The 72089-nt window shown below is 38.7% G+C and overlaps 1 long non-coding RNA gene across 1 annotated transcript; it reads right to left on the bottom strand.

The window, feature by feature from the left end:
• Positions 1-15708: 15708 nt before the first annotated feature.
• LOC120543145 lies at positions 15709-66932 on the bottom strand. Its single transcript, XR_005636298.1, has 4 exons — positions 66760-66932; positions 28282-28431; positions 27921-28033; positions 15709-15967 (listed from the first exon to the last, which is right to left on the bottom strand). It is a non-coding gene; the product is annotated as an uncharacterized LOC120543145 (long non-coding RNA).
• Positions 66933-72089: the final 5157 nt, after the last annotated feature.

The raw sequence follows: 72089 nt of genomic DNA, 5'->3' as shown, positions 1-72089 counted from the left end.
GCTTTTCTGCCTGAAACATTTTTTTTTCTTTCTTGCTTTGTTAAGTTTTCATTGTCAGTCAGTCAGTCATTTTCCAACCCACTATATCCTAACTACAGGGTCACGGGGGTCTGCTGGAGCCAATCCCAGCTAACACAGGGCGCAAGGCAGGAAACAAACCCCGGGCCACCGCAGGGCACACACACACACCAGGCACACACTAGGGACAATTTAGGATCGCCAATGCACCTAACCTGCATGTCTTTGGACTGTGGGAGGAAACAAGTTTTCACTGTGAGGAAACTATATATCTTTCCATAACTTCTCTCAGCCATTTTAACAGCCATTAGGTGTGCGTGTGTGTGTTTAATAATTGGAATAGCTTACTAGGGTCATCACAATTTTCATATAGCAAAAACGTTCTTAAATGTGGATTGCCTTTTTTACATTTTTCCATTATGTTTTTTTTAATGTTTGGTTACTGTGAGATTATATTGGTAGAGCCTATTAGTGAATACTAGAAAGATTTCTTTACATAAAAATTACAGATTCAGTAGTAGTAATGGTAGTTCTACAGTCACATGCACAGAATACAATGAGATTTTTAGTTGCATATCCAACCAACAGGCACAATGTTACCACTTTCTGGTACCACAATCAAAATGTATTGAAAAGCAGAACTTCCATTTATTTAATAGCAAAGACATATCAGTTTACTTGATGTACACCATATCCAGTTTTCATTTGTTTAGCTATGTTTTCAGATCTTGAAACCTTGTGAAAAGAATGCTGCTTGCAGTTTTTTGATGGAAATTCTACATTTATTACAAAGAAGTAGACATCAGAACTTACAAACAATGGCATAGTTATGTTGGGCTGAAATTGACCTAAAACATTAAATTTGTGTTAAGTGATCTGGAAAGTATTTTAAAACACAGCAAAGAAGCGCCTATATACACATTAGTGGTCATGTGACAAGTGCTAAAGCAATGGAGCAAAGTTTTGCTAGACCAATATTTTCATTTTGATGACACTATGGTCTGAACACAAACCAGAATGACTAAAAAGAAAGAAAAAATGAAAAAGAAAGGAAACTTCTGACTTGGAAATCACAGTCACAGTGAGACATTATGCAGGTGAAAAGTCCTTTGCTACAACTTTCAGAGGGTCCAGAGTGTGTCCCATAACTAAGCCTGCCCTTTAAATCAGATTGTTGGTGGGCCTCTTTTGAAGTGATATTACCAGCCCAGCACACCGCAGCACAGGATATCATACTGGCCATCACAGAGTTATAGAAGATGCAATTGTCAATAATTACTTTAAAGAAATGCAGTCTGCTAAGGAAAAAGAGCCTGCTCTGCCCTTTCTTATACAGTTCCTCTGTGTTCTAAGACCACTCCAATCTGTCATTGATGTGGACTCCCATGTACTTGTAGGTGTGCACCTCGTTTACATCCACTCTTTGAAAAGTGACCGAGTGCTGAGGCTCTTTGGTGCGATGAAAGCCAAAAATCAGTTATTTGGTTTTGCTGATGAGATGCAGACAATCCTCTTTGCACCTAGAACCAAAGTTCTCCACCTGACGCCTGTACTCTGTCTCATCCCCTTTATCAATAAACCCCACAACAGCAGAATCATCTGAGAATTTCTGCAAGTTGACATGGTGTTATATTTACAGTCTGAGGTGTACAGAGTAAAGAGAGAAGGAGGCAGGACTGTTCTTTGTGGTGCTCCAGTGTTGCAGAATGGTCGACAAATAAGCAGTAGAGCTTTTAGAGATGGCAGGATGTATTTATTTCAGTATAGGACACTGCCTCTTCCCAAAGCATATATACTGTATACTGTACCGTACATGAAATTAAAATAAGAAAAAAGTGTTAGTAGTCAGCATAGCAAAACAGGCATATTTATTGAGACTGAAGAGAAAACACTGAGTCCTAAAATATGTGACAATATGACATAAACATTACCTCTCTGTGCCAAATTATGTCTTTCAGGCTGGTACGGTATTTACACATTTGTCTTGGTGAAGCTGAAATAATTGTTATAGAGGAATAACAATTGCCAACATTTCTGAGACTTATTCAAAGGATCAAAAATAAAATTAATGGGAGTTGAAATATTTTTTTCAAATGACTCAAGCAGTATTTTTTTCTAGCAATACTGAATTCTGGGACTGTGTACATTATTTTCCTGCATCACTGTAACTCATAGAAAAGGCAAATATGTGCTTTCAAGCAGGGGTATTTAAGGTCATTTTATAGCGATGGCGTTTTTTCATGAATAAAATAAAATAGCGTTTGCTCAAATGCAATTACATACACAGTACTTTTGCTGAAATAAAAATGTATCCTGATAAAGGCCACAAACCTGTAAAAAATGCCCGGTTTTATATGTCTTGCACTCAGCACTGTCTCAGTTTTGAAAATTCACAAAACCAAGTTGGCTGCTAGTCCTCCAATATGAAGTGTTTTTTTGTCCCCTACTGCCCTCTAGTGATGGTGAAAGGATGAAAATATTTTAGCGTGCAGCATTTACTACTGCAATAACCGTAATGATGAGTTAATTCATTATAGACAGCTGCACATTATAAAAAATAATCAGGACAGTGACAAACAATATACATACTTTCTTCACATATTTTAAAGTATGATGTACGGAAGCAACTATCTACTATTTTAAATTTTTATTTTGTTGTATCATTAAGTAAAAACTTCAGAAATGTTATTTCTTTGTAAAGGGACATTGCTGTTGTGAAACTTTAATTTCAACATTAACTGAATATCTTACATTATACAGATTACTTATTTTAAAGTAATTTTTTTTTGCTCAGAATGTAGCAAATATTTTTAAATAAATTGCTTGTGTCCATTTTGTGAAACAGCTTTATTTGTTACTATGGCAGCATTGCAAGACAAAAAGTAATAATCCTAATCCAAGATACATCCATTGTGTAATGTATGGCTTAGTTCTTTGAGGTGTAGGATGAGCCTGATGTTCTGGATTGTACCTATGCAAACACGAGGAAAACATGAAAAAGCCATACATACAATGTCCAAGAGTGAAACACTAAAGATTACACTATCAAAAATAAAAATTAAACACAGAAAAGTGAAATTTCTGAAACAGTCATTTGTAAAATAATTCAATAAATGCACTAAGCAGACATTTTAAATGAATTGCATTGCCTGACTGTCTTTCTGTCTCTTCACTGTGCTCCTCATTGACATTTTAATTTTACATTTAATTTTCTTAACTTTGTTTTTCGTTAGATTTGACTTTGAACGTGTACAATTCTGAACATGCACTTACATTTTTGACTATGATTTTTAAACTTAGGTGGCATGATGGTAGCACTGTTGCCATACAACAAGGAGACCTGGGTTCACATCCCACATCCTCCCTGCGTCGAGTCCCCATGTTCTCCCCATGTCCACATTGGTTTCTTCTGGGTGCTTAGGTTTCCGCTCATAGCCGAAAGACATGCAAGGTAGAAGGACTGGCAATGCCAAAGTGGCCCTAGTGTGTTTGCCCTGTCCAGTGATGAACTGGTGCCCTGTCCAGGTGTTGTTCATGCCTTGTGCCCAATGACTGGTGTCCCACAACCCAGCTCTGCAAATATGGGTTAGGAAATATTAGATATACTTAAGAAGACGAATTAAGTATCAAATCAATCTCTTTTTTGGACAGATTGACTCATGTATTCATTTAGAGTGAATCAGAAAGCTTGTTGCCTGTTGTGTTTTGTCCTGGATGGGGAGTGCTGCTGCAGGGTCCCCTTCTATCACATATTCTGTCCCATTACAAAAATGCTGATATTTAGTTTTAGGGTTAACTATTATCCAACGAAGAAATGCAAAAAATGAAAAAATATTATCCTAATTCATAGCTAATCTGATTACCTTCCCCAAAGAATGTAGTGGTATGTATTGTGCTGAGAGAGAGTGATTAAAAACTTAAAGTGACACTTTACAAGATTACTGTTTCAAAATGTATTAGTTTATTTGCCTTTGTTCAGTACAATAAGAAGACACCATAGTGTTCCAAAATTGTGATGCCAGCAAAAGAGAATATATTATATATATATATATATATGAATTTAATAATAGATTAAGTTACAATTTAAAATTTAAATAAATTAATAAAATTAAATAATGGAATATACAAAATATACTTGCAGATTTTTGGAATTGCTAAATTATTAAAGAGTCATTTAAGGGTAGATATCAAGTCTGCCCATTTGGGAAAATCTTAAGTCTGAAATCCAACATAGGTCAGAAATGAACAGACAAGGCATCAACATGGAGACAGAATCAAGCTCAAGATCAAATAGCATTCCCAAATGTAGACCAAAATGAAAGCCTTAGGCTAAGGTATCTAATGTCCAGTCTGCGAGCTGCTTGTTCTCTATCGGTCTTTCAAATGAAAGGGGCCAACCTTGAAATAAAGCAATCCTCCTTGCCAAAAAAAAAAAAAATCCCCAACTTAAAAAACAAAAATTCAACAACTATGAGAGCAAAAATATTACCAAAATGGAGGAAGACAAGATACCCTTAACTTTATCTTCTATATACTGTATGTATACGCAGTGCTGTATACTTTTAATATGCATTAAATTTCACCAACCAAATCTGCTTATGTAGCTTAGGATTCTCGTGTTGCTATCCATTCGTTGAAAATGCACCTAGACAAAATGAATTATCAGAAATAAATGAGTAGGAGGACAGACTTTACAGAGAAAGTTGAAATTTAACAGAACTTCAATGGAAAAAGGTGTTCCCTCATAAGGACTTAGGCTAGAAAAAAGTTTAAAAAGGTTTTCAAATAAAAAGAAAAATGACAAAAATATATTTTGGAAATAGTAATCAGGCCTTTACCAAATTAATACTGTGACTGGGGTGTTTTATTAAAAGAGCGTTAATCTTGGTCATTCCCAACCTTTATTTATAGTTGGTCTAGTTAGATGCTTCATTTCTTCTGTCTTTCCACTGAGTGAAAATCAATTTTGTAAAACACTTATGTCACAGAGTGCTTTTTCATCCATATCAGAGGCATTACTTGTGTGTAATTAAAAAGAGTGAGAAAAATATTGTGTACTCATTTTGTACCAAATAAAGTGTAGCAGACAATAGGACTTTGAATTAGCATATTAAAATAGAAATAACTCTCCTGTTTAATTGATCAATAACTAATGTGACAAATAAGAAATAGAAAATGTCTTGCATAAATCCACTTAACATTAGTAGCATTGAGTTATGGATTTTGCAGTAGTACAGTTCATTAAATAGTATAAAACTGCACATTAAGCAGTCAGCCTGCAGATCTACATATTTCTGTAACAGACCAGTAACATTATGGAATACTTGCACTATCAATGACATTTCACATTTCTTAGACCAGGTTTGGTTAAATCTGCCACTTTGTGTTTTAGAACATGGCAACAAATCAAATTAATTTTAATTGCTTTTGTTTTCATTTGGCTAATCAAGCCTTAAGTAATCAAGGCGTCCGGCTGCAAACTGCAAACATGGCCTTCCACAACCACTCCCTTTCACAGTCTCCACAGAAGGAGAAGGTGAATAAAAGCTGTACATTTTTTCAAGCCTGAAAAAGAAAAGGAACTGCAAGCTTTTTCCAGCATGAAGGGGTTGGCACAATGGCACAACAGGATGGGACTCACAATGGCACAACAGGATCACTAGTATGTACAGACTGCATCTCTGTTGTTAGAATAAAAAAGTAACTCAATATATTGTTTCTTTTCTCGGTAAGGGCCATTGGCTTTAGAGCCAATAAACAAAACTGATTAGATGTATGATTACAAGTGTTTTGTCTTTATCATCTTCACTAACATTGGCTTAATATCTTATTTTTAAACATATGGGGGGCTTTTTATTTTCCTGTGTGAATTAAACTGTATTGTAATACTTTTAATATTCATGATTTATAACATTGGCTTAATATCTTATTTTTAAACATATCTTTTTTTTATATTAATACTTTTTAATATTCATGATTTATTATTTCATTTTGTCACACACGCGTGATTAGGGGTCAGCCAAAGGGCCCAAAAGAGTGTGTCAGAACAACAGATAAGGGGTTGGAACAGAGTACTAACACCTTTTCTCTGCTTTCAACAGACCAAAGGAAGGATAAAAAATCATACTCACCGCAATTACGTGACAATAAACCACTTCCAGCTACCCGTGATGACTCCACTTCCAGTTCCTTCTCCAGAAGACGTCATTTCCAGTCCCATTCCAATGACTTCACCACCATCCTCCTCTGATGACATCACTTTCAGCTTCAATTGAATATGTCACTTACTGCCAACTCATTTCCACCTCCTCCGTATTTCCTGCCATTTCTACATAAATGTCCCACGATGAAAAACTCTGGGAGTCACTTATATGTTTGTACACATCTTGACTGTTGTATCAGGCCTTTGTGATTACTCTGCCAGCAACAATAGTACAGTATATGGGGAATTCCAGAGGCGTAGCTAAGGGCGGGTGGAGGGCTCCCCGGCAGCACATTTGAAGGCGCCATTATTGACCAAAAGGCTCAGTACAATTCGTGTGTAAGCAGCAGGGTTCGGAAAATATCAATCATGAATGAAAAACTAAAATTCTCTGATTTTTACCCACAGATGCTTCAAAAATAATTTTCAGACTGTCCTTCTGTGACGGCTTCAGATACAGCAGTTGATATTTATGAGGCAATAATAAAAATAAACATAAACATTACAAACAATAATAATTTCTAGGAAGATAAACAACTAATTTACAATTTATAATTTCATTACGTTATCTATCCGAATATGTTCCTGCTCTGCACAGAAAACATCCCCACCTATGACTTGTACACTACATTGGTTCTGGTTTTCACTGCGTAATTATATTAAACTAATAATCTGCACACGTCTTTTTAGTGCGTCTATATTATATTCTTGTATAGTTGATGCTTATAAATAATTATATGTGAAAAATGATTGCTGTTTCTCTATATGCAGTATATGAATAAATCTATACTAAATGTATCTTAATTTTTCTCCATACATCATTTTAATTTTCTAATTAAATAGGTTAACATATACATATTCAAATATGTTGGAGGGTGGCAAATTTAAGCCCCGCCCGAGCGGCACGAACTCTAGCTACGCCACTGGGGAATTCCCCCAAACCTTGATCTTTCATGCTATGTTTTATTTCTTCACAATTTATGTTAATTTTTTAACTTATGTATATGACGTTATGTAGCATATGTGCAATGTTGGTTATCTTATTTAACTTGATCTATCTGGAGAGCAAAGTTAGTAATATATATTGAAGTACGATAACACTTTCTGACAAATCAGTGTTACATATTATTTTTGTCTTGATTTTCACAGCCCCATATATGCAGAGAATATAAAAACAACATTGATATCATATCAAAAAGAGTACAAGTGCCCTCTTTGTGATAAGCAGGAAGACTACAACATCATGCTGCCTTACCTTCAGAGCCATGAATCCCACGTTGTAAAGCTTTCAGGTGATCATGCCAGTGATTTATGTGTATTTTATTAAACAAATGAATGGTGCTAGGCTATTGTACTTGCAAACCTTACTGACTGTAAAATTTTTGAATAAGAACGTTTTAAATAAAGTTTCAGAAACTGAGCTAATCCTACATTTTTCATTGTTTTACAATCTACAGATGCAACACAGGCTGTGTCACAAGTGTCCATTGTTTCTTTTGTTTAAAAGTCATTATCAAAAGACTTGGCTTTTTAAATCAGAAAAATTTCAAAAGATGGTTATGCCCATGCCTGCTGCCGAGACTGCCCCTGCCACACCTGCCAGAGAGACTGTCCCCTCCATATCCACAATCCATGCCCGTTCCTCAGTATATGTCATTAGTTCTACAGGACCACAAATTCTACAACGTTCAAAAGAGTAGACATTTTGTTTCTTTTACAGTTTGAGGTTATACAAATAAATAGTTACATATTAAAATGACAATGTTCTACAATAAACATTGAGTTAAATGAATATAACAGGCATGCTTCAGTTTGTATAGATCCCAGCAATGGCATTTTTGCAGTGGTGCTGTACCTAGATATTCTATTGATATTAAAAATACACATGACAAGCTAAAATGTGCTAAACATGTTGTGACCTACTGTGATGATGCAGGTTTGGCTCCATGCTCCCATCGCTATTCGGGATCCCTTCAACCCTTCACCGTCGATAGATATAACCAAGGTGAGCTAGACAGTGAGACAACATTTGAGCAAGGGGATGGTTAGAAAAGGTGCATAGTGCTTTTATTAAAAAGACAATCAACAAAAACAGTGTTCAATAAAGTGCAGTGCTTCAAAAATAGTTCCATAAATAAATAATCCAATAAAACGTGGAGGTTAAAACAATAGAAAAAATAATCCTTTAAAACCAGAGGTTAAAATATTCAACAGGAAGCAGTCTTTTCAAACACTAAAAACCTGGTGTCTTCAGCTACCATGGCGGCTCCCCTGCTACACCCATCTGAGCTGCTCAACAGGAGAGTGAGCTGGAACAGCTGCCCTTCACTCAGGTCCGGTAGCCCTCTGCTCCTTGGCTAGGTCGGGCTCCCAACCGGACCAAGACTTGGACAATTTTCCCAGCGGCCAAGGCGCTCATGCCGGGACTACACCAGTCCAAAGCTTCATCGACTCCCACTCCTATCGACGGCCAAGTCGACTCCTCCACCGGTCACTCCAGCTACTTAATCACTCAGTTGGAGCGACCGCTACCTTCAGCCCCACTGAATGTTGGCCAAAAACTCCCCTCGTGGGCTCTCTTTTCAGGTGCCTGCTTTCTCCCATGCGAGCCTTCTCTCTCTTCCTCGCTCGCTCTTCAGTACTGGCGCTCACGCTCTCTCTCTCTCTTACTTCCTGTTTTCTTCAGCAACCTCCGTCTCTTTCTCTTTCTGTTTTTTTTTTCTCTCTCCCCTTCCCAACCGCCTCGCGCTTCTTTTATACAGCGAGGGACCATAGCAGCTGCAGCACATTAGCCTCGGAACAATCACGAACAATCACCTGGATGTGGGCAGTTCCTCACCTGTGTACAACCACTACGCCCCCTCACTAAGCCGCGAGCGCGGTGATTATTTATTTAAAAAACAGCCTTTGCTCAGTGAGCTGTGGACCCATAACACCACATTCCACCCTCCATAAGACTCCAGTTGTACGGGAACACTCCACGTCACTGCCAACATAGTGCTCAGGTCCACAGCTTGGCCACTCTACACTGCACTAAAACCATAAAAGCACTTTTGCAAATTTTTACCATCCCCTTGCTCAATTGTTTATTGCCTCAACTGTCTAGCTCATCGGTGACATTACCAACGGTGTTGGGTTCAAGGGCTTCCAAACAGTGATGGGAGTGTGGAGCCAAACCCGCATCGTCACACCTGCAAGTTACAGAATTACACATGAGCATCAGAATTTTATCAAAGGAGAGGGTTCATAGAATTTGAATGATGCCATCTGAGATCTGTGGCCTTCTCTCCAGTTATCCAAATGTCAGAGAGAAAGTTTTAACTAGAATGATACAATCATAATGGTTTGGTAAGGAGAAAATGAAAACATGCTTACACTGTAAAGAGCTGGCAGAAATACAGAAGGCACCATTAGGTGAAGAGATTTCTGTAGGAAAAGAAAAGTCACATACAGTATCTATATATCAGTGTTTGAACTACTTATGCCATTCAGGTCTCATTTAGGAAGGGTGATGGTCCATTATAACAAGAAATTGAATAGCTGGCACTGTGCCCCTTGCAAATCAGTATCTTCCTGTATACACAATGCTACATCTAAATGACATTTATTTCAAACACACACTGAACACTTTAAAAAAGTCAGCACCACAGGAAATGTTGGGGCATTGTGGAACAGAAGGGGTAATCATAAGCAGCCACATTTCACTCCTCCTGACCTGCTTTATATCAGCTAGTCAGTTTATGACCTTCCTGCAGGGGGTGGCTTATCGGCTCATGCAATCTCTGAATACAGTCACCCTTGCCAAACAAGTTACAACCCCCTGCCATAAATTATACATTTTTACAGCAATGAAGATTGTGAAGTATGAAAACCTAGACAGAAAGCTGTATTATGTTGTTATTCCCTAAACTACTGCTTCAGATTGCCATGAAAAAGTTTTATTAACATGGTCTCATCTGCGGTTTAACCTGCAAAATGCATGGAATAAAGGATGGATTACCACTTATTATTCAATGTGATAAACTTTACCTATTGCATGAAAGGTGTTGAAGGCCAATCAGAGAGACAGCTTTACCTTCTAGACTCTATTTATGAGAAGAGGCATGACCCAGAAGGATCTGGTGACATATCTTATGTCACTGTGTGCAGGTTTTTCTTTGATTCTTTTTTTATTGCATGGTTGTGCCCAAGAGATTTTTGTGCTCAAATGAAGCATAAAGTTTTATTCTGGTGAAGGTTTTATTTCAACATGTTGTCAAGTTCAAAGAAATTGGTTCTTGTTCCATAATTTCAGATACCTGTGTCATTTTAAAAAGTTCATTAAATGGATTTACTTCCTCTTTTGGTCTGTTTCAGAGCATTCGCTAGTACAATATCAGCTTAAAATTTCCATTTCCTATTATGTGTGTTGGTTATCCATAACTTTTAATATGTGGCAATGTAAAATTGCCTTAAACTTAAGTACTTATTTTTCATGCAGGAGAATTGTTCAACCTGTGTCTCCTGGTCAATGGAAATTGTAATCAGGCTTTGGCACTGTAAGTGACATAATTACCTCTTTTTTTCTTTGATATCTAATAACAATCTATATCACTATTTGTTTTTCTTTGTTTCATTTTTTAGTCTTTGCATTAGGGCCTCCTGAGTCTGATGACTAGCCACATCTATGGAATTTTCATGTTGATGGTATGACCATTTCATATTATAAGAAAACATTTATAGTGTATGTATATATTTAATGTTGTGTTTAGGTTTCCAAATTATCATTTGCTGGTTTCCCTATAGAATGCATTGTACATCATCCTTGAGACCCCCTTTGGTTTTCGACTTCAGTCATCTCTTCTTTCTTTGTAGTATTTGTTGTAGGAGAATAATATTTGGTTGTGGGGTCCAGCTTTTAGCACCTGGTACAATCTGTGTTTGGTATTGGTTGGATTATATTTATTTCATTTCTTTTTCTTACTTTTAGCATACTGTTACTAGTGGTTTTGATGTTCCAGAAATGCCTTTTCTTAAAATCCCTGAATAAATATTGTTGCATTATTAATCCTTTTAAACATCACATTGTGCCACTCTCATCTTTAGAATGACATGCCAGCTTCGAGGAAGTGCCAAGGTATAATGTTGCTTGAGAACACCAGGACCAAGGAATAAATCAATATAAATTTTCTTTATTAACTTTTGTCCAGTTTTGTGGTAGTGTGACAATTTTGTTTAGCCATTTTTTAAGTCAAAATGCTTATCATTATTAACGTAATGCTCTTTTTTTAAATTGCCAAAGGAAATACTTGCATTGGATTGAGCAAGCGAATGCCCTTCTGAATGATGGCCAAGAACCTAATAAAATAATAGAAGATAAGAAATGATGTACAGGCTGGACAGTGTGATTTTTAGTGCAAATCATTTTGGTTCATTTTTTTTTTGTTTTTAGGTAAATATTACATTTTTCTGTTTTTAGGTTTAGACTCTAATGAGCCATTAATGAAAATACAGAGGATGAGTAAAGACTTGCAGTACATGTGAATTTAAAAATTGTATAGCTATTACATAACTCTGACCTCATTCATGTTTCAACTCTTTACTTTTAGAAGAAACATCAGACTCATTTCTCTAACTGCATCCAGGGCGGGGCATGGATGAGCAAATATGGACACATAATTTTATAAAGTTCCTTAAGAAAGATGAATTACATTTTGTGGATGCCTGCTTTAGATGCTTTCATAAAGAGAATACATTAATGAAATAGACACATACTGTTAATCATTAACTAGTGGAAGTCTAGTCCTAAAAGCATAGTAGAAATTAATGTTTTATCTCTTCTGACACAGGAATACATCTCATAATGTTTTTTTTTTTTGTTAAAATATTCTAGCAACATAAAATCCTTCGTCCTGTCTGCGTTGGGGGGCAAGTCTCACTCCCTTCATTGCTATCAATAGCAAAACTCACCATAGAGGAGGCCCTTCACACATTTGATATCTTACCTGAATTTCCAGAATAGGAGGAGAGGGAATGTCTTTAGACCTTAAACGTTACTTTTTTTGCATATAGAAGACATGCATCTGTTTTTAGATAACACGAACAGTAAAAACTCTATTTTGTGAGAAAATGTAACACAAACGTCCTCCATTATTCTGTTACAAGCTATATACTGTACCTACTTGTACGTTTTTCATATTATATCACTATTTTGTAATAAATGTTGCAAACCAAATTAATCTATGCAATTCATTGTCTCAGATCTGAATTTCTTAGCCCTATGCATTAAAATAATGTTATATACTTCACTAATTGAAAGTATTTGTTCTGTTTATCAGGTTTGTAATTATTTCATCCATCCAAACCAAAACAGTTAGTTTTTAGCTAAGTTTAAAATCTGAATCAATATGTTCAGTAGTTAAGACACAATATTTAAGCCACAAAAACTATAAATAAGTTGAATTTCAAAATAAATAAAAGATGGTGTACAGAAGTAAGGCACACACGGAGGGTACAACTTTCAATATGGCAAATTTTTAAATTTCTTTACAAAAACATGCGATAATATATATGAAGCAATTTAAAAGCGATTTGCCTCAGCCAGTCATTATCCAACCCGCTATATCCTAATGCAGGGTCACGGGGGTCTGCTGGAGCCAATCCCAGCCAACACAGGGCGCAAGGCAGGAAACAAACCCTGGGCTGGGTGCCAGCCCACCGCAGGATTTGCCTTACTCTATTCATAAATAAATATTTATAAGGTAGGATCCCAATCTTTTGTCTAGTTTAAACAATTACATTTCAGTATGTGTTATACCTGTATGACCTTACAGGACAAATACATCCTGAATTTTGATTACTCCAAAAGGGTATCATGTAAGCATCATAAACACTATGTTTTTGAAACAGAGCCGAAATAAATGTAAATATAGTGGTGTGAAAAACTATTTGCCCCTTCCTGATTTCTTATTCTTTTGCATGTTTGTCACACAAAATGTTTCTGATCATCAAACACATTTAACCATTAGTCAAATATAACACAAGTAAACACAAAATGCAGTTTTTAAATGATGGTTTTATTATTTAGGGAGAAAAAAAATCCAAAACTTCATGGCCCTGTGTGAAAAAGTAATTGCCCCCATTGTTAAAAATAACCTAACTGTGGTGTATCACACCTGAGTTCAATTTCCGTAGCCACCCCAGGCCTGATTACTGCCACACCTGTTTCAATCAAGAAATCACTTAAATAGGAGCTGCCTGACACAGAGAAGTAGACCAAAAGCACCTCAAAAGCTAGACATCATGCCAAGATCCAAAGAAATTCAGGAACAAATGAGAACAGAAGTAATTGAGATCTATCAGTCTGGTAAAGGTTATAAAGCCATTTCTAAAGCTTTGGGACTCCAGAGAACCACAGTGAGAGCCATTATCCACAAATGGCAAAAACATGGAACAGTGGTGAACCTTCCCAGGAGTGGCCGGCCGACCAAAATTACCCCAAGAGCGCAGAGACGACTCATCCGAGAGGTCACAAAAGACCCCAGGACAACGTCTAAAGAACTGCAGGCCTCACTTGCCTCAATTAAGGTCAGTGTTCACGACTCCACCATAAGAAAGAGACTGGGCAAAATGGCCTGCATGGCAGATTTCCAAGACGCAAACCACTGTTAAGCAAAAAGAACATTAGGCTCGTCTCAATTTTGCTAAGAAACATCTCAATGATTGCCAAGACTTTTGGGAAAATACCTTGTGGACTGATGAGACAAAAGTTGAACTTTTGGAAGGCAAATGTCCCGTTACATCTGGCATAAAAGCATTTCAGAAAAGAACATCCTACCAACAGTAAAATATGGTGGTGGTAGTGTGATGGGCTGGGGTTGTTTTGCTGCTTCAGGACCTGGAAGGCTTGCTGTGATAGATGGAACCATGAATTCTACTGTCTACCAAAAATCCTGAAGGAGAATGTCCGCCATCTGTTCATCAACTCAAGCTGAAGCGATCTTGGTGCTGCAACAGGACAATGACCCAAAACACACAAGCAAATCCACCTCTGAATGGCTGAAGAAAAACAAAATGAAGACTTTGGAGTGCCCTAGTCAAAGTCCTGACCTGAATCCAATTGAGATGCTATGGCATGACCTTCAAAAGGCGGTTCATGCTAGAAAACCCTCAAATAAAGCTAATTTACAACAATTCTGCAAAGATGAGTGGGCCAAAATTCCTCCAGAGCTGTAACAGACTCATTGCAAGTTATCGCAAACACTTGATTGCAGTTATTGCTGCTAAGGGTGGCCCAACTAGTTATTAGGTTCAGGGGCAATTACTTTTTCACACAGGGCCATGTAGGTTTGGATTTTTTTCTCCCTAAATAATAAAACCATCATTTAAAAACTGCCTTTTGTGTTTATTTGTGTCATATTTGACTAATGGTTAAATGTGTTTGATGATCAGAAACATTTTGTGTGACAAACATGCAAAAGAATAAGAAATCAGGAAGGGGCAAATAGTTTTCACACCACTGTATATACTCTTCTTTCTTATATTTGTGTATCGTGAAAGGAAGAACCCTAACCAAAACTTTAAAACCATTTTTAGTTATCATAAATTCTTTAGGGGTTTCCTAGAGACCAATGATATAAAAAACACAGAATAATTTAATATGAGTCTTCAAGTATGGAGCACCTTACTCATTAAAGTTATATAATTTTTAACATTTTAACATTTACCAAAATAAACATACATTTTCTGTAATATGCCTCTGCTGCTCCTGTAAAATTCACAGGGAGAATAACTATGCTTTTAAATTAAAAACCCTTGGAAGTTTGATAACGAGGAGAACAATTTTAAGAAAACACAGTTCAAGAAAGAAAATGGAGGGTGAAGCTCTACATGGAAGCCCGGGTCATTTCAAAAATTGCTCAAAACAAATAATTTCAAAAGTTTTTTCACAAGAAAAACCCAAGAATGTTTTGGCCTCTATTCTCATGCCTGTTAATTATTACTTATTTTTCAAAATAATGAATTCATTAACAAAAGTTTCCCTTTTATTGAAAAGGATCCAAAGTTAATGTGTAAATACATTTAAGTATTTCGAAAAGAGTTTTATTGGCACAACCACATGCCTATTTAGCAGTGTTTCTTTAGTGTAAAATAATATGCAGAATCATATCTTCTTTCTTCCAACTATCATATAAAGGCTCTATCAACTTTTAAAAACTGAATATAATTTCTTTTAATGGGCATTTAATTGTAACCTGTCAGTATATACATAGTATACACATAACCACACACAAACACACACACACACATATATATATGTATATATATATATATATATATATATATATATATATATATATATATATATATATATATATATATATAGTATATAGTACACACACAGATAAAAGATTATAGGAATTCCCCGTATAATGTAGGTTGGTCCAAGTAAACTATTCAAACTGATACCATGGTCAAGATTGTAAGAATCAGTCATTTGACAACAAAACAAGGCTTGATGGGACTTTTATGGAAGTATGGCAGTAAGTGAAGGAGGAAATGACATTGAAGATGGGTGATGGAGATGACAACATAATCAGTAGCCAGAAATGAGATCATCGGAAATGGGCTGGAAGTGAGGTCATCATGTTGGGGCGGAAGTAACACCAGTTGAAAGAAACCTGGAAGTGAAGTCATCTGTGAGAGCCGGAATGGATGTTACCCTGGTGGATCTCCAAAAGGTGAGGTCTTTAGTCCTCTGTTTCTCTGCTGAAGAAGGGAGAAAGGCATTAGTACTTTGTTTTAAATCCCAATCTTTTGTTCTTACACACTCTGTCAGGCCCCTTTGGCTACCCCCTATTAGCACCTGTGTGACTATATCTATATATATATATACACACACACACACATACATATATATATATATATACCCGATTCCAATGAAGTTAGAACGTTGTGTAAAACATATATAAAAACAGAATACAATGATTTGTAAATCCTTTTCAACCTATATTCAATTGAATACACTACGAAGACAAGATATCTAATGTTCAAACTGATAAACTTTATTGTTGTTTTGCAAATCTTCACTCATTTTGAATTTGATGCCTGCAACACCTGTTTTGAACATTCCATAGGTGAACAGGTTAATTGTAAACAGGTCTTTGTCATGATTGGGTATAAAAGGAGCATCCCCAGTCGTTCACAAGCAAGGATGGGGCGAGGTTCACCACTTTGTGAACAACTGCGTGGGCAAATAGTCCAGCAGTTTAAGAACAACATTTCTCAACAAACAATTGCAAAGAACCTAGAGATTTCATTGTCTACTGTCCATAATATCATCAAAAGATTCACAGAATCTGGAGAAATCTCTGCATGTAAGCGGCAAGGCCGAATACCAACACTGGATACCCATGACCTTCGATCCCTCAGGCGGCACTGCATTAAAAACCAACATAATTCTGTAAAGGATATTACCACGTGGGCTCAGGAATACTTCAGAAAACCATTGTCAGTTAACACAGTTCGTTGCTATATCTACAAGCACAAGTTAAAACTCTACCATGCAAAGTGAAAGCCATATATCAACAACACCCAGAAATGCCACCAGCTTCTCTGGGCCCGAGCTCATCTGAGATGGACTGACGCAAAGTGGAAAAGTGTGCTGTGGTCTGACGAGTCCACATTTCAAATTGTTTTTGGAAATCATGGACGTTGTGTCCTCCGGCCAAAGAGGAAAAGTTGTTATCAGCACAAAGTTCAAAAGCCAGCATCTGTTAATATATGGGTGTGTTTTAGTGCCCATGGCATGGGTAACTTGCACATCTGTGAAGGCACCATTAATGCTGATAGGTACATACAGGTTTTGGAGCAACATATGCTGCCATCCAAGCGACGTCTTTTTCAGGGACGTCCGTGCTTATTTCAGCAGGACAATGCGAAGCCACATTCTGTATGTGTTACAACAGTGTGGCTTCATAGTAAAAGAGTGCGGGTACTAGACTGGCCTGTCTGCATTTCAGACCTGTCTCCCATTGAAAATGTGTGGCGTATTATGAAGCACAAAATACGACAACGGAGACCCCGGAGTGTTGAGGAACTGAACTCAAGCAAGAATGGGAAAAAATTCCTCCTACACAGCTTCAACAATTAGTGTCCTCAGTTCCTAAACGCTTATTGAGTGTTGTTAAAAGGAAAGGTGATATAACACAGTGGTAAACATGTCCTGTCCCAGCTTTTTTGGAATGTGTTGCAAGCATCAAATTCAAAATGAGTGAAGATTTGCAAAACAACAATAAAGTTTATCAGTTTAAACATTCGATATTTTGTCTTTGTAGTGTATTCAATTGAATATAGGTTGAAAAGGATTTGCAAATCATTGTATTCTGTTTTTATTTACATTTTACACAACGTCCCAACTTCATTGGAATTGGGTTTGTATACAGTATATATATATATATATATATATATATATACACACACACACCCTCACACACACACACACAAGCACACACATATATATAGGCAGCTGGAGATCCACAAAGTGAGAAAAAATTAATCATGTATAATAAAGTCGTTTTTATCCCTGAGCTTTCATCAGAGCCTTCATCAGAGGATAATGCTTAGACATACAAGAATCAAAGGCAATATATAGCAAAATTAGGTGGAGGGGAGGGTATTGGTCATAATGTTTTATTTATTATAAATATGTTCTTCTTAAGTTTGCATATGCTGTGTTTATGTCCAAATGTCTGTTAATGGTGTTTCTGTCTGATAGCCAGACAAAATATGAAAGTTCAGGAATAAAAAATACTTTATGATACGTGATTAATTTTTTTTCCCTGGTTACAATGCATGAAATTACAGATGTATTGCTTTATAGTCCACATATAGTGTGTGTATATCATTAAAATAATGATATGAAAATCATATAAAATGGTATAGAATCTGCGACGTAGACTTATTTTGTGTCATATTACTTCAAAGACGTTTTTAATTAGTTTGCTTTAAAAAATCTTACGGCACACATGTGAACCATTGAAAATCACTGATCTTAATCAATTTGTTTTAACACATGCTCCGTGCAAATTGCTGTCATATCTGTTAGTAAACATGCATGTGCAGCGATGTCCTGATATCTGCGTTCTAAGGCTGCAGGTTTATTAAACGCTATTGATGTTTTACCAGGGTACTCTGTGATTGAGGGCGGACAGTAAACTTTGTTAAAATGATATTGAAAAATACCAGTCGTCAGTTGTATTTTCAGTCGTTTTGGAGTGTTTACTATTCTGTTACCAAAACATTCTTCAATAGGGCTCATCAACAAAGAAACATGGATAGTAAGATTTAGTAATATATCAGTAATAATACTACATTGCTCGACACCCAGTAACACTTTACAAAGACATTTAAAAGGCAGCTCATTAAAATAAATGTAGCAATCAATCCATTGTCATGCTATAAGTGATAGCTTGCTCTTAAACAGCTTGTTCTTGAACTCAAATTTCACTTCCACCATGTGAGTCATTAAAATTACTGGAATGAAATATAGTTCTATATAAATAAATAAATAAATAAATTTCCTATCACAACCACCCTTTCACCCCTGTGCATTGGAGAGGAATCTCATTTTCACAGCAGGTGCAATTATCCTATAAAACCCATAGGAGTTCTGTGCATCATTTTTCATGGGAGATTAAAACTCATCAAATGTATTTTAAAAACTTGTAGCAGTCTGTGGCATTTCTCATCTGCCGTACACCAGACAGTTCAAATTGTGCACAGTTTCTTTAATAAGCCTATCAGACAGTCTTTTATAGCACTTTCATAGAGTGTGTCTCTTAATCCCTTCTAGCAGACGAGACACTTATTTCCACAGCTTGGTCTATGCTGTAGAAATGTGTGCCCCCTGGCTTCTGCTTGTAAATTAATACTGGAATTACAAAACTCTCCACAATTTATTTAAAAAGATTGATGGAAGTCTTCTATATCACTTTTTTGTCTACTATGTCCTTACTCATCTACTTTGTACTAATTTAAAAAAAAATCAAGCGCTTACACTCTTTTTTTAAGTATGTCTATGAAAATCGCTGTGAGTAGCCAGAAAAATGCTATGTAAATCTAAGATATTATTATTATTATTATTTAGGTTATTTAAAATCCAAATAAACCTGATAGGACTTCTTCCAAGATATGTGCCACTCTAGGGTACCAACAATGTCAAACTGATTAGGAAATTTTGTGATCAGTTTGTTTAAAGTATATTAAGCAAAAAATAACTTTTCATCATCTTCTCATTTCTAATTTGGCATTTCAGGATACAGTATATACTGCAAATATACATTTAAATTGTAACCTCTGACAATTATTTACTTGTATGCTTGCGTTTTCCATAAAACAGCTTCAATATGTGCACAAAGTATAGGTAATAAAACACATAAATTCTGACATTAGCATGACTGTTGAAGGAAAAACATGTATTAGAAACTATTCTATGGAGTTTTCATAAATTAATCATTATATACCTTTTGAGGGGACTGGGCGGTCTCATGGTCTGGAATCCCTGCAGATTTTATTTTTTGTTTTTTCTGTCCTCCCTGGCCATCAGACCTTACTCTTATTCTATGTTAATTAAAGTTGACTTATTTTAATTTCTTACTGTCTTTTATTTTTCTATTCTTCATTATGTAAAGCACTTTGAGCTACATTTTACGGCTCTGCAGCACCCATGGAAATGAGCGCCCCGACCATGTGGATGAGACATGCGTTTTCATTCCAATAGTTTTAATGACTCAAATGGCGGAGGTGAAATTTGAGTTCAACAACAAAGCCTTTCCCATGGATTTTTTCCTCCTTTTTATCCCCAGGAAAAACCACCTGTGTAAATGTTTAAGAGCAAGCTATCCCTTATAGCATGACAATGGATTGCTACATTTATTTTAATTATCTGTCTTTTAAAATGTCTTTGTAAAGTGTTACTTTTTTCAAGCAAACTAATTAAAGACTTTTTTGAAGAAATATGACACAAAATAATTCTACAACGCAGATTCTATACCGTTTTATATGATTTTTATACCATTATATTAAATGAAATGCTGCTATTAAGGAATAATAGAAATCACCGCGCTGCTTTCTATCTTTGATGAACTAGCGTTTAATGGGGTGAAAAAAATTATCGCCCGTGATAGATACACTTATTCAGTAGTGTGTGCAACCCACGATTTGTGAGTTTGAGTGTATGTGTTGTGTGCGTGTACGTATGTGTGTGTGCTTTTGTCAGTTTTACAATAAAAACAGACATCAGTTATTTGTGAAACAGTATTCTGATCATTCTGATCCCTGATAAACATTCAGAAGAAACCGCTATTCCAGTGTTTTCCTCCATAACATCTTTTCAGCAAACAGGACTATTGTCCTTGCTGAAACAGATCGCCCTTTAATGAAATGCTGCCAATACGGAATAACAGAAATCAACGGGCGGCTTTCGGTTAATGATAAACCAGCTTCTCTTGATGATCGCCCCTGACACATACACTTAATCAGTAGTGTGTGGGAGCCATGATTTATGAGTTTGAGTGTGTGTGTGTGTGCGTGTGTACGTGCGTGTGTACGTTTGCATGTGTGTCGTTTTGTCAGTTTTACTATAAAAACAGTTAAACACCCGTTATTTGTGAAGCAGGGATATTCTGATCATTCTGATGCCTGATAAACATTCAGAAGAAACAGTGCTATTCAAGTGTTTTTCTCCATAACATTCTTTCAGCAAACAGGACTAATGTCCTTGCTGAAACAGATCGCCCTTTAATGAAATACTGCCAATACGGAATAACAGAAATCACCAGGCGGCTTTCGGTCAATGATAAACCAGTCAGCTGAGGTGAAAAAATGGTAGTTACTGCGGTTGCTATCAATGCTTACTGGTAACTTAGCTCTTGAGAAGAATCTGTTTTATGGGGTGAAAAAATAATCGCCCTTGACAGATACGCTTAATCAGTAGTATGTGTGACCCACGATTTGTGAGTTTGAGTGTGTATGTGAGCGTGTACATGCTTGTGTGTGGTTTTGTAAGTTTTACTATAAAAATAGTTAAACATCAGTTATTTGTGAAGCGGGAATATTCTGGTCATTTTGATCCCTGATCAACATTTAAAAGAAACAGAGCAACTCCAGTGTTTTCCTCCATAACATCCTTTCAGCAAATGGGTCTAAGTTCCTTTCTGAAGCACATGGATGAATGAAATGCTTGCAGTACGGAATGGCAGATATCACAGGGCCGGAAAAAAAGTGCTTTGAAATCGAGGACCCCCAACCAAGAGGGCTTATGCCAGACCCCCAACCAAGACAGGTATATGCTACTTGTATAAAATATGCACAATAATGACAACAGTGTTGAAGCAATGATGAAGCGAAAGAGAGATGCTAATCATGGGTGGCCGCATTGTGCCTGCCCGTAAATCCCAATCAATGTATATATCTGAATGGATCTATCTGAACCAATATATATATCTGAACAGATGTATCTGAACCAATGTATATATCTGAACGAATGTATTTCAACCAATGTATATATATCAGAACAGATCTATGCAAACCAATTGATATATATCTCAACCAATGTATCTAAACCAATGTATATATCTGACCGGATGTATTCAAACTGATATATATATCTCAACCAATGTATATATCTGAACCGATATACATATCTGAACGGATGTATTAAAACCAAAGAACCAATGTATCTGAATCGATATATATATCTGAACCAATGTTTATATTTACAAACCAATCTTTTTTTTCCTGAACAGCCCCTCATCTATACTAATAAAAAGCAAAGCCCTCACTGACTGACTGACTGACTCATCACTAATTCTCCAACTTCCCATGTAGGTAGAAAGCTGAAATTTGGCAGGCTTATTCCTTACAGCTTACTTACAAAAGTTAAGCAGGTTTCATTTCGAAATTCTATGCGTAAGGGTCATAACGGTCAACAACGTCGGCCATGTTGAACTTTCTTATTTATGGCCCCATCTTCTCGAAATTTGGTAGGCGGCTTCCTGTGCTAACCAAACCAATGTACGTACTTATTTCGTGGTATGATGCCACTGTCGGCCACCATATTGAACTTTTCAACAGTCTTTGTTACTTATGGGCCCATCTTCAAGAAATTTGGTACATGGGTTCCCAACGCTAACTGAATCCTACTTACGTTGACATATATACGTCCATAGCCTGCAGCTCGGCCACGTGTGAGGTGGCGTTGGGTCCCCATCCCAACGCCTCCCACATTGTTGGCTGCCTGCCTATATAAGACCATCCGCAACAGTCTCCGGTCTCTACATTCCCTTCCTTGCTTCGCCACGGGATTCATGTCTCCCTACTGATAACTACAGCCTTTTTGTTTATTCCACGGCAATCCGCTGTTTTATTGTTTGTTTATTACAATTATAGTTATTGTATAGGTATTTTAGACTTACTTTACATTTCTCAGGTACCCATTTCCTTTATCATTCCAACCCCATTACCATGTCTATAGAGGTGATCACTATCGATTAAAGAACTGCCACTTACCGAGTGGTTTCCATGCCCGGAGATGGCACCTACCTTGTCCATTCTCTTTGTTACATATTGCACGGCCATATCAGGCTCACTCTTGATATCCGAGGAACATTGTGTCTTATGTATTGAATGACTGGGACAGGTTCAAGGTGTGGACTGATGACGGTACAGGAGATAATTATACTACAAAGGAGCACTATAAGAGTGAAATGCTTAAGCCCTTCACCTATGGTTCTGCATGTGAGTTGATGGCTGCTGCTGAATTGTTCGGTTGTCCCTTCAAGTGTACCGAAATGGCCAAATATTTTACACCTTTCAACAACCGACAATGCCTCTTAAACATCTTAGATTCACAGGTGACGATTTCAGTAGTGGACACTTTGATGTTTATGAATGTTTAAACTTCCAAAAGCTGGATGTGATTTTATTGATGAAACCGGTTGTGTGCTTACAACGCTTGACAGATGCCGAATGTCACTTCAACACAACAAATCCTGCAAATACTGTCGTAATTGAAACAAACCATGAAACTGAAACCAATTAATGAGTAAGCTCAGCGCACAGCTTGGTCATGTTACAACCGGAGGGCCGAACTGACAACATGGTATACAAAGAGATCCTTAACAAATAATTATTGGCATATTTTCCTCAGTTTAAAAGGTTTCATTTTCTTCTTAATAAAAATTTTAATGCAGTACTTCCACTGAAGCAAGGGTATTTTGCTATATATATATGACAACAACACTCATATCAAAGACAAAACAATTACATCACCAATCATGTTACGTTATTTTTAAAATTTTTCCTTTTCTTTTCAATACTTCTTTAACACACTACTTCTCCTGCGCCTGGTATTCTGCTAGTAATATATATATTGTAACAAAGGCGCTATATAGGCGCCTGACCCGACACAGATGGACACAGAGGCACGTATAAAAAGAAACAAACTTTTATTTTTCTTCACCCGTGGGGACACGTCTTCCACGTGACCAACAGGCAATACACAGTTCCAAACAGCAATCACAACTCAAAAGACTCTCTTTCTTCTATTCCACCACTCCTCCTCAAGCTTAGTCCTCCTCCTCCCGACCCTGGCTCCTCGAGTGGTGGTGGCTGGGCCCTTTTATAGCCCACCCGGAAACGTTCCAGTTGATTGATCACCTGGTCCTTATTGCACTTCCGGCTGGGGCTGAAGACTCGTCCAGCCAGGCTGTTGAATGCAGACAGCCCCGCCTAGCGGCCACCCTGGGCCCCAACCAAGCTGTGGAGGACTCCATCTCCCATGGAGCCCTGCGGGTGGTTGGGGAATCACTGTCGGCTAGGGATGCTGCCACCAAGCGTCCCAGGGGAGTTATTGGACTGCTCATGGTGGCTCCCCCGGAACATAAGCAGCAGGGGCATCCCTGCCGGGCATGGGACCAGGCTGTCCTTCACAATTTACATATATATATACTGCATATACATATACTGTATATATTCATTTTTTTTCTAAAATTAGATACTCTGACATTCCCAGTTAAAAGGACAATATGTTTAAGTCATGCTTTTGTCTCAGAAGGTCTTCAGATCCACTTTTTATATTATAAAAACTGATTTTGTTTTCCAAAAAAACCCACAACCATAAAATGAATACAGAAACTCAGATTCTTGTTTCATTTGTCAAAATATTAATGACAATATCATTATCTTTAATTGTTTCTGGGTTAATCCGTGTTACTAGCTCTACAATGAAAGCAATGTGGCAGACGATGGACACTGAATGTTGGCGGTGTTGCCTGGATGGTCAGTGCCATGGAAAGCTGGGGCTGTTAAAGGCCATGTCTGCAGGCTGCAGCCAGTTATTATTGCACTTAATTTTAATAAAAGTCTCATCATGCTTGTGTCCCAATTTTTAAACATTTTGCATTCATAAATGCTAACTATTAATTAGCACTGTTTTCAAGGACATGCAAATACATGTGATGTATCAATCACTTTCAGCTCTCTTTCAATCAAAAATCCCCCAAAAAAAGAAAAACAGTTTGAAAAGACTTCAAAAAAGTCTCAGAATAAGCCACTTTGTGCTGAAAGTGTACAATACTTTAAACGTGGACAAACTTTTGCTTATCTAGTCAATTTTAAAACAAGTTTTGTGTATTGATGAAAACAGTACACTGTAGCAGGTATTCTAGAAATGCTAAAGACTGAAACATGAAATGGCAACTCTATGGTCATCAGTGGCAGGCAATACTGAACAAGGTGTGGTCACAGTCTGCTTGTTTATTATTTCAGTTAACTTACTGTATATAAAGGGAACTTTGGATAGTAATATAGTTTCACAATATTATGCATCAGCCAGTGTTTCATTCCTAGTTCAAGTTACTTTTTTCAAGTTTCTTTTTTCTTTTGTTGTTTTCTTTATATTATTTTTTGAATTTTGTGAATGGATATTGCTTTGGTTTCTTCCTTTTTGTACTATATCATTCTTGTATTAATATGATCTTGTTTCGTATGCCTTTTTGTTTTATGTTCATTATGTAATTAAATGTATATGCGCTGTTCCTTGTTTTTTGTTTATTTAGTTTAAGGGTGTGGGGCCGCATGATGTTGCAAATGTTTGACTGAAACCATACTGTTAGGAACTGCTTCCCTAGCTGGGGTTCAAATTCATGCTTTATTCTTTTATTTATGTCAATTACAGTGGAACCTCGGGTCACGACCGTAATTTGTTCCATTACTCTGGTCGCAACCCGATTTGGTCGTAAATATAATTAATCCGTTCCGGACCGTACGAGCTATATGTAAATTGTGGTAGATGGGGCCGCTCTCGCTCCCTTGAACCCCTGTCCACGACTCCAGACACCAGATAAAAGTCCAAATATTGACTTTATTCAATCTCCACAGTGCACAAAGCACACTCTCCACCACTATACTCATAAATTAACAATACACAATCAATAAACAATCCTCCAGCTCCCAGACGCGTTGCCACCCTTCCACCCAGCTCAGCTCCCACAGTCCTTTTATATCTCCTGGCCCGGAAGTGTTCCTAATCCTCAGTCCATGTGACTCTCAATCACTTCCGGTCAGGTACAAGTTCTTTCTTCACCCGGAAGCATGTCATTCCTCTTGTCCACGTGTGCTTCCAGGGCGTAGGGAAAATAGCCGTTATTCCTCCCTGCAGCGTGCCTAGTGGCCCCATGGCATCCAGCAGGGCTGCGATAAAAACTACATTGTCCATGATGCCCTGCTGGTCTTCTGGGACCTCCATACTGCAAGGAGGGCTCCACCTGGTGGCTTGGAGTTATTGGCGATAAAACGGTTGGCCATCCATCACAAAATATATATATTTTTAAAGATATTTAAGCACAAAAATAGTTAATTATACTATAGAATGCACAGTGTAATAGTAAACTAAATGTAAAAACATTGAATAACACTGAGAAAACCTTCAACAGAGAAAATTAACATTGCAAGAGTTCACGCTACAGCCTTACGAACCGTTCGCTGTAAACACTTTTTTTAATGAGTTTTAAGCACAGGGGAAAAAATGAACATTTGAAAAATCCGTAATTTATAAAAAAAACTTACCATAAATAACCAAGAAAACTAACCTTGCATGAGTCGAGTTCTGGCATGAAGAAAGTGAGGAGGAACTGGGTGGAGAGGAGATTACAGTTTTGAGGTAAAGTCCCTCTGCACAATGCATGTCTGACCGAGAACAATATACTGTGGAGAGACTGAAATTACCGGTGTGTACGAACCGGAAGGGAAACGAAATAGAGCACAAAGAGTTCACAGCGAATTCACAGGGAGATACTGAACATGTGCGGAAATCATTAGCATGTACGAACCGGAAGGGAAACTGGCTTCTTTGTCACTTGAGTGTGTGGTTGTGAACAGATGCAAAAATTTGGCAAAAATTTTGGTTGTAACCCGATTTGTACGTGTTCTAAGACGTTTGTGACCCGGGGTTCCACTGTAAGTGCATTGTTCTTTATTTTTGAATTTGTCTATGTATGTAAGCTGCCTTTATTATGTTCTGTGAATTTTGTGGATGGTCCCCCAAGAGGTAGGACCACTTGCCAATCATCACCAGGAACTCCCCTCCACCTTATACAGACCCCACAGCTCCTGACAGCTCATTTCAAATGGGCTGGTGATTGTTACTTGTGGTTGTGATGTGCTTTGCTATTTTGATTCTTTGGATTTTTTTTTTTTAACTTTGCCATTGGATTGTATATTGGGACTTGTTCACCTTGGATTACCTTTGCTGGTGACTCCTTTTTGGCTTGTGTAGTCTATAGAGCTTCATGTATTTACAGAACATTTTTGTAATAATAAAGATTTTAATAAATCTTTTATTTCATAAAGATTCTATATGGTCCTATTTGAATCTAGCCAGGGTTTTTTGATGAGCGTCCCCCCTCCAGTGGGCATTTTTAGAAGTGTTCATGGGACTCTAGTGCTTACAGCTGGCTGATAAGGCATTGACTGCTCTTTTTATTTGGCTGTCTTTTGGTGCTGAATTTGTTGATTAAGTCAGTTGTATTTTTTGACTTTCTGTTAATGAACTGTTTGGGAACTTGGATTCTGGTTTTTGTATTATGGACCTGACTTCATTGATATTTGGACATGTCCCTGTAAGCCGACCCTTTTCAAATATTTTATTCTGGTTTTACTTTTTTAAATTTTTGATTAAAGCTTTTAAATATATTAAAGAACACCGCTAAAGAATATCCCCTCTATTGCAATTTTTGTAGGCTCATACAGTTTGGAGTTTTTTTTCTTGAGTTTTTGGCCTGACTGATTTTTGTTTTTAGGCCTTACTGGAGTGTTCTGGCCTAACTTTTGTTTTTAAAACCTGCTGTTGAGTTTGTGAGATGGCAAATCATAACTCACAGGGTTAAGCATCAGCATTGGCTATCAATTTATCAGTTCATTGCACTTTGATCTATTTAATATGTACTTGCAAATAATCATATAAATTATTATTGTCCAGCCTACATTCCCTCAGATCAAAATCTAGTGGTTACATTCATTTCACCTGATAGTCAGTTCTGGGCACCTTTGTATGTTCTCCTCAACAGTACCCTTTCAGATAAAATGTACAATGTGTAGTTCACAAATAATTCCAGCCATGCAAAGGTTTAATGTTGGAACATATGTGAATGTGTTGCGATACCTTCAAGCTCTCCAGCTTTAACTGAAGTAACGCCTTCAAAATTTAGCTTCAGTCTCCTCTGAGGCCCATAAATCAATATCAGTCTTTTCCCCAAACTCAAAGGAAGGCTTCATCTGATAAATATCCAAAGACAGAGAGGTAAACATTAATCCTATGACACAATCACAAAACTTTGAAAATGTATTAAAGAAATATTAAAGAATACTCAAAAATGAAAAAAGAAAATACAAAAAAAGATGCACCTAAAAGGTGAATCAATGCAAAACCAAAAAAAACAAAGTAAAGCCAGCCTATAATTCAAACTCTTAATCTAAAAATAAGCTATATTTTAAAAAAACAGAAAATGAAAAGAAGCACTTACAAAAAATCCACATATCTATACAAAAGCCAAAGCAGGGGTCTCTTCACATTAATGATCCATGAGAGATACTAATCCTCTGCCCTGAATAGATAGGCTGAGGGTGGTCTCTCAGCTGTAACCTCAGTAGGACCCCAACTCCAGAGCATCGACCTATAACACACAAAGGCATGTAATATATTAACTCAGAATAAACATAACCCAGAAACATAATAACATTAATTAACAAAACAATACTTATCACAACATAAAAAGAGAAAATATAATCAATAATAATTACTAAATAATAAAGAGACAAACACAAAAAAGATTGAATCCAAAGAAAAGGAACTTGATGCAGAGGTAAAACTCTGACTATGATATAACAGAAGGCACGCCGATCAAAACTGTTCAGAAGCACATTCATCAACACACTCATGAAGCTGAGTTGGACACTCCTCTATAAATCAAAACAGATTAATAAATTACCAAAATAACATCAAGTGTTTTAACCCAATCTGAGAGAACCGAGGCTATGAGGCTGAACACAGAGATGCACCAGAACCGAAGAAATTCTCAAACAAGAGAAGAAAAAAGCTTATGAGGTAAGAAGCAAAACAGCAAAACCAATCTAAGCCAATCCAATCTAATCTAAAACTTACGGTTGGCCATAAACTGAGTAGTCAGAGCATGTAATTTTTATTAAATATCCTAATAAACTGGGGATTCGAGAGACAGAGAAATGGAATTAGCCACCTCACGACAATTGTTGGTGAGTGGCTCTAAAAAAGACAATTGGTACCTTCAGCACTGCTTCTGCCATGCCACTCAGGTGTTCAGTTACGGCATACACTCCCAGCTGCTTTGACCCTTTGCCTGCTCTCACATACTGCCCAAGTCCTCCTGACTCTGCTCAGCCGAGGTCATGCTACACTATTCCCTGGCTCCATGAGCCAACCGAAGACCAAGGTTCAAATTCAAGGTTGGTCAGTGGATACACATCGGGCCATATGGTTTTAGCAACTGGGAGGCACAATCAAAGTGCTGTGTCTGTGCCAGCTTCTCCAGGTTTTCCGGCCACCTTGGACAGTCTGTGGCTACTATACTGCGTGTCCCAAAAAATGTATACACAATATGGATGATTATAAATAAAAGTTTTATTAAGATACATCTACATTTTACAATTCAAATTAAAGAAGACAGATGTAGAATCAGTTATCACAAGTGTCTGAAGTTGTGGATGCTCTGATCCAGGCACTGCTCATAACACAGATCAATGGATTTGCAAACATAACAAATCTTTTCATTTGTTATTTGGGAACAATTCTTTCATTGACTGATTTCAACTTATTGTTGAGCTTTTGCGAAACCTTATCTCTGGCATGACCCCAATAAAAAATAGGTCTATTGCCATTGGGTCTGGTGAACATGAGGGCTACATCTTCATCTGATTCATTTGTCTGGCAGATTTTCATCGAGATAGGCATTTACATCATGATGGTAGTGGGGAGGTGCTCCATCCTGCTGGGAATAAAACTGGTCCTCATCCCCAAATTTCTCTCAAATGCGTGGCATGACATGTTCTTGCAGAAAGTTCAAATAAATGGCACCACTTGCAGTGTTGTCTTATTAAACATTGTATTTATAATCATTCAAAGTGTGAATACATTTTTGGGACTCTCGGTATATATGACTGCTGCCTTGATTTAACCATCTGATAACATTTGATTTGTAAGAACCTTAACTCTTATTGTAACTAAAATTCTTATGTCACAGCTTCAAACCAGTTCGTAATGTAAACCTGTTAGCAGGTCTCACAAATCTAGCCTCTTAGGTTTAAGTCCAGTACATGATCACTGTCTGAGCTTGCATGCTTTTTTGGTGCCTGCATGGATTTTGCTCCAGGTATTCCACATTTTATTTTATTCACACATTTCCCACATATGCATTAAGTTAATTGATTAAGTTATATGGGTCTGTGCATCAGTAAGCACTGAGAAGACTGGTTCCTTGTCCAAGGTCATTTCCAGCCTTTAAACACAATATTTTGGGTGGTTATATTTCACACTATCAAAGGGTTTGCTTAAGCATATACTACTGTGTATATCACAGGTATGTCCTTATATATAGTCAAATGCAGAGGTGATACAATTAGACATGTTAGAATTAGAACAAGTATGGTTTCACAACTATGGAGACTACGGAAACTGTGTTTCATGGCAATGAGGGACAACATGATAGTGGTGTCTCCCTTTTCCTCCCTCTGCAGAAAGGAAGAATGACACTTCAAGACCCGACATTACTTCTGGTTCCCACCTGGTTCTGCTTTTTCCTGCCAGAACACCTCTTACAAGGAAACAAGTCTGAGGACGACTCAATTACTTGTGTTTTGCTCTTTTGCAATTCCATTCACCTGTGGTTTGCCACAAGGTGCCCCAACATACTGATGTCTTGACTTGAGTTATAGTGGCGTAGTTGGGATAATTCCATTTGGATTGACGATGACAGAACAACAGAATGTTACTGCAGTCATTCAGGCCATTAACTCCATGATCCAGGTTGTCAAAGACCAGCTGGGAGAGCAACAGACCCAGCTTGCTGAAGCAGAGGGAAAGTAATCCAGCTCTTGTTTCCCTGCAGCAGGAGATCTAGCTGGGACTGTCTCAGGTTTTTGCTACCACTGCACCATTATGACGACATTGAGGCATATATATTGGTTTTGAAATGCACTGCCACCCATCATCACTGGGAACATATGGAAAGGGCATGACCGACTAAAAGCCAAGGTGCTGCTTTGTTACAGCATCAACTCAGACCAGCAGGCAAGGGTATGCCACGACTGCGTATTGGACCTAGAGAAGCCATATTGCTGATGGAAACTGAAATTCAATATTGCGAAAGTCATCATGGAAATGGTCACTTGCAACCCATTAATAAACACCTCTCCATTTATCTCACCTGGCTGGTCCAGAGACAGTAGCATAAGAATCTTGAGTAACATAATGCAGCATCACAAGTTGAGCGTATGGAATGGTTCACTAAGCGCCTCAAGTCCCGTCCTGGATGTGTTGCCAACTCAGAGCCTGCCGGTCATGATACAGAACTGGTGATGTGACCCAAGGAATGGCATACAACTCCTCACCGCTGCTAAAAGTGTAGGGAACAGGGCCATACCAACCCCAACTTTTCTGCTTTTGGTGGGCTGAAGGACTGCAGTTGGCTGCAAGGAGACTAATCATTTCATTACTAATCCACTTTCTCTTCCACATAATGCTTTGGTGGTTGATAATGGGCATAAGGTTTCTGCAGTTACCGATTCCGGCAGTAACATTTCCTTTGTTGCCCTCCATTATGTGCTTCCACAACAGGGGGATCCCAGAAGTGATATCAGAGGCAGAGAGCCATCAGTGTACCTTTCTGAAGAGGGAAGAAAAGAGAGACCATGATCACACAGAGCCAGCCTCTGGATCAACGGAAAACTGCCATCATCCAAGCCCTTAAACTGTCTCCCATGTGCAATATATATATATTGAATATATGTATATACATGTTGAATATATACAGTATATATACTGTATTCAAATGTAGCTCAAATTGTAGTATTTGTGCAAGTTTTTGTAAATACAGTGGAACCTCAGTTTATGAGTAACTTGGTTTACAAGTGTTTTGCAAGACGAGCAAAAATTTTTAATAAATTTTGACTTGATAAACGAGCGCTGTCTTGCAATACGAGTAGTATGGATACACTTTGTCTGCTGAGCGTCATGTGATCACAACTGAGCTGATGGCTCTTCTCTCTCTCTCCTTATCTCGCTCTCCCAGCGCGTCTCTCTCTCTCTTTCCTTATCTCGCTCGCCCAGCACGTCTCTCTCTCTCTCCTTATCTCGCTCACCCAGCATGTCTCTCTCTCTCTCCTTATCTCGCTCGCCCAGCGCGTCTCTCTCTCTCTCTCTGGCAATCGTCTCCTATTCTCCGTCCAGAGTCTGTGTGCCTCACTCATATAGTCAACATCCGTGCGAGCGTATACTGTTTACTACAGCATTGTGATTGTGTGTGTGTGCGCTGTGAAGTCGAGTCCCCATCTTGCTCCCCAAAACAAGAAGCTGAGTCTCAGTACTTTAACACCAGCTTTATTCAGCTTGAAACAGCAACAGCTGTTATTTCTTGTAGGATCTTTATAATGCTCCTTGTATGACCCATTGACGACAGGCGCTATAGCATGTCTGCCTTTTGGATGCCCATTGACGAACTGCTACCTCGCTGGGAGACTGCGCTTTGGGATGCTCTTCTGCGTGTCGTCCGCTGAGTGGAAACCATGAGTTTAGAAACTCACACCAGCCATGATTCTTTTAAAGGTAAAGTGCAGCTTATATTTTGTATTAATCATTTTTATATGAATAGTTTTGGGTTGTGGAACGAATCATCTGAGTTTCCATTATTTCTTATGGAGAGATTCACTTTGATATACGAGTGCTTTGGATTGCGAGCACGTTTCCGGAACGAATTATGCTCACAAACTGAGGTTCCACTGTACTGTCTTGTTTTTTATTTGAGAAATCCAGTTCCTATGTTTACCTAATTTTTCAAGATGCCATTTAAAAGATAAAAGTGATTATAATCTTGTTTTATTAATTATTGGCAGTCATGTTTAGATCATGTGACCTTAATTTATGACATCACAGGAAGTGACAGTATAAATATGACTGCCGAGGCCACTCTTTCCTTAATATTTAGTGGATAAAACAATTCTCAACCATTCTTAGTTGATTAGTTATTTAGTTAATTTTAAATCTAAGTAGGCTATGTAGCCCTTTCTTTACCCTTTAGCCAAAGGAAAGCGCCCTAAGTTCGTAAACTCTGTTTCCATAAGCTGATTTAATTTAATTTTAAATACGTGTTTTTAGAGGATAAATTAGAATCCCTTAACTAATACCTTCTACCCAGTAACAAGCTGCCAGCGGTTTCACAATTAGAAACTTGTAACACAATTCACAATACAAATATGTTCCCAAAATATAACAAATGTATTGACTATATTGGAAAGATATCTAAAAAAAATCAAACTATTTATAGTTAAGTCCAATCAAAATTCCCACAAATTATAGATTACAGAAATTAGAAAACCAACACAAATTTACTCTTCGCAACAAATACCTACAGCTTCAGGCAGTGTACTTAAACCTTACAAATGTACTTTTAACTCTTTGCTTCTACCAGCACTTAAAACATCCCACTGTTAAAGAAAACACAATAACCAAATCTATAATATGAGCAAACTTAACTACTAAAACCTCACTTTAACGTAGCAACTTTAGGGGCCCACACACACATAAGGCAGCGGCCACCAAAATAAAAATAATATTCACACAAATTCCCCTCGTTGCAGGCCTGGTCGACGCTCTGGAACATGGTGGCCAAAAACGTTAAGGCCCTTCCACTCTAAGAAGCCAACATAAAAGGTCACAGTATTCACAAATAAACTAAGTGAATATCAGTGCCCATTGTCCAAAAACAGCACTTCCATGCTTTGGAAAAACGATGGAGTCGTCTTGCAGGCAGACTCATGGCAAAACTCCATGAGCTAGTCCGTTCAAATGGGGTGAAACTTGCTGTTTTTCCTCGTTGCCAGAGGAGCTTTCCCTTGGTCACATGGAGTGCTATCCAAAGTATACCGTGCCTCTTCGCAGGTTAACTGAGCTACTTTGCCTGTGATGCTAATCTCAACTATACTGCTTCTTCGATAACGGCTTCTTCCTGTCCTTCCGTCTAACAGGTTCTTGCATGTACACCACCCAGTGCTCAAAAGCCTCCACCACAATATAAAACTCAAACTTTTTTTTTTCTTTTTCAAAGTCTCTGTGTAGTCATTCTCTTCTCTTATCCTAGTACAAGCCATTTGCTCTTTCTTATGATGGCCTTTGGTTAACACCCTTATCTTATTGTATAGTTTAGGTGTTGCATATATGTTTGTAAAATATGTGCTTTTTTATACTTATTATTATTTTTTACCTTTTTTTGCTAAGTTGTGCACAAATATTTAAACTAAAACTACAAAGCAGCACCCTTCAAATGAATGTGACACTTGAAAATAGAGTTTGTCATAAAAATGGGATTCTCTGCATACCCTAAGCACTATGATCAGAGAAAAAGAAAAATGGAGCAGGTCAAATATTTAAACAAAATATCAATTGTTTTATACATCGTTTGCTAAGCCAGCAGTTGAGGAAAGCATAAATATTATAAAAACATCAAAATGCAGAAAGTCTATTATGAAGAAATGCAAGTTAAATTGGCTCACATTTAACCAAACATTCGAGAAATTGGTAAATCTCATCAGTCAAATGTGTTACTAATGGCAGAATACCCTTCAGTTACAAAAAATATTTGTAGATGTAAGCATGTTTTTTTTCCTTTACTCCCCTGCACAAGACTATTATTCTTGGGTGACAAGCAAACTTTTGAAATACCTTGGGGGCCACAATGAAAAAAAATGTTTGGAAACCATTGTTGTAGAGGATAATGGACAGTCGCTTTTGGGTAACTCATTTTACTAAATAGACTTAATTAGGTCTTGTAGATGACTGCATTACATTTGATTATGTTGTCTCCCTGTTTTGGCCTCAAGTGGTGTTTTGGTTCCAGCTTCTGATTCCAACAATGTAAACTCTGCATTTCCTCCTGGCATATACATTCTTTTTAAGCTCCAGTCTTCATTACTGTTTAAATATTCTCTGACTCCTCAAAATTCTCATTAAGATTAAAAGGATTAAGGATTAAAAGGATTACTTTTATCTGGAACTGATTTGAAGAGAACACTGGGGAAGGATTTAGGTATGTCCCACACGTGCGAGTTGGAGGCAGTCAAAGAGCCCAAAGGTGAGTGAAATATCGTGAGACAAGGGACTATCACATGGTACTTACCTGAATCTCTTTCTACCTACAAAAAACTGGAAGAAAAATAAACCTCTCCATTTCCGGGTTCAAAATGGCCGCGTTGACGTCACTTCTGGTTCCATGATCCATTACTTCTGTCAACTCCTGATGACGTTGGTTCCGTGTTCCTGCCTCCAATCGTCATTTCTGGCCAACCATTTCCTCTCCCATCATACATTCTGATATATAAACGCCATTTTGTCTACAGTAAATTGTTCATTTTGTACTGCAAAGTCATTTTGAATCAATCTCTTTATTTCAATTGTCTGGACGACAATATATGGGGACGATCCCCAAAACTTTTTCTATTTTGTGGAGAATCTTCTTTATCACAATTGGCGTAGTCAGCAGGATCTTTGTTCAACATGTCAGAACAACAAGACCTCAACATAGTACTGAATACTATGGCCCTGAAAATCCAGATGGGAGAATTGGCAGAAGCTGAGGCTCGTTCTCTTCCTGGTGTATGGACGGAGGGGGCTCGGTCGCAGCCGATTCAGTTGACTACCTTAACTGAGTCGGATGATTTTGAACGTACCACTAAGCGTAATGCTTGACCGAGGTCGGAATGGGCATACCAACTGGCTCCCTTTTTGAAGGGGACGGCACAAGAGCCTATTACGACTTAACTGAGGAGCAGGCTGCCGGTTACGATGCTCTGAAGTTAGCTGTGTTTAAGCGCTACGGCGTGTCACCGGAACAACAGGCGAGAGAGTCGAGGGAGTGGCAATTTGACCCCGAAAGGCCATTGAGAACTCAGGGATTTGAAGCCTGGGGAAAGGTGTGTCACTGGCTACGGCCCGACATCAACACCTCACACAAGATGGCTTGGCTGAGCTTCTAGTGTGCAAAATGTTCGTACATGCCCTCCCTGACCTCATCGCCCAGCAGGTCCGTAAACATAACTTCGAGTACATGGACACCTTGATTAAAATAGTGGAGCGTCATTGGGTGGCCTGTAAATCTGGGTGGTCGGAATGGACCTCTTGCCGAACCCAACAAATATGTGGGGCAGTCCCTGAGCCCCCCTGACAAACTCCCGAACATGCAGTTCATAGAAGGGACAGACAAGCCTGTCTTCCCTGCTGTTACAAGTGTGGGGAGATCGGATATCTCTCCCCGAACTGTGCTTACGAGCCTATGGATTGTTCAGTAATAAAGGGAGAAAGGTATTGTGCCACAGTGACTAATCCTTTGTCTCTTTCATATACAGGTGCGGTTGTTATAAATGGCAGAAAGTTAAGGGCAGTGTTTGACTCCGGGAGCAACATTTCCATTGTTGCTACCCGTTAGGTATTACCACAACAGTGGACTAAAATAAAAACTAGTCTGAAATTGACTTATGGGGACATCAAATATTATAAAACAGCCAGATGTGTGGTATCGGTGAATCATAAAATAACTGGCATGGCCATGGCTGTATTACCCAATCTCCCTTTTCCAGTAATATTAGGAAGGGATTGGAATAAAATTAACAGCGGTAATAACGTAACTGCACCTAATAAGAATTTGGGCTTAGTAAACGTTCAGGGAAGTGGCCAAATTACTCAGGATAAAGCATCTGAAAATATTGGTTTATCATCCCCAAACTGATGGGCTGGTAGAACGTTTTAATCAGACATTAAAACAGATGTTACGCAAGGTAGTTCACGAGGACGGAAGAAACTGGGATCAGTTGCTTCCTCTCGTTTTGTTTGCCTATCGGGAAGATCCTCAAACCTTAACAGGGTTTTCTCCTTTTGAATTATTATATGGAAGGCATCCCAGGGGACTTTTGGACATGCTAAAAGAAGGATGGGAGGAGGAGGTATTCCCTACTTCAAATATTCTTGAATATATCATGCAATTACACGATAGGCTAGAAAAGATTAGACCTATCCTAAAGGAGAATTTGGAGAAAGCACAAGCGGTGCAGTCACATTATTACAATAGAAACACCACCATTTGGGAATTTGTCCCGGGTGATCGTGTTATGGTATTAGTCCCAACCATCCATCCATCTTCTAACCCGCTGAATCCGAATACAGGGTCACGGGGGTCTGCTGGAGCCAATCCCAGCCAACACAGGGCACAAGGCAGGAACCAATCCTGGGCAGGGTGCCAACCCACCGCAGGACACACACAACACACACAAACACCAAGCACACACTAGGGTCAATTTATAATCGCCAATCCACCTAACCTGCATGTCTTTGGATTATGGGAGGAAACCGGAGCGCCCGGAAGAAACCCACGCAGACACAGTGAGAACATGCAAACTCCACGCAGGGAGGACCCGGGAAGCGAACCCGGACCTCCGAATTGCGAGGCAGCAGCGCTACCACTGCGCCACCGTGCCGCCTAGTCCCAACCTCCCATTCTAAATTGCTAGCACATTGGCAAGGACCTTATGAAATTAAAGAAAGGAAAGGACTCATCGACTATTTAGTTAACCTAATCGTCGAGTGAGCGAAAGAGTACATCATGTCAACTTACTGAAACCGTGGAAGGAAAGGGAGCCCGATCCCTCTTCCGGACAGCCCAGTTCACTTTTTATGTCCTGTGCCCACCTTAATTTTGGTTCCGATCTGACACCCGAGCAGCGACAAGATCTCGAAATAGCTATCTTTTCTGTACCTAAGGTTGTGGATGAGGTACCTGGAAGTACTACATTGACTGCGCACGATATTATTATTACAGACCCTGGAGTGATTGTCAGAGAGAGACCATATAGGCTCCCGGATGCAAAGAAAGCGGAAGTGGAGTTGGAAATTAGACGAATTCTGGATTTAGGGGTTATCGAAGAAAGCTATAGCCCTTGGTCTAGTCCAATTGTCTTAGTTTCTAAGCCCGATGGGTCATGGAGGTTCTGTAATGACTTTTGACGACTCAATCAGGTCTCTAAATTTGATGCGTATCTGATGCCGCGAGTAGATGATCTACTCGATTGACTAGGAAACGCTCAATTCCTAACTACCTTTGACATGACAAAAGGGTATTGGCAAATTCCCTTAACGGATTCTGCTAAAGAAAAAAAACACATTTAGTACACCCAGCGGACATTGGCAATACAGGGTCCTTCCTTTTGGTTTGCACGGGGCACCAGCTAATTTCCAACGTCTGGTAGACACACTGTTATGGCCTCACAATTCCTATTGTGCCACCTACCTAGATGACGTCGTCATCTATTCCAGCACATGGAAGGATCATGTATGGCAGGTGCAAACGGTACTCTCCACGCTGGCGTCATCAGGGCTTTGTATTAATCCAAGGAAATGTTTCTTTGAATTAAGAGAAATGTTTAGGCTACCTAGTGTGTGTGGGGGGCATTTGTCGTTAAACCACAATGTCTTAAAATTGATGCCATCATAAATTGGCCCCGTCCGATAAATAAGCGGCAAGTACAAGCATTTTTGGGATTGGCTGGTTACTATCACCATTTCGTACCACATTTCTCTGAAATTGCTACACCCTTATCTAATCAACATTCTAACAGGTGATGGGACACTGGCGCACGTAAGTTGCTGCCGCTCCTCCCTGTTAACAACACTTTTCACAAAATCCGCCTTAATTCTACACTTCTCGCGCTTGTTTTGTTTCTTTTATTGTACGTAAAGTTCGTGGGTACAGCCGACTTGAATTGCATGGATTTGTCTTAATATTTACAGATTTTATGGACTCTTCTTTGACTGGGAACAGCTGAGTCTGTGGATCGCGGGACGAGACCTACGAACATTTATTTGTACCTGGCGATCTATGAACTTGGGATGATCTCTCTCCGTGATTATATTCGTTATGCTGATCTGCTCCCGATTCATTTTATAGTACTCTACGACTGGGAACTGATCTGATGCTCATACTAACCTGGCTTATGGCTCCGGGGCGATCATGCATGAAATTACCAAGCGTTACTGTTTGTGGCTATGTATTGGAACCTCCAAATCCTGCTACCTCCTCCTGCTATGCTTTCTGCTGCTTTGCTATCGCCGCTCATCTCATCTATGCTACCACACCTGCCTGCCCTACCGGTTACGCTGTGCTGTGCTGCTTTTCCACTGCTTTTCAGATAAGTATTGCCCAGTATCATGCTAAAATACTCTCATGACAAACTCCTTCTTATTAAACAGCTTGTCCAGAGCAAATGGCCTGACTGGAACATCCTTAAAGACATCGGTATTTTGCAGCGCCCGAAATATATTCATCACGGGTCAGGTCGCCGCCACTGCCAGGCTGCGAATGAAAAGACAACCGGCAGCATTTGCTCAGGAATAAGCCTTCCTTCTCATGGCCCTGGAAATAGAAGTGTCAGTGTGCCAAATTTACATTGTGTGGAAATAAACCCTGTTCATGGCTCTGTGCAAAAGAAGCCTCATTAACTAATATTGCACTGTTTAACTGAGATCTCTTAATGGCAAAGCATTGGTTCTGTCAGAACTCATCACTGACACCAAACTTGATATACTGTGTTTAACGGAGACTTGGCAAAACCAAACGAATTGACGTCTCTCACGGAGGCGACTCCACCTGGTTTCACTTTCCATACAGAACCTCGCAGCTCTAGACAAGGAGGTGGGCTAGCGGTAATTATCAGAGCAGACTTAAATATTAAAACGAATCCCAATTGACTGTCTACTGTCTTTTGAGTGCCTGGCTCTTAAACTAATAACGGAAACAGGTCCTGTCTCACTCATTGTTCTTTATCGTCCCCCAAAATACAATGCATCCTTCTTATCTGATCTGATTGAACTTTTATCCCATCTAAGCTCTTACTCTCAGAGAATTATCCTTCTTGGTGATTTCAACATCCATATTGGCACTACTACATCTAAACTGAGAAATGAATTCCTATCCCTACTGGACTGTTTTGACTTGACACAACATGTTGATTTTCCCACCCACTCTGGTGGTCATATATTGGATCTGATCTGCACTTCTGGACTATCTGTTGCCAACATTTACAGCACTGATTTGGGACTCTCTGACCATAAAGCAGTATTTTCACTGTCTCACTGCCTTTTCCCTCCTCTTACCTGTAAACGACAAATTTCTTACAGAAACCTTAAAAATATCTGTCCCTCTATCCTTTCTGGATCCATTTCTGATCTTTTACTGTCTGCACCTATTCCGTCAACACTAGATAGTCTTGTTGACCACTATAACTCAGCCCTTCATTCAGCATTAGATAAAACAGCTCCTTTAAAACATAAGGAGGTTTCCTTTAAACGTTCAGCTCCTTGGTATAATTCAGAATTGCGATCTATGAAAGCAGCTGGCCGACGCTTGAGAGAATGTCACGTAAGACTGGCCTCACGTGCACATCCAGGCTTTCTCTGACCACCAAAGAGCTTACAGAGAAGCACTAACTGCTGCTAAGAACACCCACTATGGCAGAATAATAGAAAGTGGCCACATAACCCAAGGGTTTTGTTTTCTGTAGTTAATAAACTACTGAACCTGCATCTGGCCCAACTACCTCTTCTACTGAAGTCTGTGAGGATTCCTCCACTTTTTGTAACAAAATTAAAGATCTAAATAATTCAACTAACATAAATACATCATCTGTTTATATCTCTCCCTGTTTTCCCACTCCATCCAGCTCCTTCTCTAAGTTCTCACCAGTCACATCTGCGTTTGTTAATAACCTGCTTTGTAAGATGAGGCCGACTACTTGTGTACTGGACCCCATCCCCAGCACACTACTTAAATCCTGCCTTCATGCCATAATCCCGACTGTTACAACAATAATAAACTCATCCCTTGACACTGGCTCTGTGCCGCTCACTTTTAAAATCGCTTCTGTAACCCCAATGTTAAAAAAGTCTGGTCTTGATGCTGACCATCTTAACAATTTCCAGCCTATTTCCCACTTACCTTTCCTGTCAAAAGCTCTTGAGCGTGTTGTAGCCTCCCAGCTCACCAATTACTTAACCACTAATAATTTGATGGAACCCTTTCAGTCTGGTTTCAGGGTGCAGCACAGCTGTGAAACTGCTCTGCTACGGGTAACCAATGATTTGCTTATGGCAGCAGACTCTGGACAAACCAGCATATTAATTCTGTTAGACCTCAGTGCAGCATTTGACACTGTCAGACATGACATTCTACTGTCCAGAATGGAGAACATGCTGGGTATCTCTGGCACTGCCCTCCAGTGGTTCAAGTCCTATCTGACTGATAGGCAAGAGTTTGTTAGTCTTGGCAACAGCAGATCCAGCTCGGCGCCAGTCACACAAGGAGTTCCTCAGGGCTCTGTCCTGGCCCTCTTCTCTTCTGTATTTATATGCTTCCCTTGGCCATATTATTCGTAGCTATGGACTGGGCTATCATTTTATGCAGATGATACTCAACTCTACTTCAATGTTAAAAGTGGAACTTCATCAGAGCTTTCTCAGCTCACAACCTGCCTTAGTGAAATTAAAACCTGGATGGAGCAGAACTCTTTAAAATTAAATTGCAACAAAACTGAACTCCTGCAAATTGGGACTAAAATGCAACTTAATAAAATGAGCTCCTTCCCAGTCCATCTTGGTGGTGATCTCATCAGACCTGCCTCTACTGCAAAGAATCTTGGTGTCATTTTTGATTCCTCCCTTTCTTACTCCCCACATAAATCACATTAAGAAACTTTCTTACTTTCACCTCCGTAACATATCCTCGTTTGCTCCTTCCTCTCCTTTTCTAATGCTGAGAAACTTGTCCATGCTTTTATCACATCCCGCATAGATTATTGTAACTCGCTGCTGGCAGGTGCCCTTCTAATCTTATATCACAGCTCCAGCTTATTCAAAACTCGCTGCAAGAGTCCTTACTTGAACCAGCAGCAGCGAGCACATCACACCCATCCTGCTCCGTCTTCACTGGCTCACTGTGTCTTACAGAATCGAATATAAAATCCTACTAATAACCTACAAAGCCTTAAATAACCTAGCACCAAACTTACATCAGTGACCTTCTCCATCACTATGTGCCTGCCGCCACTAAGGTCCTCTGATTCTGGCAATCTTGTTGTGCCCCACACTAATCTACACTCCATGGGTGACAGGGCCTTCAGCTGTAGAGCCCAGACTCTGGAATGACCTACAAATTAATTAGATCAGCTGACTAATGAATTCTTTTAAAAAAACAACTCAAAACTCATCTGTTTAGGAAGGCTCTACTTGACTTCATTCCCCTTCTCTCAGTTTACCTCCATGTCAAGATGCTCATGTAACCTGTGTGTGTGTGTGCTAAGCCATCAATTATGTTGTCTGTTAGGCTTTCTCTGAATTTACTGTCTTAATCTTCTTTATTTATTTATTTGGTTGTACTATGCTATATACTGTATACCCTGCCATTCTTTCTTATATTTTGTAAGTGTCTTGAGCATGGGAAAGGCACTATATAAATAAAATGTATTATTATTATTATTATTTATTATTAATTTGACAAAGAAACGGGCACCTTTAAAAGTGGCATGGGATGAATCGGTGGATAAAGCATTCTGTGACAAAATTGGCCCTTACTTTAGCACGTTTGTTAAAATCTCGTGACTTTTCTATTCCTTTTATTCTCCAAACCGACGTATCGGCCACAGGATTGAGTGCCGTGCTGAGCCAATGTGTTGATGGTGCTGAACACCCCATTATGTATCTAAGCCAGAAGCTGCTAGACCGAGAGACTAAGTATGCTGCGGTGGAACGCGAGGCCTTGGCGATTAAGTGGGCTATCACATCATTGAGGTACTACCTATTGGGGCGGGAATTTACTCTGGTGAAGGACCATACCACTTTAAAGTGGATGTCCCTTCATCGGGAGTCGAATCCTCGCGTCACTAGGTGGTTTTTGGATCTTCAACCGTATCGTTTTAGTGTTACTTATCGGAGGGGTTCCTTGCAGGCCAACGCAGATGCTCTCTCCCGTGTCCACGACCTCTCGATGCAGGTCACCTGACCTGATGGGTCTGGGCTGAGGGGGGGTCATGTCACACACGTGTGAGTTTGAGGGCGTCAATAAGCCCAAAGATGAGTGAAATATCGCGAGACAAGGGACTGTCATGTGGTACTTACCTGAATCTCTTTCTACCTACAGAAAACTGGAAGAAAAATAAACCTCTCCATTTCCGGGTTCAAAATGGCCGCGATAACATCACTTCCGGTTCCACTCAAATGACGTCGCTTCCGGTTCCACGATCCATTACTTCTGTCTACTCATTATGATGTTGGTTCCGTGTTCCCGCCTCCAATGGTCATTTCCAGCCAACCATTTCCTCTCCCATCATACATTCTGTTATATAAACACCATCTTGTCTACAGTAAATTGTTCATTTTGTACTGCAAAGTCATTCTCAATCAATCTCTTTATTTCAATTGTCTGGACGACAATATATGGGGACAATCCCCAAAACTTTTTCTATTTTGTGGAGAGTCTTCTTTATCACAGATACTATGCAGACACTTAACACGTCTTCTAATTCCATCCTCAGATCATGAGAACACAACCAAGAGTGATACCATAAACCTCACCTCTCACTCCTTCCATTCCAGTTTACCATCTTAAATAACCCAGCAATCAGAAAATGATTTTATTCATGAGTTTATTCAAGCATCACCCACAATCCTCTTCAGTACTGCCCAACAAGTATGATTACTGCATTATCCTTTAGCCCATTCAATGGCATTTAAATAGTGATACCCTTAGATTTCCCACATCTTATTGGGTATTTTGTATTTTACAAGCCCCAAATAACTAACTGAAAAGAAATGCAAAAATGCATTGGCCACACTGATTACAGTATATGTGTTTCTTTCCTATAAATTAAATAAGTACTGATGTTTGACATAAAGCACCAATGAGATTTTAACAGTGGGGTGCCTAACCATGGGAACCACCCAAATTCTGGGTGTGAAAATTCAGAGTAAAAGATGAATAAATACTTGTTTAACGCTTATATATGCTTTCAGTTTTTGAAGGTCACATTGTAGATGTGATTCTTTATAAGCTACCTTATTATCCTCTCTGAGGGAAAAAAATACACTTTCATGTAACCCTATTACTCTTTGAAAAGCATAAAGATGTCAGTTTGCTGAAGTCTAAGCCGAGATCTTTAGCTCTATTTCTGTGCTACTCTTCTATATGTATACTTATGATAAATAATAGTACATGTGACAAGATTATTAAGCAGCAATACAAGCATCTCTTGTTAAATGGATAATAAAACAGTTCAACAGATTATTAAAACCTAATAGTTTTAGTGGTGACACTGCTGAAACCATATATTGAGATATATTTCATAAAATATACATTTACCATTTGTCATTATTTTGACATTTCAGGCCATATGAAACGCTAAATCTTTCAGAGCCATAGAAGATAATCTGTTATTAGAGGCAAGACAAATTGCAGTCTTGTGAAAATAATGGACAATTGCTTCAAATTTTACAATATTTAGCTCATGAAATGAATCATTAAAATATGGTGTAATGGGCAATTATTTTAGAAAGATGAGAAGGACTGGATGACATAGACCATTGGGTTTTAAAATTGTTATATTCACATAAATAACCAATGATTAGTCTTTATTTCTGATGAAGGGTTAAATCTATGAACTGATTGGGTATAAAGTGCAAAATCTGCCATTTAATCCATTCAGTTTCATGAAAAATTATCCTACACCTGTCCTTTTGATAAAAACTCAGTTGGTTACAAGGAGCACAAACTTGTGTACTTCCTTCAATTAAGGTACATCATAACCTGTAGACACCATTAATAAAATGAATCATCATTGTGCATAAATCCTGAAGAAAATGAAGAGAACAAAACAGGTTGCTACTAAATTCTACTTCAGTGATCCTTAGAGGGAAATATTATTTTGGTGGCAAACACAGTGTGGTGTTATACTACTGCTCAAAATGCATCAACAAACTACTGTTAAACTTTCTCAATATGTGTCTAAAATACTTTAAAAGAAAGTCCATCTAAATGAACAGATTGTTGGAAAGCATTTACAAACAATATACAGCTTAAGTATAATAGCTAATATCTGTACAATGTTTTATATAGTGCTTTATAGTTTCAGTATATCTTCATATTTAAATACTTATAAAATGAGTGTATGGTAAAGTGTACTGATTATACATTTAAATATGCATACAGTGAGTTGTAATTACTTGCAACAGTTCAGCTTCGCTATGAAAATCTGCTTAATTAAAAAAAATGCTTCAGAAACAAATTACTGTGTTTTTCTGGCACTCGCTTTGAGTTACTGATTCAGAGAAATTGATCATTCACTCAACTCTAATTTCTGCTACCAAACTATAAATTCGAATACAGTATACAGCAATTATTTCCCCCATTGAGGATTGTGAAGTTGCTGTTGTACAGAGTTTGGGTGCCTCAAGTAGCCTTAGGAATGTTTTGTCTGGTGCCCTCTGCTCGTGATAGCATCACTCATGGCAAATTGATCTGGGGGAAGAGGTCAGAACAAAGGCAATCTAAAAATAAATCTTCTGTGATGATTTTAAAGTAATTGAATCAAACTTCATTTGTAACAGGGATACCTAAACTAAGACCTAGAACCAAGCCTGAGGCTTGTGTTGTTCATAGCCAGGAGAAATACCACAGTTGGACTCAAACCGAAAAAGCAGTATGGAGTTTATTTCTGTAAATAAGGTTTATTGGTGAAATGAAAGTTACTAACAAACATAGCAAACCACAGTAAATATTAGAATAGTAAAAGACCCACCTGAGCCTTGTAAGTGTCAAATGTAAGTCAAGTCACGTCAAGTTGGAGAGCATGCACTGGTACAGTGCATTGCCGCACCCACTACACAATGAAACAACTCTGGGTCCCAGTTTGCAACCCCCCAGACAGACACGCTGTCCAGTCCCACCTTCTGGAAATGACCCTCTATCTGCCACAGCCAGGTGTTACGTGGGCAACAACTTGCCCTGGTCCAGCCACTCGGGTCCCCAACAATGAGGATCTTACGAGCCAGATCACCCTCGGGGAAACGTGCCACATGGCTGTAGTGCCATAACTGATGCTCCCTCACAATGCAGGTAATGTGCCTCATTCGGAACTCCATGAGCAACCGCTCATTTGACACAAAGTCAAACCAACGGTACCGAAGACTTTTCCAGAGAGACACAGTACCAAAGGAGTCCAGTCATCGTCTCAGGTCACTGAATAGCGTCCATGTCTCGCAGCCATATAGCAAGACAGGAAGCACCAGGACTCTAAAGACTTGGACCTTCGTCCTTTTGCATAGATATCGGGAGCGCCACACACCCCTTTCCAGCGACCTCATGACCCCCCATGCTCTCCCAATCCATCTACTGACTTCATAGGAACAGTCACCAGAGACATAAATGTCACTGCCAAGGTAAGTAAACCTCTCAACAAGATCAACAACTCTTTTCACTTTGGGACACACTGCTGATGGCTGTGCCCAAGAGGTCATTAAAGGTCTCAAATGTAAGAACTGGGGGAATATGGTTACGTGAGTTAAACAAATCATTTTATTTATTTTAAATGTATTGATAGCAACTATGAGTATTGCCTGTTTTAGAGTGTTTTATATTTGACTATTTCCTTTAGGCAATTTGGGCATTTATGTTTTAATCAGAAACACAGAACGTCATCGGATAATAAGGGTGGGCGGGTTGTGCTTTCTGTGACGGTTCTGAAGCTTAATTTGAGGTATATCAGGAGGACAAGTGTGGGGGAATAGGGTGATTTCTAGGGGAGCTGCTTTGAACTGGACAGCTAGCACAGAGAAATAACTTTCCTTTCTGTGCTTAGGTAGAAAATCCAAAGCAGCGCAGACAACCTGGACAAGCTTGTGAATGAGAAACAAGAAAAGTGGTGTTTCATTGAGACTGGATGATGTCTAGCACAACAACTCTACATCCTTGCAAGCTGAACAGACATGGTTTGCAATGTATGGATGCTTAAAGGCGAATTGGGGGGAGTAACTCAGCACTTCTCCATGTATCAAGTTAAGTTTTCTGCTTTTTTTTTTGGATATGGTGTATTGGTTTTCTGTGGGGAGTTGTACACTTCTTAAAAAACAACAGGCATCGACTTTCTTGTTTAGAGATATAACTGAAGAAAATTAAAACCTCTACAGAACTGTCTAATGTATCGTTTGTGCATATTGATTTTTTTCTTCTTTTTGTTTTCCCCTTCACTTTTAATTTTATTTATTGATTGCTGTGCAGTTTTTTGGTTGAAGTGAACATTTGAATAGGGAGATGCTTGTATAAGTTTAACTATATAGAAATCACTAATTTGCTCAGTCTGGTATGACACTTTAATTGTAATGTTTCTGTTTTACTGGGAGATCATCTATCTGTTTTTTGTAGGTCTAACTGCCAGTATATGCACCGGCAACACTAGGTGAAGAGCGTTTGCGGCTGCACCAACCAGTAGCCTAGAACTACGGTAGAAATCTCCAGTGTTCCATGGCCATCTTTGTCTAAAGTCTTGTTTTTTTGTGACGTTTTTCTAGTATATGGATTTTAATGAAATAAAGTAGTGTGTATTTGTAAACGTATCTTGTGTGTATACCAGCATAATCAGGCAGAACTTAGGTTTAGGTTGAGTCTGGTTCTGGTGCCATTTTCACACCAAGTTGCATTGTTGGGTATCCCTGGGGATTAAGTGTATTATTTTACACTCCTCCTGTAACACGTTGCGTGATATATGAACAGATATGGCAAAGGGGCACAATAATATTAAAAAGAAGCAAGGGGAATGAGAGAAAGAAGTGTCAAAAGAACCACTATTTGGACACTGGATCACAGTTTCCCTTTATATGGCTGCGGAAAAATCATAGAGAGGACTGCATATTTAAAATACAAGAACTGGACCCACCACTGATCTGTGCAGCAAATAATTCCATTAATTTAACACTTAAAAGGGAGACTTGCTAAGAATCAAAGGAAAACAATGTGGTGATTTCTAGCAGGAGGCTAAAGTAAATTTTTCAGCAATTATGATCAGAGCCTCTGCTGGAAGGAAGAAAAAGAGATAGTAGAAAAGTTGAATAAAAGGCATTTTTCCCAGTGAAGAATGAATTTTATAGAAAAAGAATAGAGGAGAGAAACTTTGAGACATTACCCAAGAAAACCATAACCTTGAAGCATTCCCTGGACATGTGTAGAAGGTAACCTAGGGACTTAAAAGAACAATTTAAAGACAAGGAGTCATCTGAAAAAAAGAAACCCTTGGCAAAGCATCTGTGGGAAGTTAAACACTAGTGTTATAAAGTCAAGTGGAGCTGATATGTGGGCCCACCACCTGCAAGGTAAATGGTGGAGGGATAGCTGTAATGTCAGTTGGATGATAGGCATAAATATGACAGATCCACACATGCTAGAGGTTAAAATTTGCTCTTGGGGCATGAAATGTAGTTTCTCTCTTAGAGAAGGAGCCAGTGCTCATGTGGAATGTTGAATAAGATATACAAGATATAGTGAAACATCCCTCAGCATATAGCATTGGCTCTGGAACTAAGCTCTGATGTATCTACTATTTTTGAATTTTCCCACAAGAGAGACTATTGAGAGCTACATAATCCCCCAACTTGAAGCTATTGTGTTGCAACAAAACACTATTCATAATATTTGATCTTTTTAAAGGTAGCACATTCAGTGCTTGAGAAGGCTTTGCTGCCGTAAGGGTCTTCAGATATGACTGAAAAATACTGGCAGTGACCAAAGTGAATTGTAGGAGGTGTTTGGTAAGGAAATGAGGAATAACTTTCAGATGGCTTTAAAGAGACTCATTCTGACAATCAGTGAGCAGTGCACTGAGTTTATCAGCAAAGTGTGTATTTGGGAACACCGTTGTGCAGACTTGGTTCAACATTACTTGGCAACAGGGAAAGTGGGGCAAGTTGCACTGGTGCATTTGTGTCTCCCATAAAAGTAGCTTCACTTGAAATCACTTTGTGATTTTGTAGGGGTAAAAACGTCTGCTGAAGTGTCAGATTCTTATTTAACTCTTCTGCTTTCTGTATCTTGTGAATTGCATTCAGGTCTTTCAGGTTATCTTGATGTTTTGTCTCATAGTGCCGTCTTAGATTAAATTCTGTAATTACAGCCACATTAGCTCCACAAATGAGACACACGGGTTTACCGGCAATGTCAGTAAACATACTGTATACTAAGCCTCCCATCGGTTTTTAAAGGCTCTATGTTGAGAATCACCTTTTCTCTTTGGCATCGTGTGGGCTAGCTTTGCAATAACTTGCAGCATCATAAGCTAGACTTGATTAACGCGGTAAGTGTTCGGCAAGGCAGCTGAAGCGCTGCATTATGGGATCTGTAGTTTATTGTGTTACCAGCGCTTCATATCCCCGGGCCATTAATAACAATAATACAGTATATAAAATGATCTCGCGGGCCGTAATATAATTACACGCCGGGCCGGATGTGGCCTGTGGGCCTTGAGTTTGACACATGTGGACTAAATAAAACGAAAAGAAATATTTTTTCGAATGTGATCACTCAATTCAGATCGAGTTGACGCGCACTACAGTACATCGAGCCCGCGTGCTATTGTGGTTTTGCCTGTGTGCCTCAATAAGTTACCCTCCCCTCGCTCTTACTTTTTTACCGTTCATCTAATGAATACACTGAGTATGGCTTTACCAAAACAATCATTGATCTCGAATAAAGTATCCATTATTCATGAAGCTTCAATTGGTGATCTGTCTTTCTGCGTTAACCGCATATTTTTTCATATGTCTCAAACATGCGAAGGGGGATGCGAAGGTAAAATGAATCGAGAAGCACGCGTACATACTTAGTGCATCCCCTCTCGGGAATCGAAACCTTGGACGTCGGCGCAGGTTCTACTATTGCGCCACGGCGTGTGGTTTGTCTATTTGAGCGTAGCAGTGTAATTCGGTTTTTGTTCAGCACTCTTTGGAACTGTTAGTTTTTGTCTGCGCACTGCGTCAGTTCACGTGAGCCGCTGAATATGGTTTTATATGTCACTCGCTCGCTTCTAATTGTTTCGCTGCCTTCTTAATTATATAATGCATGTTTTCTTCAGCGCTTTTTGTAGCTCTTCCTGGTTTTCTAAGTAATGCGTGATTACGTGAGTGGCGTGATGATGTCACACGAAACCCCGCCCCCACGGCTTTCAAGCTCAACTCCATTACAGTAAATGGGGAAAAATAGCTTCTAGTTATGACCATTATGCGTAGAATTTCGAAATGAAACCTGCCCAACTTTTGTAAGGAAGCTGTAAGGAATGAGCCTGCCAAATTTCAGCCTTCTACCTACACGGTAAGTTGGAGAATTAGTGATGAGTCAGTGAGTCAGTCAGTCAGTCAGTCAGTGAGGGCTTTGCCTTTTATTAGTATAGATTAAATCTGCATCCAGTAATATAAACTAACTAGCAAAATACCCGCGCTTCACAGCGGAGAAGTAGTGTGTTAAAGAAGTTATGAAAAAGAAAAGGAAACATTTTAAAAATAACGTAACATGATTGTCAATGTAATTGTTTTGTCACTGTTATGAGTGTTGCTGTCATATATATATATATATATATATATATATATATATACACACACACACACACAGACACACCCACATATAAACATATCTACATATACACATATCTACACATACACATATCTATATATATATACACATCTACATATATATACATATATACACATATCAACATATATATATACACATACATATACATACATACATACACACAGACATATACATATAAACATACATACATACAGATAAATATGCATATATATATATATACACACATACATACACACACACACACATATATATATATATATATATATATATATATATACACACAGACACATATATACATATATATACAGATCTACATATACAGTATATACATATCTACTGTGAACGCTGGCCCGGACACACACAGACGGACATCATATTGTTCATCACCACACACTATTTATTTACAATAATTATTTACACACGTGCACAAAACCCCAGTGCCTTCTGCACCGATCCCCCAAAGTCCAAGCTCACAGTTCCTGTGCCTTTCTTTCCTGGCCCCTCTTATAGAAACCCGGATGGGCTCCAGCTGCTTCCCGGCAATCAGTCTTAGCCACACCCCAGTGTGGCAGAAGTGCCGGCTGCGCACCGGAAGCCGTCCGGGTGTCCCCTGTCGTCTTCCCCAGCACTTCCTGATGTGGCGGAAGTGCTGGGCTCCAGGGTTCCTCAGGCACCTGGGCACTGCCTGGCGGTGGCCACGGGCCCCTACAGGGTTGGGCTTCCAAGCCCTCTACCCGTGGCCCCCCACATAACCAGGATGGAGGCCCCCTTGCGGTCTGGAGGAGGCACAAGCCCTCCTCTGGTCCTCCTGGGCGTCCCGGCCGGGGACCACACTACATATATACACACATATATATATACACATATCCACATATATATATATATACAGTAATCCCTCGCTATATCACGCTTCGACTTTCGCGGCTTCACTCTATCGCGGATTTTATATGAAAGCATAACTAAATATATAACGCGGATTTTTCGCTACTTTGCGGGTTCTGAGGAAAAGGTAAACGTTTTGGATTTGTTGAAGGCTACGATTCTTTTTATTTAAAAAGTAGGAAAGGAATATAAGATCTACAGCCGCAGTGTCCTTTTAACCAGGATGCAAAACAAGTTGTAAGTGGATGTAATAAGGCAGTAGTCTGGATGGAATCTGCTTTAGGGATTTGGATTGAAGACTGCCAGAAGAAGAACAACGGCAGTGCTAAACAATCGTCTGAAGTGGCTCCTTTAAGGGCTGTAACGCTCTCCTTTGTTGTGCAGTAAAATTAAACTCATTGTTATCGGACAAGGCATCGTGTCATTGTTGGTGAGTAACCATAATTAATTTTCTACTTACAGTACTTAGTACATGTACACACATTTAGTGTCACTGTACACACGTTTACTGTATACTATTTTTCTTGCATTGTACGTATTTATTGCTGGTGGCATGTCTATCGTAATGGCTGTAACATATGTGATATCAGAGACGCTCGATATCTTTAAAATAGTATTTAGGGTTTACTGTATATAAACAGTGTGTTTATATACATAATTTCAATGAATCTTACCTAATATCTAAGAGAATACAAAGGGATTATGCTGTATAACTCTGCGGGGAATATTTATAAACAGTGTGGGAGAGTTTATAAGGGCTTAAAATATATAAAAATAACCATAGAAACATATGGTTTCTACTTTGCAGATTTTCATCTATCGCAGGGGGGTCTGGAACGCAACCCCCGCGATCGAGGAGGGATTACTGTACACATATATATACATATCTACATATATATATATATACACTTACATACATACATACATACATATCTACATATATATATATACTGTATATAGCAAAATCCCTGCACTTCGCAGTGACAAAGAACTGCTTTTAAATTTTTATTAAGAAGAAAAGAAAACCTTTTTAAACTGAGGGAAAATATATCAATAACTATCTGTTAAGGATCTCTTTGTATACCACGTTGTTAGTTCAGCAGTCAGGTTGTAATATGACCAAGCTGTGCACTGAGATTACTTTTGAGAATGCAACGTATAGTTTTGTCCAGGAGGAAAGCAATGTTGCCTCAAATCAATGGCAACCTTTTTTAGGGTGTGTCCCTGAGACTTATTAATTGTCATCGTGAAGCAGAGCCATACTGGAAATTTGAGGCATTTGAATTGAAATGAGAGATCAGAGGGTATAACGGGGATGCAAGGAATACATTGAGTTTGGAGAAACTCTAGAGACAGCGTGTGTATAAACTTGTGGATTTTTCTGTGAGTATTTGGTGGCAGCATGATGAAGTTGCTTCCGCAAGACCGCATTAGCTGTGGATCTCAGCTCGGAGCATATTCTTTTCCCACCTTGTCAATTTTGTAATGCGTTTTTTGAACAGGTTTGATGCATGGAAGTGATCACTCGTACTGCGTTCAGTCAGTTCACGTGAGCTGCTGTCTTGTGTGATGTTGCGATGTCCACGGCTTTATTTAATGTTAGCTAAGACCCGGCACTTAAAAGTTTCTCGCTACAGCAATTTTAACTCCGTTACAAAGTGATCCAAAGTCTTGTTTATACCTTGTGTCTTCTCAATAAACTTGTATCTCGCGAATATAGTATTCCGCATTTTTCTTAGATTAGATTAGATTAGATTCACTTTATTGTCATTACACATGTATAAATACAGGGCAACAAGATTCAGTTTAGCATCTAATCAGAAGTGCAAAGAGCAGAAGTACAATAAATATAATATGTGCATATTATTTACAGTTAAATGCGATATATACAGTTAAATACGATATGTACAGTTAAGAGCACAGTGAAGATGGGAATAGATATATAGATATATATAAATAGATATACAAATGTTCTAAATGCGGATGGCAAATATACATATTTTACAATATACATTTATGTACCTATACATGTATTTGTATGTACTATAATACTATATACTATATATATATATATATATATATATATATATATATATATATACATACAGATGTACAACATACAGGTGTGTTATGTATGTGCAGTAATAATATAAGTACTATTATTTATATACACAGATGTACAATATACAGATGTGATATGTATGTGCTGTAATACTATGAGTATTGTAATATATGCAGATGTACAATATATGATATATGATGTACAATGTACAGGTGTGCTGTGTGTGTACAGGTATGTACAGATATGTACAAGGAAGGGAGGAGGAGTAGTGTAGAGGATTAAGTGTGTGGATGTGAAGGTTCAACGGGGGACTGAGTTCAGAAGTGTGACTGCTGTGGGGAAGAAGCTGTTCCTAAACCTGCTGGTTTTAGTTGGAAGGCTCCTGTAGCGCCTTCTGGAGGGGAGGAGCTGGAAGAGTTTGTTGGCTGGATGAGAGGAGTCCTTAAGAATGCAACGAGCTCGGCGTAAACATCTCTTCTTGTGAACGTCCTCAATGACCGGAAGTGGAGTCCCTATGTTGCGTTGTGCGGTTTTCACCACCTGCTGCAATGCCTTGCGGTCAGCAACAGAGCAATTCCCATACCAGGCTGTAATACAGTTAGTCAGGATGCTCTCTATCGCACAGTGGTAGAAGTTGCCCAGTATGACAGCAGATAGTTGGCTCTTCTTCAGTATCCTCAGGAAGAAGAGGCGCTGATGGGCCTTCTTGACCAGGCTGGTGGTGTTGTTTGTCCATGACAGGTTCTCCGAGATATGTATCCCCAGGAATTTAAAGCTGGAAACCCGTTCGACAGCCATGCCATTGATGTGAATGGGGTGGTGGGTGTCTCCCAACTTCTTCCTGAAGTCCACAATGAGCTCCTTGGTTTTGGTGGTATTCAGGAGCAGGTTATTTTCAGCGCACCACGCAGTTAAGTGTTTTACCTCCTCCCTGTATTTAGACTCATCGTTATCACTGATGAGACCGATCACCGTGGTATCGTCTGCAAACTTGATGATGGAATTGGATCCATACATGGGCCTGCAGTCATGAGTGAAAAGGGAGTAGAGGAACGGGCTCAACACGCAGCCCTGTGGAACGCCAGTGTTGAGTGTAATGGTGGTAGAGCAGTTATGGCCAGACCTGACATGCTGGGGTCTGTTGGTCAGGAAGTCCATGATCCAATTACAGATAGAATTATTAAAACCAAGATCCACAAGTTTAGTGATCAACTTGGAAGTGATGACTGTATTAAATGCTAAGCTGAAGTCAACAAACAGCAATCTTGCATAGGTTTTCTTATTGTCCAGGTGTGAGAGTACACCGTGAAGCGCTGTGGATACAGCATCCTCTGTACTCCTATTGTTACGGTAGGCAAATTGGTGAGGATCCAGTGTGGGGGGCAGGCATGTCTTGAGGTGTGCCAGTACCAGTCGCTCAAAGCACTTCATAGCTATGGGCATGAGTGCTACAGGGCGGTAGTCATTCAGGCACATTGGTGATGAGTGTTTCGGCACTGGCACTATGGAGGTGGTTTTGAAGCATGCTGGCACTGCTGCCTGGGCAAGGGACAGGTTGAAAATATCCGTGAAGACCCCTGCCAGCTGTTCAGCACATGCTCTAAGGACACGTCCAGGGATGCCATCAGGGCCAGCAGCCTTATGAGCATTAATGCAGCTTAGTGCGTTATGAACCTCCGTGTGGGTGAGTGTGATGGTATGGCAGTCATCAGAGGGTAGGGTTATGGTGGACTTTTCCTTGTTGTCCTTGTCAAAGCAAGCGTAGAAGTCGTTCAGCTCATTGAGGAAGGACATATCCATGGCTGTCTGTGTGGAAGTGCCGCACTTATACTCAGAAATGGCCTGGATGCCCAGCCACATACGTCGGGGGTCAGAGTTGACAATGGCCCTCCACCTTCAGTTTGTAGCTAAGCTTGGCCTTGTTGATGCCCCTCTTCAGTTCTGCCCTGGAAGTACTGTAGGCCTGTGTGTCACCTGATCTGAAGGCATTGTTACGTGCCTTTAGCAGAAGCCGCACTTCCCTGTTCATCCATGGTTTCTGATTCGGTACGTTGTGATCCGCTTCTCTGTGGTAACACTGTCAATTGTGGTGCTGATGTGTTCCAGTACTGAGTGTGTGTAGTAGTCAATGTTTATTTGTGAGTCGAAGGTGGCCTGAGAGGCAAACATGCTCCAGTCTGTGTCCTTAAACCTGTCCTGGAGTGTAGAGTCAACCCCCGCTGGCCACACTTTGATGGTCTTCACTGTTGGTCTCACATGGTTGATAAGTGATGAGTATTTGGGGGTGAGAAATAAAGAAAGGTGATCAGACTGTCCCAGGTGGGGGAGGGGTGTAGCTGTGTAGGCTCCAACAATGTTAGTGTAAACATGATCCAAGGTTTTATCCCCTCTGGTATGGCAGGAGATATGTTGGTGAAATTTAGGTAGCACCGTGTTTAGGTTGGAGTGGTTGAAATCACCTGCTACAATAAATGCAGCCTCAGGGTGAGCAGATTGTTGTTTGCTAATGGCTGCATAGAGTTCTTTCATAGCAAGCTTAGCATTAGCATCCGGTGGGATATATGCAGCTGTTATTATAGTGGAGGTGAACTCCCTCGGCAGATAGAATGGTCTACACTTAACCATGAGATACTCAAGGTCAGCTGAACAGTGTTTTCCAACAATGACAGAGTTTGTACACCAAGCCTTGTTAATATAAATGCACAATCCTCCGCCTCTTGTCTTACCGGAATCATCAGCTGTTCTGTCCGCCTGGAGAATGTGGCGCCCGACTAGCTCTATAGCATCGTTAGGTATACCGCTGTGTAGCCATGTTTCTGTGAATATCATGATGTTACAGTCCAGTATTCTCCTATTGTCGGTGATCCAAAGTCGCAACTCGTCCATTTTATTCGCCAGGGACCGCACATTAGCAAGGAAAATACTGGGTAAGGATAGCCGATGTGGTGTTAGCCTTAGCTTAGCTGTTAGCCCTCCGCGTTTCCCCCTTTGTTTACGGTCTCTGCGCCGTCTTCGAGTACTTCCGGTCGGCCGGGTAGCCTGCGAAGCGTCAGGTGTTCTTCTTATGAGATGAAGGTTGCTAATAAAACAGCCCGAGTTGTGTAGATCAATATCCAAAAGCTCTTGTCGGGTGTAGGATGTAAAAGCGAAGCTGTTCTGAACGAACAGACCCGAGATGAGCAGGAATAACACTGCTATTTTGCAAAATCTGAAGAGACGCTGAGCCTCGCGTGACGCATGCGCCGCCATAGTCTTCAGCGCTCTTTGGGAGCTCTTCCTTCTTTTCTACGTACTGCGGTCACAGTCAGTTCACGTTATTACGTGGGAGGCGTGATGATGTCACACGCAACTCCACCCCCCCACAGCCTTTGAGCTAATGTCCATTACAGTATATGGAGAAAAATAGGTTCCAGTTATGACCATTACGCATAGAATTTCGAAATGAAACCTACCCAACTTTTGTAAGTAAGCTGTAAGGAATGAGCCTGCCAAATATCAGCCTTCTACCTACACGGGAAATTGGAGAATTAATGATGAGTGAGTGAGTGAGTGAGTGAGTGAGTGAGTCAGTCAGTCAGTCAGTCAGTCAGTCAGTCAGTCAGTCAGTCAGTCAGTCAGTCAGTCAGTGAGGGCTTTGCCTTTTATTAGTATAGATTGACATACAGTTGTGCTTGCAAGTTTGTGAACCCTTTAGAATTTTCTATATTTCTGTATAAATATGACCTAAAACATCATCAGATTTTCACTCAAGTCCTAAAAGTAGAGACAAAAATATTATACTTGATCATTTATTTATTGAGGAAAATGATCGAATATTACATATTTTTGAGTGGCAAAAGTATGTGAACCTCTAGGAAGTTAGTTTGAAGGTGAAATTCGAGTCAGGTGTTTTCAATCAATGGGATGACAATCAGGTGTGAGTGGGCACCCTGTGTTACTTAAAGAACAGGGATCTATCAAAGTCTGCTCTTCACAACACATGTTTGTGGAAATGTATCAAGGTACAAACAAGGGAGATTTCTGAGGACCTCAGAAAAAGAGTTGTTGGAGCTCATCAGGCTGAAAAAGGTTAAAAAAACATCTCTAAAGAGTTTGGACTCCACCAATCCACAGTCAGACAGATTGTGTACACATGGAGGAAATTCAAGACCATTGTTACCTTCCCCACGAGTGGTCGACCAACAAAGATCACTCCAAGAGCAAGGCGTGTAATAGTCGGTGAGGTCACAAAGGACCCCAGGGTAACTTCAAAGCAACTGAAGGCCTCTCTCACATTGGCTTATTTTCATGTTCATGAGTCCACCATCAGGAGAACACTGAACAACAATGGTGTGCATGGCAAGGAGAAAGCCACTGCTCTCCAAAAAAACATTGCTGCTCATTTGCAGTTTGCTAAAGATCATGTGGACAAATCAGAAGGTTATTGGAAGAATGTTTTGTGGATGGATGAGGCCAAAATAGAACTTTTTGGTTTAAATGAAAAGTGTTATGTTTGGAGAAAGGAAAACACTACATTCCAACATAAGAACCTTATCCCATCTGTGAAACATGGTGGTGGTAGTATCATGGTTTGGGCCTGTTTTGCTGCATCTGGGCCAGGACAGCTTGCTTTCATTGATGGAACAATGAATTCTGAATTATATTAGAGAATTCTAAAGGAAAATGTCAGGTCATCTGTCCATGAACTGAATCTCAAGAGAAGGTGGGTCATGCAGCAAGACAATGACCCTAAGCACACAAGTTGTTCTACGAAAGAATGGTTAAAGAAGAATAGGGTTAATGTTTTGGAATGGCCAAGTCAAAGTCCTGACCTTAATCCAATCAAAATGTTGTGGAAGGACCTGAAGCGAGCTGTTAATGTGAGGAAACCCACCAACATCCCAGAGTTGAAGCTGTTCTGTACGGAGGAATGGGCTAAAATTCCTCCAAGCCGGTGTGCAGGAATGATCAAAAGTTTAGTTGCAGTTATTGCTGCAAAGGGGTTCACACCAGATACTAAAAGCAAAGGCTCACATATTTTTGCCACTTACAAATATGTAATATTCAATCATTTTCCTTAATAAATAAATGAACAAGTATAATATTTTTATCTCATTTGTTTAACTGGTTTCTCTTTATCTACTTTTATGACTTGAGTGAAAATCTGATGATGTTTTAGGTCATATTTATGTGGAAATATAGAAAATTCTAAAGGGTTCAGAAACTGTCAAGCACAACTGTATGTTGGTTTCAGAGAGCTATAGTAAATAAGAGTGTTTAATGTATTTTCACAGCCTTTGCTTTGTTTACCCCACTTTCTCTTTTTCAAAAGGAAATGGATACAGTTAAAATAGTAATATAAAAGGTTTTTGTGGTGGCATGTTGACTAATTTAAGATTCTGTGTAAGGGTCTATAGATTTGCAGAAATTTTCCTTCCTATATGTTAATGTTTCTAATTCTAGAGGAGGCAGGTGTCCTAAGAAGGCAACATTTGCGTTGCACAACCAGTCAGGGTGGCTAATCCCTGACATAACATCTATAGTTATCTACAATTCTATTTTGCAAAGAAAGATAAAACATCACTACCCAAGGCCACCATCTCACACAAAATGTAAAAAAAATCTTTTCATTGTGGCTATTACAGTTTCTGAATATTAACACCACCATTGTAGTGATGTACTGAAATGCTAAATAAATTTGTAAATGAGCCAGATCAATCACTGTTCCACTGACAAACCGACTCCCTGGGTCATTGACTCGCTAATTGATTCACTAATGCATCTTTTGATTTTAGTAATTATGCATTCAAGTCAAAACCATTCTTTTTAAAATGTATTTAATGAAATAGAGCATTAAATGTTGAAGAAATTAAGAACATAAAATGATGTCAGCAGAAAATTTAATAGGCTTTATTAATGAGATTTGTAAACCTTCCACTGCATTCTGCAATTTATATTATTTTCAACAACTGAATATAGACATATCTTTTACTCTTTCACAAATATTCCTGTTCCACTTTATGAAAATGCACATAATGAAGTACAGTGTACAATATTTTATATGCTAAAATGGTTTTTACTTTAATATATGCCTGGGAAAAGACTACTGTGATTCAATATTTTAGGAACTGTGTAATAAGAAGTCTGTGGCAAAGCACTATTTTAAATAAATAATCGTTAAGTCCCAGAGTGTGCAGGCTACAAATGGGTGCAGGTGCACGGGTGAATGCGCCATCGCTGCTCCAAGGTTGATTGGGTTACTTGTCTATTTCTGGCATCACATGCAAATGCGAGCGGGTCAGTCAGGTACTTAATTCATACCTCAGAGCAGGTGGAGGGCAGCACCTGTACCCAATTAAGGCTATAATGGGAACCTGCATGGAAGTGAGGGGAAGACTACTGAATAAGAAGAAAAAAGACAGTCAGGAGTAAACCAGACAGCAACAGCACCATCAGCATATGAGAGAGGAGACAGAGTGACCAGGCCCCATGAGCGGAGTGAAGTGAATGGCGCCCTGTGAGGTGTCCCCATTAATCAGTGTAGAAAAGGGAGTTAGTGAACTTATAAAATAAAAGAACTAAGTCATTGTTCTGTATATTCAACTGAGCAAATCAGTGGTTGCAATGGAATATGGAAATATGAATGGCTGGATTTGGAAATTGAATGCTTTCAGATTCCAGGTCAGGTCAGGTTGGGTAGCATGCACTGGCAGAGCATGTTGTCGCACCCACCACATGACGAAACAGCTCGGGATCCTGGTTGACAACCCCCCAGGAAGACACATGGTCTAGTCTCAACCTCCAGCCACAGCCAGGTGTTATGTGTGCGTCCCCTTGGCCTGGTCCAGCCACTTGGGTCCACAACAATAAAGCTTCTGTGAGCCGGATCGACCCTCGGAGAATCAGTCCACATGGCCATAGTGTGGTAACTGACACAATGCAGGTAATGTGTCTCATTCGGGACTTCATAAGCAACCGCTCATTCGACACAAAGTCAAACTAGCGGTACCCAAGGGTTCTCCGAAGAGACACAGTTCCAAAGGAGTCCAATATTCATCTCATGGCAATGGATAACGTCCATGTCTTGCATCCATATAGCAAGACAGGAAGTACTAGGATTCTAAATTTGTTCCTGCCTTGCACCCTGTGCTAACTGGGATTGGCTCCAGCAGACCCCCGTGACCCTATGTTAGGATATAGCGGGTTGGAGAATGACTGACTGACTGACTAAATCTAATGATTCAAATTACTTTGATCTAAGGTGCTATTGTTTTGTGATTTTTTTTTTAAGTTCAGGGTTTTCCTATTAAATAAACAAATCATGTCCTTATACTAATTAAAGACACTGTTCACAAAAAATGATGCTTTTCTTCACAAACTTGATGGAGTATGTGCAGATGGACTACATTTTATGAAGTAACAAGCAACATTAGCTGTCAAAGACAAGTAGTAGAATAAATTTAAAAATATTTCCTGTCTCTTGTTTTACGTGTACCTTCAGTGCTTTTCCTCAGTAACCCTGTGTGTCTGAAACTCTCTTGACTGGCACTCCCTCTCTTGAGAGTTCCAACGAAGCCTGCTTCTCAGACACCTATTTTGAAGCAAAGCCATACTGCCCAATAAGATTGCTCAGAGGAACCAGACATACATATATACACACACAGACTTAGCATTTTAATATGTAGTAGATGTTGCTGATTAAATATCCAGTAGCTGAAGATATTTTCCCCTCTGAGTATGTGTGTTTATTGAACATTTAATGTAATACTTTTTTGTCATTTTTTTATATTCTGAGATGTTACTGATTTCAGAAAAACAACATAATTTATACATTATATTTGATATTAACTAATTCATGAAATTCACTTACACAAGAAAAGATGCTACATTGGCTGGGATTCTGCTAAAAGCCAAAGTTACACTTGGGGGCTAAAAATTTTCAATCTATCAATCTATTTATCTATCTAGTTTTCTTTGGAGCTGAGCACGATAGCTGGAAATTGCTGGAGACTTCATTGTCCACACAGACATCTCCTCAACAATGATATTGTTGGACATCATGTCCATTGTTACTTCTTTTCGAAAATCCAACTTCTCTGCTGTCAGTACCATCCACCTCACATTGGAAATAAAATTTTGTGTTGTCCAGACAAAAATCACTTGGCTTTTTTTTTCCTGTATCAATTCCACGTTGGGCTTTTCATTGACTGAACTTTCTATACAGCGTTTCAATGTAGTAATTACAGGAGGCGAGAAAATGAGAAAAAATATAGTAAGTTGAGATAATAAAACGTAATTTAGGTTCGCACCTAGTCTCAAAGGAATAAAGCTAGGTTAAATGGTCAGAAAATGTTAACAGTTATCCAAAAAATAAAACTAAATAAATGTGTCACTGCCATAACATTAAAATAGATAGATATGAAGAAAAAAACACACATAAAATGCCAAAAATACAACAAACAGACTCTAAGAAGGTGGGAGTACAGATGCCTGACATTCTCCAGGAAAGTGATGTTTATTTTATTCCACCAGAGATTATCTAATCTAAAGCCAATTGCCAAGGATGGTGAGGAAACAGATTCACAAAGAAATTAAAGCTCTGCAGAAGAGTCTTTGGGGACCCCATGCATTCCACTATATATTATATTGTGGGGCACTGTATATCATTTTGGTGGAATCAACTCTGAAATAAAATTTATTTGGTTCAATGGATAGATGGACATAATATAATGGTCTTACGCTAAGTCAGCCATGAGGGATTCCATTGTTACCACTGTCTTCATCTACACTGACAGTTACATGACCAACTAGAATAATTTGGTCCTTTGAAATTTTGAATGTTCAGATTTTCAGTTTGTAGTAATCTGAGTGTGGATCAGTAAAAAAAAATTGAAAAAAAAAAAACAAAAGAAATGCAACTTTGCCACTAAGATAAACTAAAACAATTATATACTACTGTATATTATATACTTGGGTGGCATGGTGGTGCAGCAGTATGCACTCTTAAGATGCCCCCGCATCTTAGATAAAAATTCTCTAAAACAAAAGGTCTACCATAATAGGTTCAGAAAAGTTTTCCTTACCAGTCACACAGAATTTAGTATTATAGTAAAATATATTTTAAGACAGGGATACCATTAAATGGATATAGGTATCCATTTAAAGCTATTTCATAGCTATATGAAATTAACATATATTCCAACCTAATTAAAATGTAGTATCCAGCATATGGAAAATCACTGGGTGCCCATTTCATTAAAGATCCTTACAGCTAACTCTTAAATATAATATCCCAAGACCATACTTTTTTTCAATATACAAGTTACAAATATTGTAAAAAATGATATGCCTAGTTTTTCTCCCCATCTGCTAATCTCTGTTCCTAAAACAAAGAGAAAACTGCTCTCTTCTTTCCCTCTTGCAAATAATCTGGCTCCCTTTCTGCTCACTCCTACCAGGATGCACTGAAATTTAACAGTTAAGCAAAACACAGAAAATGTTACAGCATCATTATCTATACTAATAAAAGGCAAAGCCCTCACTCACTCACTCACTCACTCATCACTAATTCTCCAACTTCCCGTGTAGGTAGAAGGCTGAAATTTGGCAGGCTCATTCCTTACAGAGTACTTACAAAAGTTAGGAAGGTTTCATTTCGAAATTCTACACGTAACGGTCATAACTGGAACTTACTTACTTACATATATACAGCCATAGCCTGCAGCTCAGTCGCCTCCCACGTAATTGAGTGCCTCCCCATATAAGGCCGTCAGTCAGCAGCAATCCAATAGACACGCTGCCGCTAAATATTCGCGGGTGAAGGACTGTGCTTATGCAAACAAAGATGAGATGGTCATGGGATAGACTAGTGTTTGGCACAAACTCAGTGAAAGTGCGAGAGAAACTTTTAAGTGCCAGTCTTAGCTAACATTAAATAAAGCCGTGGACATCGCAAGATTGCACGAGATAGCACAAGCACAGCTGAGAACCTTCGATGCATGTACTCCGAGCGGCTCACGTGAACTGACTGTGAACGCAGTACGCAGAGAACAAACAAGAGCTCCAAAGAGCGCTGAACAAAAAACAAATTACACAATTGAGAAGGCAGCAAAAGAATATGAAGTGAGTGACGTATACAAGCATATTCATAAGTGCAGCTACTGCAGAAACAAAGCACGGTGTAAACATTAAGTTTAAATTAAGTTCATGGACACGCTGCCGCTGGCGTTTGTCATGCCTACAACGAATATGATATTCGCGAGATACAAGGTTAATGAGAAGACGCAGGGTATAAACAAGACTTTTGATCACTTTGTAACAGAGTTAAAATTGCTGTAACGAAGTTAAAATTGCTGCTGAAGGACTGTGCTTATGCAAACATATAGGAAAGCAAGGTGTAAAGCTTAACTTTAAATTGAGTTCATAGACACGCTGCCGCTGGCATTTGTCATGCCTAAGACGAATACGATATTCGCAAGATACAAGTTTACTGATAGGACGCAGGGTATAAACGAGACTTTTGATCACTTTGTAATGGGAGTTAAAATTGCTGGTGAAGGACTGTGCTTATACAAACGAAGATGAGATGGTCAGGGATAGAATAGTGTTTGGCACAAACTCAGCAAAAGTGTGAGAGAAACTTTTTTACGTTCATAGACGCGGTGCTGCTAAATATTCGCAGGCAAATCCACAACTTAATACCTGGAATGCCTGTTGAACATCTTAGATTCACAAGTACTGATTTGGGTAGTGATCACTTCGATGAATGAAACCTGTTATCTTTACAATGGTTGACAACGAAGATGAGATGGTCAGGGATAGATAACTTCTTTAACACACTACTTCTCTGCTGTGAAGCGCGGTTATTTTGCTAGTCACTAATAAGCAGAAAAAAAACCTTCCCATACCCAGCTCAAGGATATTTTCCCTGGGACTAAAAGCTAACTATGCAAAACAACCTAGAATGGAGCTTCATGTTACAACTTCCCCACTGCACTCCTGTTCAGCTTCACAAGACTTAAGGCTAAAAATTTATTACCTGACATCTGTCAGCTGAAACTTTTAAAGTTATATCCCGTACACTAACAGATTTTTTTTTAAATCACTACAATATTTTATTTTACTTTACTATATGCTCATAAACATATTATGCTTTTACAGACTCCTAACATGAGTAGTTTTTTCACTGTTTCGATTGAAAATATTATAATGTACAGTATATAAATGGGTTTTGAAACAGTTATTTTCCAAAAGGAACCATTTTTTAACATTTCTTTTCTCTTTTCTTCCTTCTAAATTAGTTTCAAAACACCAGTTATTATAAATTTTAAGATTAACAATACTAAACACACACATCTAGATCATTTCTTGCAAGTGATAAAGACTTGAAAGAGTATGTCCTAAACTTTTAGCTCAACCACAGAATAAGTAGATTGGGAACCAGTCAGAGTTTCCCACAGTCACAGATGACATACCTTAACATCCTTTACAAAAGAACATGCTTTTTATTTGCACACACACTCCAATTCCAGGATTCTCAACATGCAGCCACATGTAGGCCTCCAACAGATTTTGTTTGTTAGGCAATGGTAGTAAAAATTGTATTAAGGATCAAACTCTTGCCCAAAACATTAACATAAAACAGTCTATGAAAAGAAAGCATTTTCATACATCCTTTTTAGTTCAGTGCAGTTTTTTAAGCCTACATGGGGATCAAAGCCCTAACCAGACAGAAAGTTTGTTGGCCTACAGCAAATAATGAAGACAGGAAGAAATTGGAAAAAAAACTAATTTCAAATGCAGGATGTTTAGGAACTATGGAAGAACTTCTGTGCATTAAAATAATGATGTTTTTGCTAAAATCTTGTACACCAACCTTGTCTGTGTAGGTTTTTCACTGGGTACTCTGGTCTTCATTCTACATTTCAGGTTAATTTCACTAAACTGGCCCTGTGTGCATGAAAGGGCCTTGTAATGGACCGGCACATAGTCCAGGGTTAGTTCCCGTCTTTTTGGCTGCTGCTGCCTGTACAGGCTTCAGCCCTCCATGACCCAGAACTACATTAAAGAGGTCTAGGAAAATTATGTAATTCTATTAAATGAATAACAAGGCCATGTCTCTGCTGAAACAAACAAATATCCTGGGTCACCACAAAATCTGTCATGTTGACTGTCTCAGAGTAATGGCCAAAAATTTTACTACAATGTAAAACAAAAGAAAGTGACTTTTCAAATAAGACATCAAAGAAAAGGATGGAACTTGTAAAGTTCAATTCAGGAATTTATTAAGCAATATTGCGTGAAGTATAGTGAATTTCTTTTTGTTAAATTCAAAAAACAAATTTAACCTGACATACATGAAAATTGAAAATGTCAATTTTGTTCAAAGAGCAAAAATCTATTTTTTTAGGAAACTTATCGAAGATCTAAGTAATGCAGACCAATATAGCCTAGCTATTGATTAGCCAACAAGCACAGCTTATGGTGTAGGCGTGCCTTTTGAATGGCAAGTATCTTGTTTAGAAAATGCATACACTATTGTCACTTAAACTAACACAAGAGAAGAGGAGCAAGGTTTAACACTTCTGGATTTGTTCCAGGTACCAGAAAATAAAATTAAACTGAGAAAATTGTTGTTATTTTCTTACCGATGGTTTTCAGTTGAAAGTTGAAAAGGATAAAGATTTTATATTGACTGTAAAATAAAGAAACGGAGGTACAGTGTTCCTGTATCACTACATTTTCTTTTTTTGTGTTGTAAACTAAAAATTGGAATTCAGAAGATAGCAATGAAAATATAAATTATAACATTGCTTAAACCTACAGAATTTTGTTTTTTAATGGAAGAATATGATACAAAATATCAAGACCTTGAATTACAAGTAGAAGTTTGATAGTCAAGCAAAAGCATATTTTTATTGAAGTTTAATTATAAGATGTTTCCGATGGGAGTGTTAGCTCCGTGGAAATATGTTCTTTTATATTGCGGCGTTTTAATAACCCTTTAGTTAAATAAGTATAAATTATAACGGCGATATCCCGCTTTTCGGCGATAGGCGGCGACAAAGTCACAGAAAAGACAGAATATACTTAGCTTGTTTAATGCGGCTTACGTTGCTTTAAAATGACAGGGAAGACCAGTCACATTTCATCTCTAACCGCGGGGATTCGGTCGTGTAGAAATGGCTTTTTTCTGTCACAACGGAGGTGGCGTTGGAGTCTATAGCTTCCACTCCCACAGGTCTTCAAAGCTTGGCAAGGTTCCAGCGTTCTTTTATATTGTGTCCACACGACCACATCCCCCAGTACAATGCCCAACAAGGTAGACAAACTTAGGCTAAGCAGCAGACAGTCAGATCATATAACACTTAGGCCTTTTAGGGCTGACAACAGCTGTTCTTGTCTATCTTTATGCTTTGCCTATCCCAGCACTTCTGAAAGTTGACACCCTGTGCTAAAGCTGGCTCAGCTCTTCATGGCATGTTATACAGAAAAAGAATGAAAAATACATTTAAAGAGATCTAAAACAGATACAGTGACACAATTCTTAATATTATAACAACCTTAGTATAACATAAGACTCCTGTGGTTTAATATCAAACAGGATAGGTCAATGATGAAAAATGTACACTGGACATTTCTTACTCTCTGACATACAAATGCATTTAAGTACATTAAAACTGAAATTACAAGGATAAACAACAACAACAACAACAACATTTATTTATATAGCACATTTTCATACAAACAGTAGCTCAAAGTGCTTTACATAATAAAGAATAGAAGAATAAAAGACAAAATAAGAAAATAAAATAACTCAACATTAATTAACATAGAATAAGAGTAAGGTCCAATAGCCAGGGTGGACAGAAAAAACAAAAAAAAACTCCAGACGGCTGGAGAAAAAAATAAAATCTGTAGGGATTCCAGACCATTAGACTGCCCAGTCCCCTCTGGGCATTCTATCTAACATAAATGAAACAGTCCTCTTTGGATTTAGGGTTCTCACAGAAGGACTTGATGATGATGGTCACGTAGACTTCTGCCTTTTAATCCTTCCATCGGAGCATCATGATGCTTTGAGTAGGTGGTGGTGGCGCACCACCACAAAGAAACTGGAAAAAGAAACAGAAGAGAGAGTAGGGGTCAGTATGGATTTTAGAGCCACCATGAATAGTTATTATGAAGAATTGAACATACAGAGTATCAGGATTAAGTTAAATTGAAGTTATAAAAAGGCCATCCATCCATCCATCCATTTTCTAACCCGCTGAATCCGAATAGGGTCACGGGGGCCTGCTGGAGCCAATCCCAGCCAACACAGGGCAGGAACCAATCCTGGGCAGGGTGTAAAAAGGCCATGTTAAAGTAATATGTTTTCAGCAGTGTTTTAAAGTGCTCTACTGTACTAGCCTGGCGAATTCCTATTGGCAGGCTATTCCAGATTTTAGGTACATAGCAGCAGATGGCCGCTTCACCACTTCTTTTAAGTTTTGTTCTTGGAATTCTAAGGAGACACTCATTTGAGGATCTGAGGTTACAATTTGGAATATAAGGTGTCAGACATTCCGATATATAAGATGGGACAAGATTATTTAGGGCTTTACAACCATAAGCAGAATTTTAAAGTCAATCCTGAATGACACTGTTAACCAGTGTAGTTACATTAATACTGGAGAAATGTGTTCAGATTTTCTTTTCCTAGTTAGGATTCTAGCAGCTGCATTCTGCACTCGTTGCAAACGATTTATGTCTTTTTTGGGTAATCCTGAGAGGAGTGTGTTACAGTAATCAAGTCTACAGAAAACAATAGCGTGAACTAATTTCTCAGCATCTTACAGTGATATAAGAGGTCTAACTTTATCTATGTTTCTTAAATTCAGATTACAGTCAATAATTACCCCTAAGCTTTTTACCTCCGTCTTGACTGTTAATCCTAATGTATCCAGTTTATTTCTAATAGCCTCATTGTATCCATTATTGCCAATCACTAAGATTTCAGTTTTCTCTTTATTTAACTTGAGAAAGTTACTATTCATCCAAGAACAATAAAGAACAATTCTCCCTGTTGTCATGAGCGATATTATAGCCTTGCAGGAAAAAATATGAGCTTCAAAAAGGGTATTTTATTCATATTCCTTCCATGTCTTTCAGCTGTGCAGCATTTTCTTTTACCCTTCCAGGTTCATGGAATATCTGAACCGGCGAATTTAATTTAATGATGACAATAACAATCTAAAACCACAGTTCCTAATGATATGACCAATTGAAAATCCTTTCACTGCTGAAGTTACCAATATCACATAGGTGTATGGAGTTTTAAAGGCCTAAGACTAAACAGAGAAAACTGCAAAAATTTTGGTTAAATAATTTCTACAAAAGTTATCGTTGAACATAGGTGAGACCACTTTTGAAGGATGGGGGTAAAGTATTGAACCAAACTTTGCCAAAATAACAAGCATGGAGCCTGTAACAAGATAAATATAATGCAACTTGTTTGAAAAATAGAGGTCAATTTTTGTTCTTGTACATAGGTCTTAGTGTTCAGGGTGGATATCTCAGAAATCACTCATTCTAAATTTTGTATTATTTGCTAGGATGTAGTCATCCAGGAGCTGTACATGAAAAAAATGCACATAATTTTCCAATGAAAACTGTAATTTTAAGACCTGAAAATCAAGTTTGATTTTCCACTGACATCATGCTACGATAAATGATTCTCAATGTTTTGAATATCGTAAACTCAGAATCTGAACTTGATAGTAAATTTTGACCCTATCATCAAATGTCCATTTACATGGAAGTAAAAATGAATGGCTATACTACAGTAAACAACTAAACAGTCTTCTGGCTTTAATAAATATGGTTTTATTCTTGAGACGGTATTCAAAGGAGCCCTTTCTCTATTCTTTTAGATAAAACTGCTCATGATAATGTTGTGCAGTAGCAAAATTTATCTTTTCAATGTACACTCAAGTCTTTTTTTCTTTGAAAAGACATTAATTGATGTCTGGCACAGTGCTTTTGGTAAAATGCTATCTTCTCTTTCTTTCTGAAACAACGATAGCACTAACAGAGAATTTTATAAAATTATGTTGGATACCCACCTGGCTTGTGGGTTTTTCAGTTTTTGGGGAATTTTGGACTTCAAAAAGCCAAAATAGCTGGTCCAGCTCTTCTAAACTCAGTATATCACAAACTTGCATTTTATTAATTTAAGGTTTTTCATTATATTCTGATGTGTATAAATCTTAAAGTTTAGCTTATTTTGTGTTTGCTAACAGCACTATTAACCTCCACAATATATTTTTTTTGTTTATGTGTTAAGGTAACTCTTACTAGATTTTTCTCCTTTATGTAATAACTAGCAAAATACCCGCACTTCGCAGCGGCTAAGTACTGCCTTAAAATTTTTATTAAGAAGAAAAGTAAACCTTTTTAAACTGAGGGAAAATACACCAATAATTATTTGTTAAGGATCTCTTTGTATACCACGTTGTCAGTTCGGCCCTCCGGTTGTAATATGACCAAGCTGTGCGCTAAGCTTACTCTTGAGCATGCAACGTACAGTTGCTGTTATAAAGTTTCCCAATGTGTACTGTTTTGTCAGATTCATAATGTATGTTTGGGTCGTACGCAAATCCACAATCGCCTTTTATGAGCCAAACCTGTTGTTTTCGTATGAGCCGCTTTTCATTATTGGTATCGTATCTAAAAACAGAAGCTCTATTAACTGGTGGATTTGCCTGCCAATATTTAGCGGCAGTGTGTTTATGAACTTGTGGATTTGCCTGCGAGTATTTAGCGACAGCATCTCTATGAACTTGTGGATTTGCCTGTGAGTATTTAGTGACAGAGTGTCTATTAACGTGGATTTTTCTGCAAGTATTTTGCGGCAGCGTCACAAAGTTGTTTCCGTCTAGCTGCATCAGAAAATGTACCACAACGTCTGACATGGCTCCTTTTTACTGTTTTCTCACAGCTTGGATTGCTGCTGTCATAATCAGTTTGAGTTTCATGGTTTGTTTCAATTATGTTAGTATTTGCAGGACTTGTTGTGTTGAAGTGACATTCGGCATCTGTCAAGCGTTGTAAGCATACAACTGGATCCTTTCAATAACTTCTCATACAGCTTTTGAGAGTTTAAACATTCATAAACATCAAAGTGCCCACTACTCAAATCGTCACCTGTGAATCTAAGATGTTTAAGAGGCACTGGCGATTGTCCAAAGGTGTAAAATATTTGGCCATTTCAGTACACTTGAAAGTGACAACTGAACAATTCCGCGGCAGCCATCAACTCAAATGCAGAACCACAGGTGAAGGGGTTAAGCATTTCACTCTTATAGTGCTCCTGTGTAGTATAAATTATCTCCTGTACCGTCATCAGTGCACACCTTGAACCTGTCCCAGTCATTCAATACATAAGACATAATGTTCCTCCAGATATCAAGAGTGAGCCTGATATGGCCGTGCAATATGTAACACAGAGAATGGAAAAGGCAGGCCCCATCTCTGGGCATGGAAACCACTCGGTAAGGGTGATCAATGGTTATCACCACAATAGACATGTTAATGGGGGTATGTTTGGAATGATAAAGGAAATGGGTACCTGAACAATGTAAACTAAGCCTAAAATACCTACACAATAACTATAATCATAATAAACAAACAATAAAACAGCAGAGAAGCCGTGGATTTAAGGTTACGATTTGGAATATAAGGTGTCAGACATTCCGATATATAAGATGGGACAAGATTATTTAAGGCTTTTTTAAGGCTGCCAAAAAAAGAAAATTGTCTGTAGTATGAGTAAAGAAACCTTGAAACCACGAAGTTATGATGAATGATAAAAAGTGAAATTAAAATTGCAGTTTTAGTTACTTTAGTGGAAGTTGTTGATGATCCATCTAAATCAATGTTTAATACCCAAGTAAAATCTTCTGCCTTTAAAAGGTTAGGAGAGCTGTTATTGTAACTCAAGGACATTTACCATTAATTCTTTAGCACTTAAACTTCTTGTATATACAGTAGATGTTACTTCAGTACCTACAAAGGCTAATGGTTTGTGATTTCAAAACGTCCACTGCTGTGGTATTCCTTGGAGTTAAAAGTGTATCTCCTGTAAAAACAATACATCTGACCTCAAGATATTTTAATGTGATTTAATTGAGACCCCTAATATTTACACAATTTAATGAATAATCACATAGTTTTTACATTTTACAGGTATTTTTTTGAAATGAAAAAGGAAAAACAAACGTTTTTTTTATGTGTAACTTTCAATGAAAATTACAGATTTTACAATGCTGAGCATTGCAGACAGAAATTTGACCAGTAAAGTCTTCAAACAACAGTATAGGTATAGAATAGGATGAATATAACTCATTCTCTGTCTTTTCCCTTCTTGTCTCCCAGTTTGCCTCCTTAAATGCGGCAAAGA

Source organism: Polypterus senegalus, chromosome 13 (genome assembly GCF_016835505.1).
Source record: "Polypterus senegalus isolate Bchr_013 chromosome 13, ASM1683550v1, whole genome shotgun sequence".
In the NCBI taxonomy this organism is placed as follows: Eukaryota; Metazoa; Chordata; class Cladistia; order Polypteriformes; family Polypteridae; genus Polypterus; species Polypterus senegalus.
This window is presented reverse-complemented; position numbering and strand designations above follow the sequence as displayed.